Raw genomic sequence first — 72,089 nt, 5'->3', positions numbered from 1 at the left:
ATTGCTGTGTATCCTTATCCTTCTCAGTGAAATGTCTGTTCATACCTTCTGTCCATTTTCTAACTGGATTGTTTCTTGTAGGATATCTTATTTTTTATTTTTAAACTTTAAGTTCTTAATCCTTCTGGATTTTTTGTTAATTTGGTAGAAGATAGGTGTTTGATTTTATTTTCTAATGGATATAAAGTCACTTGTGCTAGAATCATTGGTTAAACAAACCATCCTTTTCCCACTAAATAGAAATACTACCCTTGTCATACATTAGAGTCTAGTATATACTGGTGTATATTTTTAATTTTTTTATTCTGCTCCAATGATCTATTTGTCTATTCCTAGGTCAGTATCATTTTGATTTTATTACATTGGCTTTATTTTTTCCAATACCTTTTTTTTTTTAAAGCTGTGGTATAATTTACATATGATAAAATTCACAGATCTTAAGTGATGACATGTTGAGTTCTGACAAATATATTCACTGGTATAATCACCACATTAATCTAAGAATAAAACATTTCTATCTCACCAGAAAATTCCCTCATGTCCCCACTTCCCAGAGGCACTTCCTATTTCTTCTATACACATATATTTGTTTTCTTTGTTCTAGAATTTCAAATAGATGGAATCAACATTCTTTGTATCTGGCTTCTTTTACCCAACATAATGTTTTTCAGATTCATCCATATTGTTTTATTCCTTTTAATTTTTTATTCCATTCTGTAGTATACAATATTCCACAATTTGTTTATCCATTCTCCTGCTGATGGACATTTGAATTGTTTTCACCTGCAAAACTTCATTAAACTTTTTTCTACAGGTCCTTTGGTTGACATGTATTTTAATTTTGTGGGGGAAATATATAAGAATGGAATTACTTCATCATAGAGTAGGCGTATGTTTGAACCTTATGAGAAACTGTTAAACTCCTTTCCAAAGTGTTTGTATCATTTTACACTCCCACTAACATTTTATGAGAATTTTGTCTACATTCTTATCCGCATTTGATATTGTCAATCTTTTAAATTTTACCCTTTCTGTTAAGTATGAAGTAGTGTTTCTTTATGGATTTTTTTCTGTAGATCTTATGTAACATCTTTCTTTGTTGCTTTGTGATTTTTTAAGTTGAGGTATAATTTATATCTCATTGTGGTTTAATTTTAATTTCCTCGATGACTAAAGAAATTTAACACCTTTTTAAACTTTTGGATAATTCGGTACATGTGTGTGGTGATGGGTTGTGATTAGTATTTGGGTGGTGAATATGATGTAATCTATGCAGAAATAGAAGTATAATGATGTACACCTGCAATTTTTACAATGTTATAAACCAATGTTACTGTAATAAACAAAAAATTAAAAAAAAATAAAAAATAAACTTTTGGTTGTATATATCTTCCTTTTTCTTCCCCCCAGCAACTTTATTGAGATAATAATGGTTTATAACATTGTGAACATTTGAGTGCACATTATTGTTTATCATTTTCTGGGTATACTTCATCATGGTCATCCCAAGTAGTCTAATTATTGTCCGTCACCGCACATATGTGTCCCTTTACCCCTTTCACCCCTCCGACCCCCTTCCCCTCTGGTAACCACTAATGTGTTCTCTTTATCCATGTATTTGTTATACTCCACATATGAGTGAAATCATGCAGTATTTGTCTTTCTCTGTCTGGCTTATTTCACTTAACATCATACTCTCCAGGTCCATCCATGTTGTTGCAAATGGGACTATTTTGTCTTTTGTTATGGCTGAGTAGTATTCCATTGTGTATATATATACCACATCTTCTTTATCCAATCATCAGTTGATGGGCACTTGGGTTGCTTCCACAACTTGGCTATTGTGAATAATGCTGCAATGAACATAGGGGTGCATATATCTCTTTGGATCATTGATTTCAAGTTCAGTGGGATAGTTGGATCATATGGTATTTTTTTTTTAATTTTTTGAGGAACTTCCTTACTGTTTTCCATAGTGGCTGCACCAGTTTGCATTCCCACCAGCAGTGTATGAGGGTTCCCTTTTCTCCACATCCTCTCTAACATTTGTTGCTTTTTATCTTGGTAATTATAGCCATTCTGACCAGTGTAAGGTGATATCTCATTGTTGTTTTGATTTACATTTCCCTGATAATTAGTGATGTTGAAGATTTTTTCATGTGCCTGTTGGCCATCTGTATATCTTCTTTGGAAAAATGTCTGTTCATATCCTGTGCCCATTTTTTAATTGTGTTTTTAGTTTTTTTTGTTGTTGTTGTTGAGTCAAATGAGTTCTTTATATATTTTGGAGATCAACTCCTTGTCAGATAGGTGATTTGCAAATATTTTCTCCCAGTTGGTGGGTTGGCTTTTCATTTTGTTCATAGTTTCCTTTGCTTTGCAGAAGATTTTTAGTCTGATGTTGTCCCATTTGTTAACTTTTTCTTTTGTTTCCCTTGCCCAGTCAAACATGTTATTTGAAAAGATGCTGCTAAGGTCAATGTCAGATAACGTACTGCCTATATTTTCTTCTAGGAGTTTTATAGTTTCAGGTCTTACATTCAAGTCTTTAATCCACGTTGAGTCAGTTTTTGTGTGTGGTGCAAGATAATGGTCTACTTTCATTCTTTTGTATGTGGCTGTCCAGTTTTCCAAACACCATTTATTGAAGAGACTTTCCTTTCTCCATTGTGTGTTCTTGACTCCTTTGTTAAAGATTAACTGTCCATACATGTGTGGTTTTATTTCTGGGCTTTCAATTCTGTTCCATTGATCTTTGTGTCTGTTTTTGTGCCAGTATCATGCTGTTTTGATTACTAAAGTTTTGTAGTATATTTTGAAGTCAGGGACTGTGATGCCTCCAGCTTTGTTCTTTTTTCTCAGGATTGCTTTGGCTATTCGAAGTCTTTTGTTGTTCCATATAAATTTTAGGATTCTTTGTTCAATTTCCATGAAGAATGTCATTGGAATTCTAATTGGGATTGCACTGCATCTGTAGATTGCTTTAGGTAGTATGGACATTTTAGCTATGTTGATTCTTCCAACCATATCTTCCTTTTTCAAGTGTCTGTTCAAGTCATTTGCTCACTATTTTTTCTATTGGGTTTTATTTTTATTGTTTATGTGAAGGGCTTTTTTTTTTAAAGACTTTATTTTTTTTAGAGCAGTTTTAAGTTCACAACAAAACTGAAAGTACAAAGATCTCCCATATAACCCCTGCACCCACACATGAATAAACCACCCTTTATTAACAACACTCACCCGAGTGGTATATTTGTTACTAAGGATGAACTTACATTGACACATCATTATCACCCAAAGTCCATAGTTTACCTAAGTGTTCACTCTTGATGTATACTCAATGGGATTGGACAAATGTGTAATGACATATATTCATCATTATAATATCATACAGAGTATTTTCAATGCCCTAAAAATCTTTGTGCTCAGCCTATTCATCCCCCCCCCACAGCAACCACTGATCTTTCTACTGTCTCCATAGTTTTGCCTTTTCCAGAATGTCACATAGTTGGAATCATACAGTCTGTAGCCTTTTCAGATTGACTCTTTCACTTAGTAATGTAGGGGAGGAAGACAATTCCTCTACCCTCTAGGTCCTTGTGGCTGGTTCTAAGAATTAAATTGACATGATACAGAATAACAGGAGAAAATCAAACAAAGTTTAATAACCTGTATACATGGGAGAAACCCAGGAAAACTCAGTAACTCGCAGAATGGCCAAAGCCACCACCTTAAATATCATCTTCAGCTAAAGACAAAGGAGGATGTTGGGGGTAGTGGTTTGGGATTTCAAGGAGGAGGAAGACAATTTACATGGATATGGAAATGCAAATGGACCAACTATAGACCATGTGACCTGGGAGACACATTTTATGTTACATTACAGTTATCTTATGGTATTAGCTCCTTCCTGGAACAGGCCTTTCTATTTTAAGTTCTTTTAGGCAGTTAGGGGGAAGGTCAAAGTTTCTTTCAGAGTCTTTTATTCTTAAAATTAATCAAGCCAAAAAGACATTTTGAAGTGGCCAATTCTGATCCCCCACAGTAATATGCATTTAAGGTTCTTCTGTGTCTTTTCATGACTTGATAGCTCATTTCTGTTTAGTGCTGAACTCATTGTCTGGATGTACCACAGTTATCCATTTGCCTTGGCTGCTTACAAAAATTTTGGCAATTATGAATAAAGCTTCTATAAATATTTGTGTGGAAGTTTTTGTGTGGACCTAAGTGTTCAACTCCTTTGGGTGACTACTGGATAGCATGGTAAGAGTATGTTTAACTTTATAAGATACCACTAAACTGCCTTTCAAAGTGGCTGTACTATTTTGCATTCTCACCAGCAATATATGAGAGTTCCTGTTTTTCCACATGCTCACCAGCATTTGGTGGTGTTGGTGTTCCAGATTTTGGCCATTCTAATAGGTGTATAGGAGTACCTCATTGTTCTTTTGATTTGCGTTTCCTTGATGACATATGATGAGGAATATCTTTTCATATGCTTATTTGCTGTCTGTATATCTTCTTTGGTGACGTGTCTGTTAAGGTCTTTGGCCCATTTTATTTGTAGGAGTTTTATAAAATATATTCTGAATATAAGTCTTTATCAGATATATGTATTATGAATATATTCTCCTGGTCTATGGATTACCTCCCCATTCCTTTAATGGTGTCTTTTGATTAGGAGAAATTTCAAATTTTGATAAAATACAATTTATTAAATTTATCTTTTATGGTTAGTACTTTTTGTGTACTCACTAAGAAATCTTTGCTTAGCCTAAGGTTGTGAAGATACGCTCATATGTTTTCTTTTAGAAGCTGTGTAGCTTTAGCTTTTGTGTTTAAATCTGTGAAAACTCAAATTAATTTTTGTGCATGGTATGAGGTAGAAGATGTGGTTCTTTTTATTCCATACAAATATCTGTTTATTTAAGCATATTTTATTAAAAATACTTTTCTTTTCCCATTAAATAAACTTTGTGCTTTCATTGGAAATCAATTGATTGTATAGGTATGTGTCTATTTCTGAACTCTGTTATATTTCTTTGATCTATTTATCTATCCTAATGCTAATACCACACTATATAAGCTTTATAGTAAGTCTTGTAATCAAATAGTGTAAGTTCTCCAACTTTCTTCTATTTTTTAAAAAATTGTCTTGGCTGTCTAGGTCCTTTCAACTTTTATGTAAATTTTAGAATCAGCTTGTCAATTTTTACCAAAACCAACAAAGACTGTTATGATCAAGATTGCATTAATTCGATAAATCACTTTGGAAGAAATTGACATCTTAACAAGATTCCGTTTTCTCATCAGTGATCATAATACTGCTCTCCATTTATTTAGATCTACTTTAATTTCTGTCAGCAATGATTTATAGTTTATAGTATAGATGTCTTCCATGTTTTTTGTTAAATTTATTTCTATGTATATTATGTTTTTGACTCTTACAAATGATGTTTTTAAATTTTGTTTTAATGTTTGTTGCAGGTATATAGAAATACAATTGATGTTTGTATATTGACGTTATATCCTATGGCTTGCTAAATTCACTTATTGATTGTGTTAATTTTTTTTGTAGAGTCCTTAAGATTTGCTATATATACAACCATGCACTCATGTCATCTGCAAATAAAAACAGCTTTAATTCTCATTTCATATTTTTACATATTTTTTTATTATTTCTTTCCTTAGAACACTAGCTAAGACCTCCAATTAAATGGTGAATTGAAGTGGCAAGAACAGACATTCTTATCTTAATCCCAATCTTAAGGGTAAAACATTTAATATCTTTTATTAATTATGATGTTAGCTGTAGGGTTTTTACCATTGCCTTGAAGAGACTGTTGGCGGATATATGGAGGTTGCAGACAATTCTGGTGAAGACTCAGAAGGAAGAGAGGACAGCAATAAAGAAAGCTTCTACCACTTTAGAGAATACATTTATTATCATAACACAATGTTACTAGAAATAACAATGTTAAAAATGCTTCTGGTGAGGTCTCATATGGAAATATAGAACATGTTATCAGACACTGGAGGAAGGGCAATCCTTGTTATAAAGTAGCAGAAAACTTAGCTGAAATGTGTTCTGTTGGGTGGAAGGTAGAACTTGTAAGCAATGAACTTAGATATTTAGCTGAGGAAACTTCAAAGCAAAGTGTGAAAGGTGCAGCCTGGTTTCTGCTTGCTGCTTATAGTAAAATGTGAGAGGAAAGAGATAAACTGAGGAATGAATTGTTAAGCAAAGAGGAATTAGCACTTGATAATTTGGAAATTTCTCAGCCTATCCAGATAGCATGCTCTCAGAACAAGGCCAAAGGTGTGGCTGGACAACCATTTGCTGAAGAGATTAGATGTGTGACTCTTGGATCCAATCAACCATCTTAGCAGAAACCAGGACTAAACATGTAGTTATCCAGGAAAGATCTGTGGAGGACCTTCTTCTCTACGACACAAACTACACAATTTATACCAGAAAACACTCTGCCAGCCTGGAAGGAAAAGGACAGAGATGGGATGAAATGAAGGAATAATGACTCCAAGGGCAGAGCCACAGACACAGAGGCCTGGGCCAATGGGACTTCCTCAGTTCCAGAAGGCAGGGCCACCACTCAGGGCCAAGCAGGTGGGGCCATCACCTAGGGACAAAAAGGTAGGACTGTCATCCAAAGCTGAGTGGCCAAGGCCATTCCAGTAGGTGGAGAGGGCAGAGCATGGAGCCACAGAGAATTATTCTAAGGCCTTGGAATCCAATGGAGCTTTCCCTGCTGAGTTTCAGACTTCCTTAAGACCCAGGACCCCTCTTGTCCTTTCAGTTTCTCCCTTATGGAATAGCAAGGTCTAGCCTATGTCTATCCCACCGTTGTCTTTTGGAAGCAGATAACTTGTTTTCTGGTTTCACAGGTTCACAGAAGGAGAGGAATTTTGCCCCAGGATGGACAATACCCCAACTCACATCCATACCTGATTTTGATGATTTTGGATTTCTGACCTCCAGAACTGTAGGAGAATAAATTTGTGTTGTTTTAACCCACTAAATTTGTGGCAAGTTGTTATAGCAGCAACAGGAAACTAATACAAAGATAAAGAGGTGGCAAATAGAAAGTAAAAAGAAGACAGAGGAAGAAATCAGGAAAAAAATAGACAAATTTTTTAAAAAGACTATGTATACAAGATAAGAGCTCCCCTTTATGATGTTCACCCAAGAGTAGAGAAAGAACATATGTCTAAATTTTTTAGCTTGGAAAAAGAGGGTTGAGAATATCTGCTTTGAATTCTAGTCAGTATAGCTTCCATAATAGGATACTTATAAAATAAAAAGAGAGAGGTAACATTAATGAAAAAAGTTGAAATTACCATTTCTGGGAGACTACATAATATATTCCTAAAAATTCCAATGAAATTAATTAAAAAATTATTATAATTAATGAGTGAACTTATTTCAGGAGCTCAATAAAAAATGTACAAAATCATTGCCTTTCTTGTATACCTGTCATAGCTAATGAAAGCTACAATTCATTTTTTTTGCTTATTTGAATTTTCAGAGTTTTATATAATTACTATTTATTACTTGAGTAATAAAAAGGAGCAGGTGATCATGAGAAAAATGAGAAAAATTCACTGGTTTTAAGGAATTTGATTATGTTGTAAATCATGTAGTTTTCTTCATGTTTCTTGTTCTTGGAGGTCATTGAACTTCTTGAATTTGTGGGTTTATAGTTTTCATCAAAATTGGACTTTTTTTTTTACATCTTCTAATTTTTTTTCTGTCCCCTTTTCTTTCTTTTCCTTTAGAGATCCAATTACATATATTATGTCACTTGACATTGTCCCACATCTTACTGATTCTCTCTTTATATATCTTTTTTAGTCTTTTTTCTCACTCATTTTTTTAAAATTATTTGATTGAGGTCATAATGGTTTATAACATTGTATAATTTCATGTGTACATTATTATATATCAGTTTCTGTATAGAGTACATCATGCTCATCACCAATAGTCTAGTTTTTATCCATCACTACATATATGTGCCCCTTTACCCTTTATTTCATTTTGGATAATTACTATTGCTGTATCTTCAAGTTTACCAATCTTTTCTCCTGCAAAGTTGAATGTGCTGTTAATCCTGTGCAGAGTACTTTCCATCTCAAATATCGCCATTTTTCTTTGAGGAAGATTAGCCCTGAGCTAACATCCGATGCTAATCCTCCTCTTTTTGCTGAGGAAGATTGGCCCTGGGCTAACATCCGTGCCCATCTTCCTCTACTTTATATGGGACCCCGCCAAAGCATGGCTTGACAAACAGTGCATCAGTGCGCACCTGGGATCCGAGCCTGTGAACCCTGGGCCACGGAAGCGAAGTGCGGGCACTTAACCACTACGCCACAGGGCTGACCCCCTCAAATATTGCCATTTTTAACTCTAACATTCCATTTGAGTCTTTTCTATTTCTTCCATGTCTCTACTTAATGTGCTAATCATCTTCTACCTCCTACAACGTATGGACTATAACTACAATAGCTTTAATGTCCTTGTCTACTTATTCGATCTTCTCTGTCATTTGTGGATATGTTTTAATTAGTTTATTTTTCTCCAATTTTTGGCTCATAATTCCAGGAATCTTTGCGTGCCTGATAATTTTTCATTGGTTGTTAGACACTGTTGGTGGTTGGATATTTTTGTGCTCCTAAAGCAATTTTGAGCTTTGTTCTAGGACTTATTTAAGTTACTTGGAAACTGTTTGATTATTTTGAGGCTTTGTTTTAAGTTCTGTTAGATGAGACTTGAGTAGCCTTTAGTATAGGTCTGATTTTTGTCTCACAATTCAGTCAATAGGTATGTGATTACTTTATCCAATGCCCTGTGAATTATGAGGTTTTCCTCTCTGGCTAGTGGGAACACAAACTATTCCTGACTCTGTGTGAGTTCTGGAGATTTTTCCTTCCGTTATTTTTGGGTTATTCTTTCCCCCAGCCTCTGGTATTTCCTTTACGCACATGCGTGGGTCAGCTCTCAGCTGAAGAGTCGAGGGGACCCTATGCAGATCTCTGGAAAACTCTTTTTGAACACGTTCTTCTTCAGTACTCTGTCTTGCAACCTCAACTCAGGGAGATCACCAGAATTTATCTGGGTGCCCCCCGCCCCCTGCATTGCTGCCAGGAAATTCTCTTTGAACAGCAGGCTGGGGCAGTCATAGGGCTCAACTCACTTGTTTACCCTCTCCCAGGGATCACTGTCCTGCACTGCCTGATGTCCTATGTTTGAAAACTGTTGTTTCATATTTTTTTTATTAAAAAATTGTTTCGGGCCCCAGTTATTCCATTTAGAATGCAAGTATAAATCTGAAATAGACATTCTTTAATATGCATCATAAGGGTATAATTACCAAAAGCTGTTTTAAACTGATGCAAGAATTCTTTGACAGATCAATGAATCTGTATATCTTTGACAGATAGTCATATAATGTATCATAAAGCATGAGCATATATGTATCATATGCTTCATAAAGCATATCATAAGCATGGCACCATAAATCAGAGGCCAAAAAGAGGAATTAATCAGTAAAATGAGCTGGAAAATTATTTAGCTATTTGGGAACAAAATCAATTTATGTCCTCAGTACACAAAATACTTGAAATAAATTTCAGTTGGAATAAAGAGTAACTAACTGTAAATCAAAAACAAGCAAATACAAAAAAAAATACATGAATATTTGTTTAATCCCTCCATGTACAGAGTTACTAAGTTTAAATTAAAAACTGTGTTAAGAAACACAGAATAATAGGCAAATCTGATTGATAGAAATAAAAAACTATATGCCAAGAATTATTAAATATAAATGAGAAAAGTTGAGAAAACTATTTTCAATAAACATTTATACACAGTGTTAATAATTTTTTGTAAATTAAAGAGGAGTGGAAATTAACATGAAAATGAATATGACCGCAAAATACAAACGAGTCCATGTTGTGAGTATATACTCCTCGAAATTGTAAATTTAATTACTAAGTATGCTTGTGATAAACTACTGAACATGGCAGTAATCAAATAACTGCAAACTAAAAGCAACAACGAAAATCTATTTTTACCTGTCAAATTAAAAAAGATTAAGAAAAGATAAAACCCAAAGTTGGCAAAGTAGGGGGAATGAAATGAGCGCTTGTTTATATTGCCAGTGGAAATAAAAATAAGAATTCTCTTTATGAAAGCAATTTGGCAGTATTTATCAGCAATCTTAAAAGTGCTCCTCTCTGGGCCAGCCCGGTGGCGTAGTGGTTAAGTTCATGCACTCCACTTTGGGCAGCCTGGGGTTTGCGGGTTTGGGTCCCAGGCACAGACCTACACACCACTCATCAGTAGCCATGCTGTGGAGGCCTCCCATATATAAAATAGAAGAAAATTGGCACAGATGTTAGCTCAGGGTCAATCTTCCTCACCAAAAAAAAAAAAAGGGCTCCTCTCTTCTGATTCTGTAGTTTCATTTCTGGGAACCAATTCTGAGCAATAATAATTCTAAATGTGAACATATATTTGTACATGAAAAGGTTCAAATTATAAGAAATTGGAAACAATCTAATATTGATTAAATAAATTCTATATGTAAATAACAAAATGATGGGCCATCATTAATAATGTTTACAAAGAATATCAAAATATAGATAAGTTTAAAAAACAGGAACAAAATCATGTATACAGTAAGTACTCAACCATGTTAAAATTTCATGGAACTAATGACTAGGATGATATTCACAAATACATCATTGATTATTATCACTGGAAATAGGAATATAGACTACTGTATTTTCTTCCTCATACTTCTCTGTATTTTCCAAATTTTCAACAATAAACATATATTATTTTTATAATCAACAAAAAGTTAACAATTTAAAAATGCCAATCAAAATAGATTTGAAACAGTATGGAGGTTCTTAAAAAATTAAAAATAGAACTACTATATGATCTAGCAATTCCACTTCTGAGTATTTTTCTGAAGAAAATGAAAACACTAAATCAAAAGATATGTGCACCCCCATATTTATTGCAGCATTATTTACAATAGCCAAGATATGAAAACAACCTGAGTGTCCATTGATGGATGAATGGATAAAGAAAATGGGGTATATTTATACAGGGGAATATTATTCATCCATTAAAAAGAAGGAACTCTTGCCATTTGCAACAACAAGGATAGACCTTGAGGGTATTATGCTAAGTGAAATGTCAGACAGAGAAAGGCGAACATCATATGATCTCACTTATATGTGGAATCTAAATTTTAAAAAAACCAACAAGCTCATAGATACAGAGAACAGATCAGTGGTTGCCAGAGGGGTGGGTGTGGGGGGATGAAATGGGTGAAGGTGGTCAAAAGGTGCAAACTTCCAGTTATAATATAAATAAGTCCTGGGGATGTAATGTACAGCATGGTGACTATAGTTAATAATACTGCAGTGCATATTTGAAAGTTGCTAAGAGAGGAAATCTTAAAAGTTCTCATCACAAGAAAAAGAAATTGTAACTATGTATGGTGATGGATGTTAAAAAAAAAAAGATAGACTTAAAATTTCTTATAAGGTCTATTTTAAAATAGATCTCATGCTTAGTGTCCCCTGGGTAGTTGTTTTACACATAAAGTATGATGATCTCCAAATGTCCTGGTCTAGGAGTCATCATTACTATTAGTGTTGTCAATGTTTTCATCATCTTCTGGAGCTGATGATAAAACCTCATCAGTGATAAAATGTTTGGGCTGTAATCTACCCCTAAGGAAGCAGAGTTCCCTCCTCATGGTCCTCATCATGTCCCCCTTCATTTCTATTCTTGTAGCTCATTACTAGTCTGCAAGATCCCTAAGGGTAAGGTCTTAGTCAGAATTGGTTCCGAAGTAATGCAGCATTAGAGATAGAAGAAATGCTATCAAGTACACCAGGATTTAAATTTGCTAGCTGTTTACATATGGAAAGGCTAATAAATTTTACTGAGGCTCAGGATTTTTACCTGAAAAATGGAGATAATAAAACCGAATTCCTAGAATTGCTAAGTGTTAGAAATACTAGATACAAAAAAATAACCGTGGGGCCAGCCTGGTGGCGTTGTGGTTGAGTGTGCACACTCCGCTGTGGAAGCCTGGGGTTCGCAGGTTCAGATCCCAGGAGTGCACTGATGCACCGCTTGTCAAGCCATGCTATGGTGGCAATCCATATAAAGCAGAGGAAGATGGACACAGATGTTAGCCCAGGGCCAATCTTCCTCAGCAAAAAGAGGAGGATTAGCATCAGATGTTAGCTCAGGGCTAATCTTCCTCAAGAAAAAAAAAATAATTGTGTAGTAGGTATTCAATAAATTGTAGCCAGTAGTAGTAGTAGTAATATTTCACGGAGTAAAGGCTAAATAGACATGGAAGGGACGCACACTGAAATTATGCAGTTACTCTTCAGAAAAATAGCAAACCAATCCTGAGATGCATTGTGCATATCATTATTTATACAATTGCTCCTCCAAAAATTAATATTTTTAACAAGATACTTAGGAGGCAGTCTTCACCTGAAGAATGCACTTTTTTAAATCACTTTATTGAGATGTGATTAAGATACAAAACTGTGTAGATATTTAAGTATACAATGCAGTGTTGTTACTCATAGGGTCTATGTCGTGCAATAGATCTACAGAACTTATTTATTTCATGTAATGGAAACTTTGTACCCTTTGACCAGCACCTCCCCATTTCCCCCTCTACCCAGCCCCTGACAACCACCATTCTATTCTCTGCTTCTACTTCTTTGACTATTTCAGATTTCACATATAAGTGAGATTATGTAGAATTTGTCTTTCTGTGTCCAGGTTATTTCACTTAGCAAGAAGGAACTCGTAAGAGCACAGTTTAATAGCATAACAAGTGAGCTATGGAGTGATTCGGTAGCAACAGGAATCATCCTGGAATAACCTCCAATCTTCCTTACTTTGCATATGGGTAAGACCATAAATATACTAATGGAATCATGAAATTTCATACGTAGACAAAAATCTTGAATATCTTCCTTTCCATCAACGCTTAATCAGCCACTTCATAGAGAGGGAAACCAAGACCCAAGGAGCTGAATGAATCTCCCCAAGGTACAGTGTCAGAGGCAGGACCAGAAGCCAGGTCAGGCCTCTTGGTCTCCAGTCTAACCTTCCCTGATGCTATTTTTCGTGATAAGGAAGTGGGAGAGAAAGAAGAGGAGAAGAAGATGGTGACAATGATGGTGGTGCTGCTGCTAAAGAAAAAATACTACATGTATAAAGTCTTCTCTTCACCTTGTTCTACAGAGGGACACTGATTTACAGTAGCGTGGTGTTATGGGCTGAGCTGTGTCCCCCACAAATTCATATGTTGAAGTCCTAACCTATAATATCTCAAAATGTAACACTATTTGGAGATAAGGTCTTTAAAGAGGTAATTAAATTAAGTGGGGTCATTAGGTTAGGTCTTAATCTAATATGACTGCTGTCCTTATAAGAAGAGAAGGTTAGGACTCAGACAACACAGAGGGATGACCACATGAGGACACAGCAAGACGGTGGCCATCTGCAAACCAAGGAGAGAGGCCTCAGGAGAAACCAACCCTGCCAACACCTTGATCTTGGACTTCCAGCCTCCAGAACTGTGAGACAATAAATTTCTGTTGCTTAAGCCACTGTGCCTGTGGTATTTTGTTACGGCAGCCCTAGCAAATTAATATACGTGGCATTTAGTTCCTTTTTATGAGAGCAATTAGCCAGTTATTTGCATGGATTCTTATTGATCAGGAGTAGTCCTGGCCTCTCGTGCCCTTCTCGTGGAGAAATTTTTTATGAGTGAAGGAATGCGAGAAAAGAAAGATGAATCAACAAAGGGATTAAACTCTAAAAATGTAGAATAGAATAGAGAAGGAAGTCATCTAAAAACTGACAAAGAACATAGCAGAAAATATCACCATCATGAGTGAATTTTTTCCTGGGTTTACAAAAAATTCCTTTTGTTCACAGAGATTTCAATGCTGGGCTAAATGGTTTTCCCTCCCTTTAAGCCTTTCTATCACCCCCATCTTCTTAATGATTGTATTTAATTACATAACTATACATTTTATGCTGATCTTGTAAGTGGAAGAACAGGGCTGTCATGGTGCAATGAATATGAAATTGCCAAAAATCCTCATCATACTTTTACATAATAAATCATATCAACTGAAATATAGCAAGATATTTCTTTTGATCTACAGTGACATGTCACATCTAGTACAAAGAAGCCTGTACATACAAACAGCTTTAACCTGCAAATAAGTGAGTGCCCGTTGTGAAAGCAGGCCAATATCAGACTATTTTATTAATATCAGAAATCAGTTCTATTTTACCCGTTAACCGGATGCCTGCTCACTTATTATTTACCTCAAAGAGAAGATTTATGCCTCTGGAACAAATCAGGGTATATTTGATTTTTAAGATGTTGGTGTACAGTTTAACTTATTTCTTGCTTTATTGTTTGCTCTCTTTCACAAAGACAATGATGCCCTGAGAAAGAAAGGACTAATAGTTGTGTATTCAGGTAGATACTTGTTTTAGCTTGAAAATATTTTACAAATAGAGTTATTTTTTTAATCTACCTGTCTACATGTCCAAGACTCTGTAAAAACATCTGTATCTATTGTTCCTTATTTATCAATATTTTTTCAAGAAACATCAGGGGCCTACAGAAGCAAAGTGCTTTTCTGGAGTGTTGTAGATGATTATTTATTTCTAAATTAGAATTCCTGCTTTGCCATCAAATAATTTCTTCATAACTTGGACACAATGCATATCTTGTGGTAACTCTCCAGGGACTGATTACATAAGCCCTGATGGAAAATTTATAATTATGAAGGGGTCTTTTTTTCTTTTCAAACAGAGAAAAGGCTTCTGGGATAAGTCTCTTAAGACTAAGCTGTCGTATTTCTGGCTTTTTCTTTGAGATCCTTTAGATTAAAATTGAGGCTGATTAAAATTGAGGCTGAAAAAGCCGGATGTGAAATATCATCTAGTGATTTCAAATACCCTGAGTCCATTAGAACAGAAAAACACTTGCTAATAATTTATCAGAAACCAAACAAGGTGGTAACAAGCATATGAAGAAAAGTAAATTTAATCTGCAGTTTAATTAAAGAGTAAAATGTTGGGATGATCATATGAATCATATATTTTTATGAGAAAAGTGTTCACAGAAATCTAAGGCATAATAATAGTATATGATAATAATAGCATAACATCTTTGCAATTTTAACTTTTGGAATTTTCATGAGCAAGTGAAGATATAGTTTGAGCGAGGTCAGGGTGCCAGGAAATTGTATGCATCAAACTTAGCTTTAATGACAATCCATAGGACGGCTTTATGTGACCTTTGGCTTTAGTTCCTTCACACAATGGAGGTAATCACAATTCGTTATTTTCTCACAAAAATCTTTTTTTTTTGCATATTCAAAATTTTTATTGATGGAGTACACAACCAAAAAATGTGAAGACCTAGGTAATAAGCTACCACTAACGGTTTTTTTTTTTAAGGGGTAAAAGTATCAGATCTATATTTTAGAGAGATAACATTGAGGTACATGTAGGTGATACTTTAAGAGAGAAAAGGAGAAATAATTTTTCCAGCTTTATTAAGATATTATTGACATATAACATATGTAAGTTTAAGGTGTACAACCTTAAAGGTGATCATTTAATACATATATATTGCAAAAAGATTACCACAATAGGCGTGGCTAACACCTCCATCCCCTCACATACCTCTCTCTGTTTTGTGGTGATAACATTTAAGATCTCCTCTCTTAACAGCTTTCAAGTATATAATACACTATTGTTAATTATAGTCTTCATGCTGTACGTTAGATCCCCAACTTACTCATCTTATAACTGAGAGTTTGTATCCTTTATACCACACAAATCTTGATAAATGTTGGTTTAAGAAATCAATCAACCAACCAAAAATATTTAGTTATTTTGGGCCTTCTAGGCACATGTGTTCCTCATAACTTTTTCAAAACAGACACAAAGAATAATTAAGAATAAGCAGTTTGCTTACAGACGGGATGGAGTGGTCTACTCTCCAAAAAGCATTCTATTTTGCAGAGTTTGTGGGCCTGGAATTGTGTGGTGGGGGAAGTAGAGTTCTAATTGCTAAAACAGAAATAATGCATCTGCTCTTGGGGAGTTAAAAAGAAAATCTTCCCTTTTCTTACCACACAGAGGGTGTTTTCTTGACAGACTAAAAACTCCACCAACAGCATTTATTTAATTTTGGGTTAAGTGCATTCTGATGGGAAAGTGAGACAGCTTAATGACAATATGTCAATATTCATAATTATCAAGAAAAGCAGAGCCTTACCAATTTTTACAAAAGTTTTGTCAAAATTTAATATTCGAGGGTCTTGATTTGCAAATTCTCTGTTATCTTTTATGGCTGTGCCATCCAGTTATTTAATCTGTCTACGATCGCTACCGGCATACAATGGAGATGGATTGATAGATGTTGATAGATTGATGGATGTGGAACAGTACATACAACTCTTGTGACAAATTGCTCTCTTTTCAGTTCATAAAAGTGTGCATGGATCTTATGAAAATCAATCAATTTCCTCTTTCAAAATATGGTCAAAGACTAAAGGCAAAATATCATGCTGGCTATCTTGCTACCTACATCTGACTTCTGAAGCTTTGTTCAGCCACATGTAGTTCTCAAACTTCTCTAAGAAAGCTTTATGTAACTGTACCAGTTAGCTTTTGCTACACAGCAAACTACTCCAAAATTAAGTTCCTTAAAACAACCATTGTTTAGCTGGTAATTCTATGGATTGGCAATTTGGGCTGGGACTGGCTAGGGAGATTCTTCTGCTGGTCTTGGCTGGGGTTCCTCATGTACCTAGGGCAAAGGTCAGCAAATTTTTTCTGTAAAGGGCCAGATAGTAAATATTTTAGGTTTTGTGGGCCATACAGTCTCTGGCACAACTACTGAAACCTGCCAATACAGCACTAACAAAGCCATAGATAGTAGTGAACGAATGAGTATGGCTGTTTTCCAATAAAACTTTATTTATAAAAACAGGCAGCTGGGGGCTGGCCCAGTGGCATAGTGGTTAAGTTCGTGTACTCTGCTTCAGGGGCCCTGGGGTTTGCAGGTTCAGATCCCGGGTGCGGACGTACACACCGCTCATCAAGCTATGCAGTGGGGGCATCCCACGTACAAAATAAAGGAAGGCTGGCACAGGTGTTAGCTCAGGGCTGATCTTCCTCAAGCAAAAAGAGGAAGATAGGCAACAGATGTTAGCTCAGAGCTAATCTTCCTCACCAAAAAAAAAAAAAAAACAGGCAGCTGTCCAGCAAACTGCAGTTGCCAACCCCTGGTCTAGTGTCAGATGCTTGTTGGCTGTGGGCTGCCTGGTCTAGAATTGTATCAGCTGAAATGATGAGCACTTTTCAAGCTTCTGGTTGCATCCTGTTTGCTAACTCCCCATTAGCCAAAGCAAATCAGAAGGCCAACCCAAATTTGAGAGGTGTAGAGATAGACTATACTTCTTGGTGAGAGGGGAAGAATTTGTGGCCATTGGTGATCCTTTAGCTCCCAGCCAACCATAATTCACTTATCTAAATGATCTTCAGTAATATATACTGAAGAGCCAAGACACAGCTAGAGTTCATAGCAGCCAGGCATAGTCAGGCTTCCTGCATTGATCCTGGGTGCCCCCTCTGCTGGCAGAGCGAGAATTAACAAAATCTCTTAGAATGGTTCTCCTTTCATGGATGAGGTCAGATGGTCCTGGTGAGATTGCCCCCCTGTATAGGGTGTATCTTACATGTAGTAAGTGACCAAGTAGGGTAACCCAAGAATGAAAAAGGACCCAATTCGTCCAAAGCATCAATCACTACCAATAGCCTCTCTTCCACCATTAGATCCATTTCTTTGGAGTTAACAATAGGGAGGCACTTGTGCCCAGGAGCACCCAATCAAAGTGCAGCCAAGCCAGCAGAAAGCCCAACTTATAGCTCAGATTTACTACCTGCCACCTTGCCAAGCATCTTATGACACTAAGGGGCACAATAAGGTCTGCTGGCTGCTCTCACACCTCTCGTGGTGCTTTCATGTGGTTCTATGATGGTCTCTTTGTGTCTGTTCTGTCTTCTTCTTGTCATTGAGAGTAGGAGCATGTCTTATCCACACAAGATCTGTTGTAAATTTGGGGTGCAAATGTGAATATGCTGGGGGGAGAGAAAGTGTAGGCACAGAGGGCACATTCTTAGGAAGGTAGATCCTGGAGAGGTGTTGCTCAGGCCTGTTAATGGCAGCATGAAAACATCTCAAATCAAATGCAGCCTGTTTCATGATTTGCCTGGAGGAAGGAGAATATCATTAACTGAGTTTCTGTCACGTTGTAGGCCCGCCTTTAAGAACTTGGCTTACATGCCCTCGTTTAGTCTTCCTAAAAACCCTTTGGCATGTGTATTATTATGCCCATTACAGATCAGAAAACTGAGACTCAGAGAAGTTCAGTAAATTGCTTAATGTCACTTAGCTAGTAAGTGACAGAATCAGGATTGAAACACAAAACATGCTGTGACAACTCCAACTGCTTCCTCCAAGACTGGAGAAGTAATGCAGGTGTTTCTTCCATCATATTGTCTCATCCTCAAAGCAAGCACCATTAACTTTCCAAATGTTTGACACCCAAGCTTTCTTTTGCACGTCGGTCTAATGAGTTTTCCAAATTATCCAGTAACTGTCAGAAACAAGAGCAGTTTGAGTTTGGATGGTGACAGATGACACACTCTCTACTCTGTGCTCAGAATCTTATCATCTCTTATTAGAATTAAGAGAGAGCCTAGGAAATCATCCTTCTTGCCTGGCCCTCACTTCAAGGCTGGAGAATTGACTCAACCTTTCTTAAATTGCTATTCTGCTCCTTTCTCAAGGCTTTCCAGCAGAGATTCCCTATTTTTTTTCACTGCAGGCCTCTTCCGGTGTTTTCTTCTCTTGAAAGAAAAGAATTTCTTTCTAATGAAGACCTAAAGTTCCTGAAGTTTTAACTTAAATCCATTACTGTGCTTCTGTATTCCAAGAAACTAAAGAAAAATGACCTTATTCATCATCCTCCATGAAAATCCTATTATATATTTGAAGACAATAATTGTGACTTTGGCTCTTCTTGACCTCCTCTACCTTCCTCAATTAGTTTTTGGCATTCTTTAGGAACAACGAGCTTGGTCATAATCACATATCTCTCCATCTTTAGACACTCCTTATTAGAAAGGACCAGACTGACAGTCATAATTCCACTTCTTAAGAGATGAGTCTTTGGACTTTATCATATGAAGCAATAAATAGACCAGGGGATTTGGAGTCAGATATTCTAAGTTTAAGCCTTTAGTCTACCAAGTATTAGCTTATTTACTTCTGAGCCTCAATTTTCCTTTCAATCTTCTACTTATTTGCTCTCTTTCTTTTGGGGGGAAGGATATGTTTTGAAATTTAGGAAGTTTTGTGTTTTTGTTGAAACCTAGTATATAGTTACTGTAATAGGCAGAATAATGGCTCCCCCAAAGGTGTCCATGTCCTCATTCCTAGAACCTGCGAATATGCTGTGTTACTGGCATAGGGGAATTAATGTTGCAGGTGGAATTAGAGTCACTATTAAACTGACTTTAAGATAAGGAGATCATTCTGGATTGTCTGGATGGGCCCAATGTAATCACGAGGGTTCTTAAAAGTGGAAGAGAGAGGCAGGAGAGTCAGAACAAGAGAAGGACATACGATCATGGAAGCAAGGTCAGAGTGATGCAATGTGAGAAGCACTAAACTCACATTTGCCAGCTTAGAAGATGGAGGAAGGAGGCCATAAGCCAAGGAATGTGGTGGTCTCCAGAAGCTGGAAAGGCAAGGAAATGCACTCTCTTCTAGCACCTCCAAAAGAAATGCAGCCCTACTAACACCTGGATTTTAAACTAGTGAGACCCATTTAGGGCCTCTGACCTCCAGAACAGTAGGATAATAAATTTATCTTGTTTAAGCTGCTAAGTTTGTGATAATTTCTTACAGCAGCAATAGGAAACTAATACAGTTACCTATATAGTAATGCCCTTATAAAAATCCTTAGTCCCTTCTTTGTTTATAATGTCTACAATGAGCAATATCGAATTTAGCTCATAAACAATTTCTCCCCCTCTTCTCACCCCCAGCATACAATTTTGAAGTAATATCCTTTTGATCCCAAATTATATATATATAAGACAGTCAGCAAATTTATCCTACTTTCTATGTACTCTCTCCTTTCTCATTCAATTTTTGAATACTACATTTACATTGTCAGAGATAACGATTACAAAGTACTTTCTCCCTTCTTACAACGATTTTAGTTTTAGATCATGTGTTGGTTTTCTGAAGCTTATTGTCTAGTAGATTTTTCAGAAAGGGCTCTTGGGAATAATACTCCCCGAATTCTTTTAGATTCACAATGGTTCGCCTATAGCCTCTGTATTTAAAGGTCAACCTAGCTGCCTATAAAGACCTTGGCTCACATTTTTTTTTCCCTTTAGGGTCATAAATATGCTAACTCCACTGTCTTTATGCGTAAATTGTCTAATGTCTATCTGATTTATCTCCCTTGTCAATGACATGGTCTTCTGGCCTGAATACCCAAAAGATGTTTTTCATTCACTTTAAAATCCAATAGTTTTATTAGACTATGTCTTGATGCTGGCTTAGTCCTAGATGACTTTTCAAGTTTTCTTCATTTTACTTCAGGAAGGTTTTCTTGAATTCCTTCCTGAGCTCTGCTGTCTCTCCTACTCTCCTCCTCTTCTATTTGGGCCTTCTCTTTCCTTCAAGTCTAGGGCAGCTGTTTCTCCTCAGTGTGGGCCTTATCTTAGAAGGGTGCTTCAGTTGGTTAGCTGTGAGAGTTCTTAGGGCCCACCCCACTCCAGGAAAGTCCTACCTTAACATGGTCTCTAGATTGGAACCTGGAAATACCCCTTCTAATTTTGGCCTTTCTCAGTCTGACTCCATGAGTTTTCCAAGCTAAGAGGGAATTCATTCTTTGGCGAAATCTATGGGCAATTTTTGGATTATCTGTTTCTTGGGGTCACAGAAAGTTCCCATTTCTTTCCTCCACTTCCTCCTGCATAATGGCTGATTCTATACCAGTCTTGTCACTGTTGATGTTTTATCCCAGATCTACTTAACTTTTGGAGTTTGTGGGGACATCTTGCTGCTTGGTTTGGTTGTAGATGTTTGTAATTTTACTATCTTAGTTGCTCTGCATTTTTTTCTGAGAAGATTCAAAAGCTATGCTGCTGCCAGCACCACTATCTTCCCAGAATTCCTTTCAGTAAAATGAGATTGATAAATAATGATAATAATAAAACCCACCTTCCTATGCCACAAGGTTATTATAGAAATCAAGTGAAAAAATGTCTGTGATAACATGCATAAACCACAGAACAATCTACACATGTTACTTTGTATTGCTCATGGGAGAAAGAGACTGCAGTCCTTTCATTGCTTAGACCACATTCAATGTGGCATCACATACTAGACATTAACAAGCTCACGTTCATAATCATTGATTGCTCAGTGTCACGGGGGGTAGAGTGCAATCAGACAATACACACTGAAATCAGAACTCCTGTATTTAGAGATGATTACTGTTATCCTATTAAACTACACACTGGAAACAGATGGCAAGTGCTTAACATCTTAGCATTCTAATTCTCAATGCAACATTCCAGAAGCAGAACCTGACAAAAAATTAAAAAGAAGAAAAAACACCTAAATGAAATAAATTCATTGAATAAAAGGAGTCCTTGGGAAAAAGGCAATTCATATTGCCATGATTGGATTTTCTCAGAAATGTTTCCAGACAAAAAACTACAACTGTAAACCCCTATAGTTACCGAGAGCAATTTACTTTAAAAATGATAAAAATAAGTCTTAACAGAAATGGTTGAAAGGAGAAAGGTAGAAGGGAATTAGATCAAGAAAAATATGGAAATACATTTTGAAGATACCAGAGGCATGATTTGGGTACTGGAAAGTAATCATGAAAGCACGCAAACATATCACAGAGCAACAGAGCTCCTGTCACGTTCCTGCCTCCTTGCAGTGATGACCCTGAAGGGCCAGAGGAGAGTTTTCTTGACTATGAAAACTAATGTAAGGCAACAAATGCTGTTTAAAAGGAAGTTGAAGGTGGTGGAGAGCAATAGGTGTGAGCCAGCTGGTCCTGGACAGGGCAGATCAGGCCACAGGAGCTCCCCACTAGGGACTCATCCTCCTTCCCCGCCCAGGAATCTGGCAAAAGCACAGTATGTAGATTTGTCTTGCTGGCTCCATTTCTACAGCCTTCAGTCACTGCAACCAACCTCCCCTGGCAATCTGGCCTCTCTCCTCTGCACTTGGATGGAACGCCTCTGGCCAAGGTCACCAAAGACTCCCCCCTAATGCCACCAAACCCCCCAATCCTCATACAATCCTTGGGTGGGGGATGCACTGCTGATTACCCCTTGGATCCTCTCCAACCTCCACTTTCTTGGATCCTTCTTTCCTGGACCTGCCTCAGTGTCTCTGGTGGAAAGTGCTCTGATGTCTCCATCAGTTCCCCCTTTTCTACCTGCCCCTTAAATGTGGGTGCTCCCAGGCTCCCCTTTTAAGTTTGTTCATTCTCATGGCTTCCGCTATCATTTCTGGCTGAAGACTCATATGCTTGTGTCTGTGTCTGGCCTCCATCTTGCCCAGCCCAGTACAGTGCTTCTAAAGGCCTAGCATCCAACCCCCTGCAGAATGTGCAGGGCAACTCACAAATGCTCACCCTAGCACTGCCTTCAACATCCAAATACCTCACTTCCTCTGCAAGTCGCATGTCCCTTCTCTTTCTGCTCCTCCTCCTATTATGCCCTCCTCTAACCCTTAGAGGATGGCAGATGTAGACAATGGAAGCACAGCCTTGATCTTCAGCTATGATCACATCACTCCATTAGTAAATGTGAAGCCTTTGCTCAGATATTCCCTTCTCTGCGAGGCCTACCCTGTCCACCCTATTTCAAACTTCTCTCATACCCCCTCCAGTGTTCTCAATCCCCATTACCCTGACCTACTTTTTCTTTTTTCCGTAATACTTACCACCTTCTGACATACTATCCCAGTAACTTATTATGTGCATTGTTTGTTGTCTGTCTCTCTGTTAGAATTAAGGCCCCCTCAAGGGCAGGAATTTTTTGTCTATTTTGTTCTCTGGTTTATCCCCAGCACTTAGAACAGTGCCAGGCACATAGTGGGCCCTCAATAATTAGTTATTGTGTGAATAAGTGAATAAAGCACTAACAGAAAAGCAATTGATGAAATATATGAGAATTAGAAAGAGAAAAGAGACAAAGGACATAATTGAGGCCAGAGTACAGGGTTCAAAATTCCATCCATATATAATGTAATAGGCCCTAATGTAGGGCACTGCCAGTGGTTATGCAAAAGGGAATTATAATAAGAGGGTCCAAAAAGGGCCCCAACCAATATAATAGATGAATGATTTCAGATCAGAAATACTGTCATATTACATTATTAGAACCTGAAATTTGTGTGATTGGCATACAATTAAGTTCCAGATGACAGGTGACATGGTAGACAAAAGCTTACCACAAAAAAATGTCCTTTCCAACAGTTGCCTGCTTCGTTTTGGGTGGGAATCTCAGGGTGTATTAATCGTGGTTTTTTTAATTTTTTATGTTTTATGATGCTTTGACATCTTGGGGCCTTGAGGCCTCAGATAGGGACTACCCCTCCTAAGGTAAGTTAATTCCTAGAAATAGCAAGCAATTTGCTGCCAACTAACCAATCCTGAGTCCATATCCACCATTCCCACCTCCTTTAATCAAGCTCCTGCAGTCCAGGACCTATCCCTCTGCCCTAAATCACTCCAAGGCCAGGTACCAGACAACAACAACTTACAACCCAGAGCCTGCCAAAATTATTCAAACTATTCAATCTTAAGCCTGCTCTATTAGCCTACCTTGCCTCACCCATTCCTTTCCACAAAATCCTCAATAAAGACTCTTGCCTACATTTTCCCCTCACTCCTGACTGATTCTGGTGCTTCCCCATGTGTCCCTGCATGGTGTGGAGTGGCTCCTGAGTCTAGGGATCTGTGAGTAAAAACTTCTTCCTTCATGACAGTCATTTCCATGTCTGCGTGTCTTACCATATCTGACTAAAACAAATCCCAGGTACATTTTAAAACACAGGACCTGTGAAACCTCCAGTCAGATTTTCACAACCCAGAATTTCTGACTGAGAAACCTCAGCTAAACTGAACTAGTACATGTCTTCCTCTTGCTTGACCAAGTAACACAAGAAAGGTATTAAAAACAAGAACACTTTGGAGGAGTGACGTCAACATCATGGTGGAATGAGCTTCCCCCATTGAACACTCCCCCTCCAAGACACAACAACAAAGACATTCATATTGCAACAGAAGCTATTCGCATTACACAGGGGACATCTGAGGCACCCAGGCAGCCGTACACCTGAGGACAGAGGTGCTAGAATCCCCAGAGGAAGTGGAAGGAGGTAAGAGGACCTCCTTTCCTTCCCCAAGGACTGCAACCCAGAGACCGAGACCACGTGGCTCTCAGAGGAGGGGGAGGGGCGGCTCACCATGTGAAAACCTGTGCTCTCCAAGACCCCTCACAGCCCGAGGGGATCCCTCTATGGAGAGAGAGGAACTGTTGCTAGGGTAGTTTCAACAAGCCAGCCCCTCAGGAGAGCAGAGAGCAACAGTGAGACCAGAAACCTCTGAGATGGGGGAGGCAAAAGTAAGCGCCCCTCCCCCACCCGGCCCGCCTGACTGGTGCTTCAGCACAGCAGCACTTCAGCTCAGCCCAGTCCCCAGAGGCCTGGGACCCCAGGCGCCTGGGACCCACCAGCAGGGGCAGTGTGACCATGCCCCACCCCTACAGGCAGCAGCCCCCAGGTGCCCAGGCCTGAGCAGCAGCGGGGTGAGCCTGTGCCCCGCACCAGAGGCAGCAGCAGCTCAGGCCCCACCATGCCACAGCCCCAGCTGCTCTGGCTGGACCAAGCCATGGCCCCAGCTTCCCCAGCTTCCCCGTGCCATGGCCCCAGCTCCTTCGGCTGGACCGCCCCTCCCCACTGGCTCCAGCGGCTTCAGCTTGGCCTGTGCTCAGGCTCCAGCTGACTTGGCACCAGCAACTTCAACCCAGCACACTCCAGTTCCAGCTTCTTTGGCCCAGAGGTGCTCCAGCTCTTCCTTCTTCGGCTCAGTGCACTCCAGTTTCAGCTTCTTTGGCCCAGCTGCACTCCAGCTCCTCCTTCTTCTGCTCAGCGCACTCCAGTTCCAGCTTCTTTGGCCCAGCGGTGCTCCAGCTCTTCCTTCTTTGGCCCAGCGCACTCCAGTTCCAGCTTCTTTGGCCCAGTGGCACTTCAGCTGCAGCTGCTTCAATCCACCCACACCCAAGCCAAAGCTGCTTCAGCCAAGCTGCGCTCCAGTCTCAACTGTTCCCACGCTCCAGTTCCAGCTATTCCCACACTTCCCCCTCAGCAGCCTCCACTCAGCCATGCCCCAGATCAGCCAGGGGCCAACAAGAGTGCCCATGGATTGAGGCAGGGACAGAATACACAGCCCTTGACCCCCGCCCAGCAGCAGCAAGAGGAAACTGCGACCGTATATTTTCACTATGAGGAAAAGTAAGCCAACACTGACAGGCACCATGCAAAAATATATTAAATCTCCAGACCAAACGGAAAATGACAAGCACCCAGAAGTGAACCCAGAAAGCACAGAAATGTATAACCTTAATGACAGAGAATTCAAAATAGCCATCATAAAAAAGCTTAATGAAATACAAGAAAACACAGACAGACAATTCAATGAAATCAGGAGTTTCTTCACAAAAGATATTGAAACTGTAAATAAAACCAATCAGAAATCTTAGAGATGAAAAACACAACAGAGGAGATAAAGACAAATCTGGAAGCCTTAAGCATCAGGGCTGACAATATGGAGGAAATAATTAGCAATATTGGGGACAGGAATGCAGAAATGCTCCAGATGGAGGAGGAAAGAGATCTAAGATTAAAAAGAAATAAAGAAACTCTCCAAGAAATATCCGACTCAATTAAGAAATCCAACATAAGGATTATAGGTATTCCAGAGGGAGAAGAGAGGGAAAAAGGAACAAGGAACTTGTTCAAAGAAATAATATCTGAGAACTTCCCAAACCTGGGGAAGGAGATGGAAATACCAGTGAATGAAATAAATAGATCTCCTAAATATATCAACACAAAAAGACCCTCTCCAAGGCATATAGTAGTAAAGTTGAAAAAAGTCAATGACAGAAAAAATATTATGGGCAGCTAGACAAAAAAAATAACATACAAAGGATTTCCTAGGCTCTCAGCCGATTTCTTGACAGAAACTTTACAGGCTAGGAGAGAGTGGAACGATACATTCAAAATTCTGAAGGACAAAAACTTTCAGCCAAGAATACTCTATCCAGCAAAAATATCTTTCAGATATGATGGAGAAATAATAACTATCCCAGATAAACAAAGCTAAGGGAGTTCATTGCCACAAGACCCCCACTACAAGAAGTGCTCAAGAAGGCCCTCACACCTGAGAAAAAAAGAGAAAGGGGATTCAAAGTTTTGAACAAGGAGGAAAATATGTCAACAAAACCAGAAAAGTTGCAGTCCTCTATCAAAATAGATTAGCAAACATTTAATTATAAAACCAAAGATGAGGGGAAGGTGAGCACCAAAAATAAATATAACCTCATCATGTTAAACATGAACTCACAGCACAAAAGGGAATAAGATGTGACAACAATAACTTAGAAGGGGAAGAGGAAGGGGATCGAATCGACTTAGTCTAAGGGAATAAGAGGCCATCAAAAAATGGACTATCACATCCATGAGATTTTTAATACAAGCCTCATGGTAAGCACTAACCAAATAATCAGAACAGAATCACACATGATAAAGAAAGAGAAAACTAAGAGAACCCCCGTACAGAACTACCAAACTAAATTGGTAGTCCAAAACACACTGGACGAGAAACAAAAGAAATGCAAAAGAACTGGAAAAAGAGCAACAACAACAACAAGCCCCCATATATCAATAATTACCCTAAATGTAAATGGATTGAACTCTCCAATCAAAAGACACAGAGTGGTGGGATGGATTAAAAAACAAGACCCAACAATATGCTGCCTCCAGGAAACACATCTCAGCTCTAAAGACAAACACAGGCTCAGAGTGAAAGGATGGAAGACAATACTCCAAACTAATGGCAAACAAAAGAAAGCAGGTATTGCCATACTTATATCAGACAAAGTTTACTTCAAGATAAAACAGGTAATAAGAGACAAAGAGGGGCAATATATAGTGATAAAAGGGAAACTCTACCAAGAAGACATATCACTTATAAATATACATGCACTCAACACAGGAGCACCAAGGTACATAAAGCAACTATTAACAAACCTAAAAGGAGATATTAACAACAACACAATAGTAGTAGGGGATCTTAACACCCCACTCTCATCAATGGAAAGACCATCCAGACAGAAAATAAATAAGGAAATAATGGACCTAAACAAAAAAACTGGATGAGATGGACTTAATAGGCATATACAGAGCACTTCATCCAAACACAGCAGATTACACATTCTTCTCAAGCGCGCACGGAACATTCTCAAGAATAGACCATATGTTGGGAAACAAGACATGCTTATATAAATTTAAGAAGATTGAAATCATAACAAGCATCTTTTCAGACCATAATGCCATGAAGTTAGAAATCAACTACAAGGAAAAAACCGGGAAAGTGACAAAGCTGTGGAGACTCAACAACATGCTACTAAACAACCAATGGATCACTGATGAAATTAAAGGAGAAATCAAATCACATCTGGAGACAAATGAAAATGAAAATACACTGTACCAACTCATATGGGGTGCAGCAAAAGCGGTCCTGGGAGGGAAACTCATAGCAATACAGGCCCACCTTAACAAACAAGAAGAAGCCAAAATAAGCAACCTCAAACAATGCCTAACATAATTAAAAGAAGAAGAAAAAACAAAGCCTAAAGTCAGCAGAAGGAGAGAAATAATAAAAATCAGAGCAGAAATAAATGAAATTGAAATCAAAAAAACAGTAGAAAGGATCAATGAAACAAAGAGCTGGTTCTTTGAGAAGATAAAAAAAAATTGACAAGCCCTTCTCCAGACTCACCAAGAAAAAAAGAGAAAAGCCTCAAATAAATAAAATTAGAAATGAAAAAGGAGAAATTACAACAGATACCACAGAAATACAAAAGATTATAGGAGAATACTATGAAAAACTATATGCCAACAAATTGGACAATCTAGAAGAAATGGATAAATTCCTAGACTCATACAACCTCCCAAACCTGAAACAAGAGGAAATAGAGAACCTGAATAGACCAATCACAAGTAAAGACATTGAAACAGTAATCAAAAACCTCCCAAAAATAAAAGTCCAGGACCGGATGGCTTCTCTGGAGAATTTTACCAAACGTTCAAAGAAGACTTGATAGCTATCCTTCTCAAACTATTGGAAAAAATAGAGGAAGATGGAACACTTCCCAACACATTCTATGAGGCCAACATCACCCTGATACCTAAGCCAGGCAAAGACAATACTAAGAAGGAAAAGTACAGACCAATACCCCTGACGAACATAGATGCAAAAATCCTCAACGAGATATTGGCAAACCGAATACAGCAATATATTAATAAGATATACACCATGATCAAGTGGGATTTATACCAGGGACACAGGGATGTTTCAACATCTGCAAATCAATCAATGTGATACACTACATCAACAAAACGAGGAATAAAAACCATATGATCATCTCAATAGATGCAGAGAAGGCTTTTGACAAGATCCAACATCCATTTATGATAAAAACTCTCAACAAAATGGGTATAGAAGGAAAGTACCTTAACATAATAAAGGCCACATATGACAAACCCACAGCCAACATCATACTCAACGGGTAAACACTGAAAGCCATCCCTCTGAAAACAGGAACAGGACAAGGGTGCCCACTCTTGCCACTCTTATTCAACACAGCACTGGAGGTTCTGGCCAGAGCAATTAGGCAAGAAAAAGGAGTAAAAGGAATCCAAATAGGCAACAAAGAAGTGAAACTCTCGCTGTTTGCAGATGACATGATCTTATATATAGAAAACCCTAAAGAATCCATTGGAAAACTATTAGAAATAATCAACAACTAAAGCCAAGTGGCGGGGTACAAAATCAACTTATAGAAATCAGTTGCATTTCTATATACCAACAACAAACTAACAGAAATAGAACTCAAGAAGACAATCCCATTTACAATTGCAACAAAAAGAATAAAATATCTAGGAGTAAATTTGACCAAAGAAGTGAAAGACCTATACAATGAAACCTATAAGACATTACTGAGTGAAATCAATGATGACATAAAGAAATGGAAAAGTATTCCATGCACTTGGATTGGAAGAATAAACATTGTTAAAATGTCCATACTACCTAAAGCAACCTACAGATTCAATGCAATCCTAATCAGAATCCCAAGGACATTCTTCACAGAAATAGAACAAAGAATACTAGCATTCATATGTGGCAACAAAAGACCCCATATAGCTAAAGCAATCCTGAAAAGGAAGAACAAGGCTGGAGGAATCACAATCCCTGACTTCAAAACATACCACAAAGCGATAGTAATGAAAACAGCATGATACTGGTAAAAAAAAAAAAAAACAGACACACAGATCAACGGAACAGAATTGAAAGTCCAGAAATGAAACCTCATATCTACAGGCAGCTAATCTTTGACAAACGAGCTAAGGACATACAGTGGAGAAAGGAAAGTCTCTTCAATAAATGGTGCTGGGAAAACTGGACAGCCACTTGCAAAAGAATGAAAGTAGACCATCTTCTTTCACCATACACAAAAATTAACTCAAAATGGATCAATGACCTGAAGGTAAGACCTGAAACTATAAAACTCCTGGATAAAAATATAGATAGTACACTACTCACCATCATCCATAAAGGGATCTTTTTGAATTCCGTGTCTACTCAGAAAAGGGAAACAAAAGAAAAAATAAACAAGTGGGACTTCATCAGATTAAAGAGCTTCTACAAGGCAAATGAAGTCAGGATCAAAATGAATAGGGAACCTGCCAGCTGGGAAAAAATATTTGCAAACCGTATATCTGACAAGGGATTAATCTCCATAATATATAAAGAACTCACACAACTGAATAACAAAAAAACAAACAACCCAATCAAAAAATGGGCAGAGGAAATGAACAGACACTTCTCCAAAGAAGATATACAGATGGCCAATAGGCACATGAAACGATGCTCAACATCACTAATCATCAGGGAAATGCAAATCAAAACAACACTAAGATATCATCTTATACCCGTTAGAATGGCTATAATCACCAAGACAAAAAGCAACAAATGCTGGAGAGGCTGCGGAGAAATGGGAACCCTAATCCACTGCTGGTGGGAATGCAAACTGGTGCAGCCTCTGTGTAAAACAGTATGGAGATTCCTCAAAACATTAAAAATAGAAATACCCTATAATCTAGCTATCCCACTACTGGGAATCTGTCCAACGAACCTGAAATCAACAATCCAAAAAGGCTTATGCACCCCTATGTTCATTGCAACATTATTCACTATAGCCAAGACATGGAAGCAACCCAAGTGTCCCTTGACTGATGAATGGATAAAGAAGATGTGGTATATATACACCATGGAATACTACTCAGCCATAAAAAGAGACAAAATCATCCCATTTGCAACAACATGGATGGACCTTGAGGGTATTATGTTAAGTGAAATAAGCCAGAAAGAGAAAGACAAACAGTGCATGATTTCACTGATGTGTGGAAGATAAACCAACACATGGATAGATAGAAGTGTTTGGTGGTTACCAGGGGCTAGGGGGGTGGTGGGTGGGCACAAGGGGTGGAGGGATGCACTTATATGGTGACTGATAAACAATAATGTACAACAAAAATTGCACAATAAAAAATAAATAAAATAAAAATAAAAACAAGAACACTTTGGTATGTTGTGTTTGGACAAGTATACTGACAAGTGTTGAAGGCTTGTGCTGCTCCAAGCAGGCTTCTCTTTTCTTCTGTTAAGATCTTTGAAATCCTTAAGAGAATTTGATCTACTAAATTTTAGGATGGTTTTTCATGTTAGATTTGTGAGTCTGCCTTTGTAAATGTGAGAGAATCAAATACATTAAATTTGTAAATGTAGTTTGAAATATCTAAGGTAATTTGATTAATTAAAGATGGAATTGGCATTAAATATTTAGGAGAATTTGATCTGTCAAGTTTATGAAATAAGTGCACATTAATCAAATAACCAATTAAAGTGATCATTCTTTTTCTTATACAAAAATCACTAAGGTTATAAATATAACTTATAAGTTGAGCCTAAAAGCTTTAAAAGTATAGGTTTTTGTATTTATTACTTTTATAAATGAAATAGAAGCTGTGAGAATATTTTTCTGTGCACAAACCTCCTTGGACAGAAAAGTCACTAACGCTTAAAAATTTTCAAAGACTTCACAGTGCCCCTAAAATCAAGTCTAAAATATCTAGCACAGGACAAAGTCCCTGGAGAGTCAAGTCACCCCTGATTGCCTTTCTATGTCATCTCCATGCTCCTCCACACTCTGCCTCACTTCCCACACCCAGTCTCTGTGGCTGCCAATGCTGGCTGCCGGCCCCCGACCCCCATATGTGCTGGTGCCATCTTAACCCTCCTCTCCACCTGGCTCACTCCTGCCCATCTCTCAGGTCTCAGCTTGAATGTCTCTTCCACCTAAGTTAGCACCCCTGAAATGAACTCATATGTATTCTGTTCCTGGCAAGTAAAATCCATGTTAGAATTCCCACCTATGTATTAATTGCTTTGAGGCACTGCTGGACTCTCAGGGGTTGCTTGTTGGGCTGGAACAACTTCCCTGGAGTGGCAACTGACCATTTGGCCAGCCCGCTGATAGATGTTTTCTGAAGCAATAAGCAAGTATCTTGTTGTCTTCTGAAATTCAGCATGAAGGCCACAAGTGACACCTCAGACCCCCAGGACTAATCCCCAACCACTGACATTCAAGGCAAAGGAATGCAATCCTTCTGCCCCTCATGTGATGGCACCCTCACAGTGCAATGCCTGTTGCCCAGCTCTACATCCAGTGCAACCTTTGGCCAAGTCTCTTCATCTGTGAAAGATACCCGATGATTAGCAGGGCCTGAATGTTCTAACAGGAACTACTGTATAGAAAAAGAAAAAAAGAACCTTGACCCCTACTTCACTCCATTTGGGATGTATTATAAACCTAAATGTAAAACCTAGAACTATAAAGCTTCCAGAAGAAGACATAGGAGGATATTTTCATGACTTTGAGACATGCAAATTTCATACACAGGACACTAAAAGCATGAACCATAAAGGTTTTTGGTTATTTAGGTTATTTATTTAAATAGGTCATTTATTCTGCCATGCACTCTGAGCTGGTAAGTTTCATACAATATACTTGCCAAGCCAATATTTGAAATTTCATATATGATACAGCCCCTTTTATTTCTGAGAATCCTAAATTTTAAAAAGTTCGTACTTGTTAACATCACCAGTAATGTATCCTAGTGGATCCTAGATCAGAGGAAAAAAATATTGTTATAAAGGACATTATTGGTACAATTGCTGAAATTTGAGCATAGAGATATAATTTTACTCTGGTTATGTAAGAGAGTGTCCTTATTCTTAGAAAATGTATGATAAAATATTTAGGAATGTAGGGATATTATAATGCCATTTACTCTTAAATGGTTCAGAAAAATATAAATACTTATATCAGAGAGTGAGAAATATAAAGCAAATGTGGCAAAATATTAACAATTGAGGAACCTAGATAAACAGTGCCTGGGTGTTCTTTGTACTTTTCTTGCAACTCTCCGGTAAGTTAGAATTTTTTTTAATTTTAAAAACTAAAAAAAAAGTTCTTGCTGAAATTGAATTGAAATCTATCTCCCAAAGATTTCCATCCTTTTGGATCTAATTCTGCTCCTTCCATGTTTTTTCTAGACGTATTGATTTTTTTCTACTTTAATAGAATTTCAGACATTAGAATGACGGTGTCACGACTCTCCCAAACTTTTTCTCAGCAGATGATCTGGATGGGAACTTCACCTCCCTCCTGACCTTCACCCCTCCCTGCTCCCCAGTCCTTCTTTCTCCTCTATTCAGGGCACATGCACACACACACACACATACTCACACACAAACACACATACTCACAAGCATCACGTATATATACTAAGTGTGACATCATACTTTGGGAATCTCTGTCAGCTCCCACATGTGCAGAGCCATCCATGTGAATGGACAAGGAGTTATTTTCTTCCCTGTGTAAAAAACCTCAACAATATCCAAGGCTTCTCCATGCAACTGTGACACAGCCTGTCACTCGCTGCATTGGCGAAGAAAAACCGGAAAGCAAAGTATTGTTTCTTTTGGCAGGACTATGAGACAATTGGAGCCTCAGGAACTCACAATGTGTGGAAAAGAGATGAAATGAGACATAAAAGCCTGCTATAGAAAGGTTGCTATGGTGTGATGTGTTTTTCCCCACCCCTCTTTTCAGAGCCACAAAAAATTGAATGATGCTAGGTTTCACCACTTCTTTCTTAAGTGAATGAATGAGGCTTTCCTGAAGAAAATTGTCTCACAAAATGAATGGCTCCATCACACAATCTGGCAACACAGTCGGACATTATGAACCAAGATCACCACAAGCTCTAGTCAACACACAAAGACGTAAGATGAATATGAATTCTGAGGATGTGTATTCACATTTAAAGTATTGACTGATGGCATGGAGTGCATGAGACCTGCCTAGAGTAGTCTGGTACATTTAGCATTACCAAAACCTTGCTGTGGCAATGAAAGCCCAGGAAATGTATTTTCATCCAAACATGTTTGTGAGTGTGCTCCCAGGGCCTGGCACAGGAGGTATGAAATATAGCTAGCTTCTTGAGGTCTCTTCCACTTCCTTGATTCTGAGCATAAAGAGTTCTTGGCAGACTCTGTGTTATAGTAGAACATTAGCTCCATCTAAAGGCTACATACCAAATGTCTTGCCAGTGTGAATGTTGCTCAAAATGCTGTTTGCTAGGATGATCTAATTCTTTAGGGGACTGATACGGTGAAAAATTTTGCCTACCTAGAAGGCAGCAGTAGGCCACTATGGCATGCTATGTGTCTGTGACCGTTACATTCCTGGAGAGGTGCATGTCATCTGTAGTGCTTGCCTGTTTGAAGGAGTAAGCCATGTGTTTCAGAAGCTGTGTTGGCTTGCTTTCTTGTGTAGGTACCCGTCATTCCTTAGCTCAGGAAATTCCCTCTGCCAGGCCTAGTCTCAACTTGCCATAAGTGCAGCGAGAAAGGAGGTTGGGAGGGAGGGGAAGGATGGGGCAGTCATCCAATAGCCATTAACCTTTGCGGGAGAGAGAGGGGCTCCAGCTTTGCTTTGCTGTTTGCTACGTTTGTGACCTTAACCCCTCTGAGCCTCTCCTGCATAAAACAAGACCATTCAACTAGATTATCTCTAAGGGGCTCTCCTGTTCTGCCATCAGTGTGGCCCTGGGTTCTGACAAGGCAATGTAGATGGCCTTGTCCCATATGTCTACTTCATATCATTGCAGGGAGCAAAATAAAATGACTCAGGCAGGTTTCTGTTAGGGAGTTCTTAAGCACAGCTGAGTTTCACCCAAATCCTTTGGATTCAAGGCCAAGGAAAGTCTGACTTAAAGTTTCCTTGGGAAGTTACAGGGCCCCAGTGGTTAGCTGGAGTCTCCAGGTTCCCTAGAACCTCCCAAAGACCTGTTAGAGACAGGGACTGGTCTTAAAAAGACTCGAGTGGTAGGAGGTTTTTAGAACAGATGACCTTTGGTTCTGACCATCTGATGCAGTCATCCAGTGGGAATGTGTCTTGTCTTGTCTGAGGGTCAGACCTAGGTGGGTGCGGGGACGGAGAGTTGATGGAGCAAAAAGAAAAAGAATCTTAAGCTTAGTAGACAGAGAGATCTGTGGTCAATTTGCCTCTGCCCCTTGCTGGTTGTGAGATTTGGGGCAAATCATTCAACCTCTCTAAGCTTTGGTTTCCCTGTCTGTAAAATACAGCCAACAACAAATTTCCTGAGAGGATTAAATTAGATATTGTACTCATCGTGTCTAGCACAATACTCGATGCAGAGTAAATATTCCATGAGTGGTGTCATTGGCTTCTTGTTTTGAAATCAGACTCTCCTGTTTGAGGCAACACAGTGCACAAAGAAAGACTTAAGGTTCTTGTGCATCAGCCCAGGCCCCAGCAATAGACTGTGAGTCTCAGACCTAACAAATGCTCGCCAGGTTCCTCTGACACACAGCCCAGGCTCTTGCTTTTGTCTTTCAAAATATTCTCTCTGCTCAGTGCTTCCTGAGTACCTGCCATTGGCCCTGCCTTTCCCCTGCATGATCCTGCTTCTGCTTTTAGCACAGGTGGCTTTGCTGTCAGGGTATTTGAAGTTTTCCTTTGATGGCCCTGCTACTAAGCAACTTAATTATGAATGAGCACTCTGCCTAAAAGCTTGTACCACTCTTTTTTCTTCAAATACCCCTGGCATATATCCAGGGCCTCAATGCACAAAAGCAAAGGGATGGCTGACCCACCCACCCACCACTGAACCACCCCCATCCCTTCCCATCCATCTGCTGCTTGATGCCTTTGTTAGAAGGGAAGAGAGGAAGAGTGAGTTTGGAGGAAAAGAAAAGGAAAGATTTAACATATTTTTCATAAAATATACCATATTTAAATTTTTTTTAATTCTCAAAATGAATGATAAATTATCAGCAATTCACTATGTTCTGAGACTGGTCAAAGCAATATTTTAATGAGCTTACTTCCATTTTTAATCAGTTATATAAAACATCACCCATGTACAACTCTTGAAAAGAAGCAAAGGAAAAACGGAGAAACTCAATAAGTAAAATTTTAGATTTCTTAGTGGTAAAAACACAACAGAAATAGATTTTTAAAAAGTTCCTTTACCTTGAGAATAGGTAAGTGTTAGAGCAGGAGTGTGTGTGCACGTGTGTATGTAGGAAGAATATTCATGATATGGGAAGAGATCTTCGTAATCTGGTTTAAAAGACTGAGTAGTAGAAAGCATGTGATTCGTGCTGGATCACACAGCCAGTTAGTGGTGGAGCCAGGAGTGCATTGGAGTTTCCTGACTCCTAGGGTATTGCTGGGCAAAGCCACGCTGACAATAGTCTCTGAGAAACCTAAGAAACTATTTCGTGCAGGTTCTAAGCAGGCTCATCCGTAATTTGCAGGCTCAACCTCTTTGCTCTTGTTCTTAGACTTGTCCACCATATATGCCCTTTTTTCTCAGAGATTTCAGTACATCCATGAAATCTCAAAAATAATAGATAGCTCAAATTGATATGCATCGTGAGTGTAAAATAAACACCAGATTTCTAAGACTTGGTATGACAAAAAGGATGTAAAATATCTCATTAATAACTTTTCTTATTGATTACATGTTGGAATGATAATATTCAGGATATATTGGATTAAGTAAAATATGTTGTTAAAATTAATTTTACCTGTGTCTTTTTATTTTTTTTTAATGTGACTGCTATGAAATTCAAAGTGATTTATGTGGCTCACGTTACAATTCTATTAGGCAGCACAGACTTAGGTAATATAGCATTGTAATTTTTCAATTTTAATTTGATATTCTAGCCTTTGTTCAAGCCCAAGACTTGCTACAAAGGTTTCTAACTCTGAGTAAATGACTACTGTTTTGGAAAAATAGGAAGTAACGTAAGAGATAAATGATTTAGACGTATTAAACTGTGCTAATCACTAATTGTGCTGCTTTGGAAAAATGTATAAATTGTGCTAATCAATAGTTGTACTATTCTGGAAAAGTAGAAATTAATGTAAGGAATAAATGATTTGGATATGTTAACTTGCACTATTTACAATAATCTTCCTTTCCTTGGAGTGGACCATATAGTCCCTGACTCTCTGATGTTCTTAAATTTAAATTTAACCAAAAGTGTGCCTTCATGAAGTTCTTTCAGCAGGCCACTACTCAGAACATACTTCAGAATAGGCTTGTTAATTCACACCTGTAAGAGGAATTGTTAAAGGGGCGGGAGGGGTGCACAGGCGGAGAGAAGACTGTTTCTGAGAATAATTGGATGATGGGAGGAAAAGAAGGCTGTACATTCATTTTACAGCAAATTAATTTTGCGGAAAAAGTATTGAGAAACTTGCACATTTCATTGCTTTAATTGTTTCCATCTAAGCTTGATTCAGGCATGTAGGAAGGCAAATAAAATGATCAATAGGTGTCTTCTGCCACTAGTATGAATGTAATTTTAAGCCAAAATACGCAAGCTAAAAGTTAAGCTGTAAATGAACAACAAGCTCTGATTTATTTCTACCAATTTAGTACTATCACCTTAAAAAATGAAAATGTTTTATTGTATAGTAATATAACAAGAAATCTTAAGAATGCATAATTTTTGCTTGGAAAAACTATGGATAAGAATAACATTCAGCTTAATCAAAGCTATATTTGAGAAGGTACGACTTATTCGAACTCTGAATGCATAACGCAAATGGAGCTAATACTCGTGAGTGCTACTCAGTGCCAGGCATGGTTTTAGATTTCTACACATTATCCATTAACTCATTTAATCCTCATCATAGTACCATGAGGTCTATACATAGACTCATCCTATGGTACAGATGTGGAATCCAAGGCACAGAAAGGCCAAATAACTTGCCTGAAAGTCACATGGCTAATAAACAGCAGAGCAGGGATGTGAACTCAGGTAGTCTCGCCCCAGAGTTCATGCTCTTAACATACAATGATACGTGTGCTGAGCACTCTGAATTAGTAGGTAAAGTGGGCAAATAGTCAAAGAAAGTCTTAGAATGTTGGTTTCAACAACAGTAGTGAAGAATCCTTTTGCATCGTTCATGGGAAACTGTCATGCAAGAAAAATCAAGAACATAGCATTGGCCAATGGCACGAGCACTGGTTGAAAAGTCAGGAGACACAGGATCAAAAACTTCTATAAAATGAGAGAGTTAGATGACATGCCTTCCATGATTCTTTTCAGACCAATGATTCTGTTAGTACTAGTTTCTCAAGGCTTCTCACAACAACTGCTACCTAAAAAATCATGAATCCAAAATGAAGCTGTGGAATCAAATAAAGGAAGGAGGACACTGTCCCAATGCGAAAGAGGAAATAATTGGGTGTTAGGATTATGGAAAAAAAAAACAATGCTGGTGTAGACCAAAATTTAAGAGAACACATTGTTAAGAGATTAGTTATTTAAAACCATAAGCAGGGTTTAGAATGTCAGCTCTTACAAGGAGACACCTTACCTCTTTAAATTTACAGCACATATGCAAGTACAGATGCTTTATATACATTTTGTGATGATGACGACAATATTAGTTTTGGTGATCATTTTGAAGATAATGAAGAAGAACTCTGGGATACCAGAAAAAGAGTCTGAAAGATTAGAAACCATAAGCACTTATTCAAACTATCTGTAAAGTGGGGCTAATATTAACCTCAAGGTCTGTTGAGAGGGTTAAGTGAGATAAAGCAGAGAAAATGCTAAGCACAATGTCTGCTTCATTGTATGCTATTAATCAAGTTACTAGTGATGATGATGATGATGATGATGACAATTGATGATGGCAGCAATGATGATGACAACGACACGCCACACAAATCAAACTGCTCCTAGGGAGTCATGTTCAACTCTCAACAATTTTAAAATAAAACATTCAAGTTAACATGTATGTATAACACTAGAACATTGAAACTATTCAAAACGTTACAGCCAAATGTGATGGGGTTTTAAATTCATAAGCACGGCTTTGGTTTCATATAAAATTTGGAATGTATTTATTTTCTCCAGAAGTTTATATTGGAATAGTATATTCTCTAAATTTCTATTGGGTCAAGATCCTCTATGCTTTGTGTCAACAAGCTCCTCACAATCTGAGATCCTAGTTTGCTAATGAGAACTGACAGATACCAACACAAAGTGGTTTGGTGGTCCTTTCCTTCTGTCCACATGCTTTAGAAAAAAGAAAAAGAAAGTGTTTGGCAATAGCAAAGAAAGCACAGACTTTGAGGTCAGAAGACAACCTCTGGTTTCTTATCCGTGAGATTTTTGTAATAATTAACTTATCTTGTAAGGATATTTTGAAAACCAAATGAGATACTATCTGTGCAAGTGCTTTACAAATGCTAATGTTATTATTAAAAGTCGTATCCCTTTACTTTAAAACGGCCGCTTTAAAACCAAGCACACAAGATCCTCTGCTTTATGGATTATCTCCATATGTCATCAGTGCACTTATTATAGTCATCTCTCATCCTCTCTAGCTTGTGCACATATTAAAAGCAAGGCTATGACTTTTTCACCTCAATCTCTCTAGCGTTTAGCATTCTAGCTGACACATAGTAGGTGCTGGTACATATGTTTAAATTATGCATTTAAAGGAAGCAGAAACATTGATATGAACCCTAACTATTACAGACCACATAATAAGACTGGATGACTTAGATGTACTTTTTTCTTTTTACAAGCCAATAAATTATGTAAAAGTCATTGTTGCAGGCTTGGTTCCCAAGAGTGAGATGCTGAGATGGAGCTTGTAGTGCAGAGTGTTTATTAGGGATCAGCACCTGTGGAAGGCAAGAGGGGAAGCAAGCTTGGGCAGAAAGAGAAGTAGAGCTGGCACGCCTCAGCCAACCCAGTGGACAGCTCTGGAGAAAGGATCGCCCACTAGGGCTGTCTTTCATCAGGCCAAGAAAGCCAGGCTGTTATTACCCCACTTCCATCAGCCACTGGATATGCTCAAGGGGAAGAGCATGCCCTTGAGCAAGGCGACTGCAGCTGAGGTGTTCCCTGAAAGGATTGACAGCTGAGGCAACAAATCCTCCCTTGGTGCAAGTCCATGTTCACCATAGTCACCGAATTTTAAATGTTCCATCTACCACATGAGAAGAGGGCATTAATATTTGAGGGCACAGAATGACTTTAATCAATGAGAAATTTGGAATTACATTCATAATCAAATTAAAGAAATAGCCTATACTCTCATAGATTTATGGTAGAATAGACCAAAACAGTTCACTAATGTAGTGAAGACTTAAAGGAAAACATTGATTTGTTGGCATGTGATGTTGTTTTCTCATGAAATATAGTCCTTCAGCAAGTAGTTGCAGAGTACCTGTTTGTGCATTGAAACAGGCATTAATAAGCAAAGCACTCCTCCTGGGGTGTAATGATACAGCTATGGGCAGAATCTCTCTTCCCAGATCCGAGCCTCTCCACTGTTTCAGCTCCTGAAGGGAATGGGTATGTCTGTCCACCACGATGTGGCTGCACCCTGGGCTCATGAGGAGAGCAGCATCAGTAGAATATAGCTTCCCTTTCTTTTTTTTTTTTTTTTTTTAAAGATTTTATTTATTTATTTATTTTTCCCCAAAGCCCCAGTAGATAGTTGTATGTCATAGCTGCACATCCTTCTAGTTGCTGTATGTGGGACGCGGCCTCAGCATGGCCGGAGAAGCGGTGCGTCGGTGCACGCCTGGGATCCGAACCCGGGCCGCCAGCAGCGGAGCGCGCGCACTTAACCGCTAAGCCACGGGGCCGGCCCTAGCTTCCCTTTCTGATCTAAGCTTTCCTAACACCCTGGCCCCCACGCATTTGATGTTTCATCTTGGACAGCTTTCTTGTTCAAGTGTGTATATTTCAATGGGGCCTGAAGCAGTGACCAAAAGCAAATCTGTACCTTAATTCCTCCAAGGTCAAAAGAAGAAATCAACTTAGTCAAACAGTTCCCCAGTCATAACGTGTATGCAGCCTGTTCTACCTAGTACAAAATAATATGTTGACTGGATTAGCAAAAACTTGAGTTTAGAAGAAAACCACCTGTTATTTCCTCAGGATCAAGAAGGGTTGATTTGTCCTTCATCCTAAGTTTCTGGGGAAAGTTCAGGAGGTTACATGGATAAGACTTATGAGATTGGTCTGGGAAACTGAGATCTCAAGAAAATCAATTCAGTCCGTAAACCTCTCTATCTTCCTCTGCAGTATTAACTCATTATTATTAAATCCTTATAAATAATGAGGGTAAGATCAGTTTAGAAGAGGTTTACCCTCTACCATTAAGGATTATCACATAAATTTTTAAGAAGTAAGCTACTAAAATGATAACATATTTTAATTTCACTTAATTCATGCATAGCAAATGGAGAAAATGGGTGAACATTCCTTAGGCATTCTAGGAGTTTTTCTAGAATTATATCAGTTTTTAACTGATCAATGTTTTCATTTGGTTCTCTCTCAATCCTTAAGGGTAAACATTAACATAAGGCTAAAAATGTTTAATTTTTAAAAGATATTATACAAATTCCATAGTAACTTAATATCCAATAATGTCTAAATTCTCTCAGTTCCCAGGGCTATTTTTAGGTCTTTAGGGAAAATATAACTCTTTTTCCTCTTTCTCAGCCTTGGTATGCCCCATTAAACTTTACTCTGTTTCGTCACACTCTTTTCCAGCCCATTCACCATATTCAGCATCCAAGAACCTGAAAAGAGTGAGGCTCCTTTCACAGGCAGGGGGAAGAGAAGCACCCACGGGTGGGGAGAACAGGAAGCTTGGATTCCAATTCCAAATGCAAGACTGTGTGTGTGACTTTGGGCAAGTTTCTGGGTTTCTGCAAGCCTCCATTTGCTCATCTATTTAGGAAGAGAGGAGGATCGATGCTTTTTAATGGCCCTCCCAATGCCACTGTGCTATGATTCTCTAATGTTCGAAGCATATTCTGCTCATTTCCATGGGGGAAGCTTTGACATTAGACCATGTAATGGGATTTGAACAGAATATTTTCTATGGCTTCCAGAGAATTTGGAAAATATGAGTCATATAACCGCCCCCTCAAGGCCCAAATTGGTAATAAGGAAATAAAGTCTGGAGTTTGGGGCATATGACTCTCAAAGCAAATTGAGTTTTCAAAGCCAGGAAGAGATATTTTAAGGCTAGAAGTATTATTTCCACTTTTGATTAGTGACATGAAAGAATAGCTATAAATGTGACCAGCAGTTAATACTTTTATTATCAGTTAAGAATTATAACCGTTTAACTTCAGGTATTAAATTTAATTTTTTAGTAACAAAATTTCTCTTCATCTAATGGTCCAAATTACCATTTCATATTTGCCTTCAGAATGAGGAGAACCTCAATTTAGTGGACTGGCTGGCTCTGCCACCATGAAGGTTAGGATCAAGGTTGAGGTTTAATAGCATTAGTTTCATTCTGTTCCAAAGCCACAAATACAAGCTTAACCCTGCTGGCTTTCTAAAAAATGTGTGAAAGCTATGCCAAAGACTGTACAAAATCATCATCTCTACAGGAAAAATAATTCACAGGTTGGCTGTACTAACAGCAGGATACACCATCATCTCTGGTGAACGAAGACAGCATGGTGTCAAGGTTGCCCTGGAAACTGGGCCAGTCTGGGTTAGTGTTGAGATGCCTAAAGTGGACACAGCACTCTGCTGGCACCATGAGTATCCTCATAATGGACCTGGAGCACCAGATGGTCAATGGCACAGAAACCATTGTATGTGAACTATTTGTCCTTCTTCTGGTTCTTCAGACTTCATTTATGGATACTCATTCGATTCTGAGAAAAATGGAGATTGAAAAGGAGGAGACTTCTCTATTTCATTCCATAGTGCCTAAGAAAGCCAGAATGCATCAGATTTTGTGCTCATTCAATAAGCTAAATTCTGAGACTAAAAGCCAAATTTTATAAGCCCCCACCACCCTAATACATTGATTTCAAAAATGTCCCCACCATGTGTTCTAGAACCTGATTTCCCTCTATTTCTGGAGCTCCCACACACACACACACTGTAGGGAACACATCATAGTAGGACATTGAGTAGGAAAAAACAATACTTACTCAAAATTTTGAAGATACTCTCTTTTTATTTCAAAACATGGGAATAACTCAAATTTTGAGCCTCAAGGACCAAAGTACATTTGAACCAAATGTTCAGAAGATGAGCCTAGCCACCATTTTGGCGGCAAGCTTCACATGGACAACTGGATGTTAGAGAATGATGCCCGCGACATGGCTAAAGCTATAGCACACCCACGAATAGAGTCAGACTTGGTTGTCTAATTTGCATGCATGAGTAGAGTGCATTCTCCATGCCACTAGTATGTATATGCCTTTTTCAAAGTCAGTGCAGGATCCGTATTTGTGCAGGTCTTTAAAAGTCTACTTCCTTACAAAATTTTACCATAATTTATCTGAGAGAGCCTTCAGGTGACAAATTCTTTATGCCACCTTTACTTCTCAAAAGACATTTCTGAATAGTAATTACAGCTATCAGGAGTTCCAGCATCACATAAGAGAATCCATTTGTTAGTTATTTTCATGTCAGTTAGCTGGCTGTGAGCGAACCTGGCTAAACATATCCACATGCTTGGTGCCTGGAATTTGAAATTGGTAGCCTTTAGCAGCAATGGCAACCTTAGACCAAATGACAAGATTAAAAAAAAAAAACCAGATGATGTCCCAGAAAGAGTTGGGCTTTCCTATTTTCCAAAGTGAATACTTCCCTAATCTGCACCAGTGACAGCCTAACCCACTCTTGCCTGGGGGCCCACTTTTCCCACTAATGCCGAATTGTTGGAAACTCAAACAGCATTCAGTGCCAAGGGGGAAAATGCCTGAATCTGAAAAGGAACCAAAAGAAATTGTACCAAGGAAAGGAGGAGACAGGAATGGAAAACAAGTTCCCAAAGTATTTCTCTCTGTCCACAAGCATGTAGAGTCTTTATTCCTAGAATATGCAGAATCCCATGGGAATTGCTGCATCTTTTTTTGCCTTAACTCTTTTCTTGTCAGTCCTTCCCTGGCTGGTTGAACTGCCTCGGTGAGGGGGGAGGTTGTCCCATCTAGAAGCCACTCAACAGCAGGCTTCAGGAGCTGCACTCCTCGCAGTGACAGGAGAGGATGTACCGGTAGGTGGCCGTGAGTCGCATGCCCCCTGAGCAGCGCAGCCGCAAGGCCTTCAGCTTGGAGGTCTGGGGCCGGCAGCAGTGACAGGAGGAGCGGAAGGGCTGCTTGAGGACAGTGCTGAAGGACACCAAGGGCTCGGAGCGCGACGCCTGGCTGCAGTGCCCCTCGCACCTGGCCAGGAGCACCATCTGGGGAGAGAAGAGAAGTGGTTACCCCGCAGGGAAGCCAAAACTTCAGCCAGACCCCACAGCATCCTTTAAAAGGCCCTAACGCTCCTTGCCAATTCCTGCTGGATTAGACCAGGGGCTCTCAACCCTGGCTACACGGTGGAATCACCTGGCAAACTTGTTTTTAAAATGTCAACACTCAGGCCCATCTCAGACCAATTGAATTAAAATCTTTTGGGGTAAAGCCCAGGCTTTTGTGGTTTTCAAAGCTCCTTAGGTGATTCCGAAGTGCACTGAGGGTTTAGAACCACTGGAAGAGGCCCACCACCACGATGTGCTAATGAAAACCAAAGAACAAAAGAAACTTCTCCTGACAGGTGGTGGTCTACCATTGGCCCGATGTCAATTCTACCCATCTCAAAATGGTCATTCAAAATTGAAATCAGGGACTAAATAATGACTACAGAAAAAAGGAATTTGTTATGTGCAGGGAGTTGCTAAAGAAAAGGAACATGTTTTCTGAAGAAGAAAAAGAGGGTAACCTGAGTGATACTTAGGAAGAAATATTCTGGGCACTACAACCTGAAACAAGAGAATGAATAGAAACCAGGTATGTTTTGGGCCCTGGAATCACATTTCTGGGCTTATACACTGAAGGAGCCTGAGATTTGCGCAATCGTATCTTCAGAGTCATTTAGGGCAAATATTAGGAAGTACTCATTCTGACCATCTCCACTTTCAAAGGTAGGTTAGGATGATGATAAAGCTTGGGCTAGGGGAACAGAGGCTGTGTGTTCTTTATAGTGGCTTTGAATGTGGCTTTTGTAAACAGACTCCTTTAAGAATCCAGTGCAAACTACCAAAGTTATCCCTAGAACAATGGACACGCACCCAATATTTTGCATACAGTTTAAGGGGATGGACCAAAGGCTCATTTACGTGTCCTATACATAAATCCTGGTATCCTGGGAGTGGCAGTCATGGATGGGGTAGGGTGGGGCAGCTTGATTCATTCAGCTATATAACCTTATATATTGGGGCACAGAGAGTGGGGGCAATCTGAGATTATTGGTCCAGGTTTATGTGGGAGGGTCCTGCTTGGTGAATTTCACATTAAGTGATAGAGTAAAAGTTGCCCTATAATTTCAGAACCAAAAACAAGAACATAAAAAGTGGAACTATTTAAATATAAAAGATTACAAGATATATATACATATATATGTATGAAACTATTTGACATTTACCTCATGATATTTTAGGAATTAGCAGTTATTATTAAAAACTTACCAGCTATTATCTCTGACATCATCCTATAGGACAGAATTAAGTACCCAAGGATTACAAGAAGGAAATGGCCTGCCCATCTTCCCAAAAGGAAGGGAAGATCACTTCTGGTAATTATAGATTATTAACATCATTATCTGAGAAGATGCTGGGATGAATCCAACAATCCCTTAGCAACCAACAAGAGAATATGAGATACTAGGAAACAGCCAACAGGGCTTGGTGAAGAATAAATTGGACTAGACCAACTAATTTATTTTCTCTGAAAGATCACAGAGGCAGAGAGAAAATGGCAGCTGTAGTCTGTTTTGATTTTATTAAAGCTTTGATTCTATCCTGCCTGCTCTTCACATCGATAGGCAAAACAAACAAGACCTGAAATAGATTTAGAAAGATTATGCCATAGGTCAGGAGTACATGAGCCAGTCCCTGGTGCCCACACCCATCTGTCTTGTGACAGAGAGTCCAAGGCCTTCCCCAGTCCCTTGTCCCACACCTGCCAGTACATGGGAAGAGCTCTGTGACACCTCACCTTGGAATAGTGTTAAATTTGCTCATCTCTAAATCTATTAGGCAGATTAAGCAGTTATTCAAAGAGTCCCCTCCCAAAACGGAGTCTTTAGAGATCGAGTTTCAGTCTGGGTGGATATAGCGAACCTGTGCCAACAGATAATTCAGAAAGACAGACAAGGTGGTGCATCATACTCAAATGTTTGGTACAGGCGAACCAAACGTAGACCTTGAATGACCAGGCAATTAGCACTATCTGTAAAATGATCAGTGAGCAATGTAGGGCCATTTGTGGAAGAACTAACCTGAGACTGATTTCACTGAAAGTTTTCAGGGTCTCAAGCTCCACCTTTAGCTCATTCTAAAGGACAAGGACTCCAGCACTGAAGAACCTGGGACCGCCTCCAATGGAAGAATGCACACACATGTATAATAAACACCTTCGGTGGCTGCTCCTAGCCTTCAGAATAAAATCCAAAATCCTGAACAGGAGTTAAGGCCCTCCATGACCTGAATTTTACATATCTTTCCAGACTTACAACTGTTCTCATTCTCATCACCCACTCCCTATTCCGATCAAACTTAATTACTTAGGAGTCAATGGAACTGCCCTGAATTTCCCTACCTCTTGCCTTTGCTCTCGTCTTTCCCCACTCAGGAATGCCCTTTCCTCCTACCTCTGCTTAATGAAATCCCGACTATTCTCCGTTGCCAAGTTCAAATGTCCTCTCCTCAAATTATTGGACCTTAGATGTTCTCAACACACACATGCAAATTCTCTCTCTGGGAGGTTCCCAGTATATAGATCCCACCTCAAAGCTGGAAACTATATCAAAATCTAGCTTTGTTTTGTGTATGGTATTGGAGGGGTAAAACAGGGGTTTGGAAGAAAAGATCCATAAATGAGTATCGTTAAGGAACAGAAGGGATAAACATCCGCTTTCTAGGTTCATTCTTGATTTTCCACATTTTAGTCTCTGTCATGCCTCGCCTGTGTTTCAGATTTAATGAACACTTCTGACCTCTTCCAGACCAGAGCTTCTCAAACTGTAATGTGTGTATGAAGTATCTGGGGATCTTGTTAAAATATAGATTCTGATTGAGTAATTCTGGGGTGAGGCCAGAGATTCTGCATTTCTCATAAGATTCTAGTTGACGTCAGCACAGTTGGGCTAACGTCCACACTTTGGGTTGCAAGGTCTGGACCCATTCAAGTTTGAGAGGCTCTGCTCTAGGTGGATCACTAGGTAGCGATCATTTAACTAATAATAATAATGGCAGCTAACATTTATTGAGTGCTTACAACATTTAATCCTCATAACAATCCTATGCGAAAGGTACTATTATTATCTGTACTATTATTACAGACGAGGAGACTGAGGATTTACAGTATTTAAGTAACTTGCCCAAACTCACATATCTGGTAAAAGGCAGAGCTGGAATCAAACTCAAGTCTGTCTAAAACCAAATCCCTGGTCTAAACCACCGTAATATCCTGCCTCTTGATATTAAGATGGTTTTCTGAGGCATGAGCCAATTCACACCCTTCTCAAATTTACTTTGACCTGCCTTTGGGAGCCCTAACCGTATCATAACCAGAGACATACAAGTCTGACCTGTTTCTTGTGGTCTTCTTAGGCACATCTACCTCCAAGCTTATGCAGAGCTGAATCTTCTAAGAGCCATGGTAGTCCTGAATAATAACTCCTCCTCTGTCAAGACCCTCACCCTGCTTTATCCCCCAGTGATTTGGGGACTCCCAAGGACTCCCAGCAATTTATTGGATGGAACCACACAGTCTCTAACTCCTTAACCAATTCATCCTTCAGGTCAATAAACCTTTAACACCTTCAAACACCAGTTCACCTGCCAAAACATGTTGGCCCCCAGTTTGTGGTTGGCAAAGATTCCTCACGCCTGGGTGACGTGGCTGTGTTTTACTGACGTGGGAGGACTCCTCTGCATTTTGCACTGCATTTAACTGCTCTTGATAGAGAGCATCCACCCCGCTCCATTATCAAATCAGGACATGAACTTCTTTCGACAAAGAACTCACATGGGGCTTCACCGTTAGAAGAGTGGGTTCAACAGTTGGTTATTGCTCATATGACCTTCTATTGACTTTCCCTAGCTCAGATGGGTGACAGATACATGTTATCTGCTTTGGGTCCAGTTTAATTTTTGCTATCTTATGTTCCCCAATCAAGTGGCCTGATGCTAGGAAGCTAGGCAACTTCTCCAGCAGCCCCTTATAACCCCCCAACCTTGGGTCACTTAGCTCCAGCTGGATGTGAAAGCCAGTTCCTTCTAATACAAACAGAGCTGCCAGGTTCAGAGTGTTTGCTCAAGGACGGGCTTCTTCGTGTTCTAATCTGACTCCCATGTGCTGAGGCTAAGAGTAATGAAATGTCCTTGGGTAATAATAAAAGAATAGTAATGATGATGATATATAGCTTGTATTGAACATTTACTAGGCTCCAGGCACTGTGCCAAGCCCTTCATGTGAAACTTAATTCTTAACCATTTCAAAAGGTAAACTCTCCCCATTTTACAAATTAAGAAATTAAAAGGCAGAGGATAAGTTACCAGCCTGAAGTCACATAGCTGTACAATGGAGGGCCAGGATTCTGAACCAAGACAGTCGGATTCCTGAGCACTCTCTCCTAACCACTGTGCTGTACTGTTAGGCCATGACAGGCAGCCTGTCAAGCCCTCGGGTTTCATAAGATGCTCAAGTTGGTCACGGCTGAGGTCAGGCTACATTGTGAGGGCTGTAGCCAGCTGTGATTCCTGGGTCCAGACCAAGGATTGCACCCGGAGACCTCAGGTCCCTGCTCTCTCTGGTGACCTACCATAGTTCTTAGACAGTTACATCTTTTGCTGCTATACACAACTATCTTCTGAGTGAGAAAAAGCCCAAACACAGATGGTTTTCATCACTGCTTGTTGAAAGCCTCTCACCATCGCCAAAGCCACTTTCCTCTCCCGTCACGAAGAGCCCCCATGAATCCTGGCTCAGGCCATGACTGACTAGATGTCTCTATCAGTATCAGAATGAAGACCCACTTGTCCCATCCCAACAGGGTTTTGGCTATTTTACTCCAATTGAGTAAGAGACAGATTTTGCCTTTTTCTCAGCAGTAAACACTGTGCACTACTTCTTCCACGGCACCCCTTGAAGCACCCCCTTTCTCCTCAAGAACAAGGTTCATCCATGCTGCTCCCATTCCTGCCCTCAGCAACACCCTCAATAAATGACTGTTCAGCTCATCTCCAGGGACTCAGGTCAACCTCCAAAGGGTCTGTGCCGGGCTGAGGACATCAACAAAATTGCAACCAGGGGAATGAAGCAGTGTGGGGGTGGGGAGCTTTGACAGGGTGGATGGGAACTCAGCAAACTTCAACTGGCCTCTGGTCCCTTTACTCAAACTGAGACGAAGAGGCCTTTGCACACAGAACACTTCCCTTCCCTCTCTCCCCCGTTTACTGCTAAGCATTATGAGGGCCAAAACTTTGTCTTTTTTTTTCTACTTTTGTGCCTCCAGTACCCACCTCAGTGCCTTCACATAGCAAGCATTAAGTATAAACGTATTCCTTTTTTAAAAATCAAGTCATATCTCTCCGGTAGTTAATTGTGTTATGAACTTGATATTCCTGACACCCCTCATTTCTCCTACCACACTATGAGCTTCCTGGGCAGCACTAGGAGATGGCTTGGGGATCCTAACTGCTCCCCCTCAACCCCGAGGCTCAGCCCTCGGCGTGCCCGGTCCCCTCTCCTCTGGGAATTTTCCCAGGCTTTGTCCCCCGAACCCTCCTCCTCCTTCTTTGTTGCCACTCCTGTGGCCCTTCAGAGTTCAGACAACCATATGCCCTGGTTCCATGCCCCTGGCCTGGAGCCACCACCTCCCACTCCTCACCCAACACAGACTTCAGAGGCCTGCCCCACTGGCTCGCTTTCCCAACCTCAGTTCCTGAAAACCCCTCCCTGGCCTGAATCCAGAACTTGTCCCCCTCCAGTCCCTCCTCCCTCCGCTCACCTGGGAAGAAAGGTCACACAGCAGGATCTGTTTCCCTTTGACTTTTATCCCCCCCTTAGCACCCAGCACAGTGGCTTACATTTACTTGGCTCTTCTGCATGCTCCCCCCACCCCTGCCACGTTTCTGTGTTTAACAAGAACTGCAGTGAGGTTTATTTTCCTAATCCTTTAAGGCTATAGGAGATCCCAAGAGTTACTGAGGTCTCAGTAGTGACTAAAATAGAAAAATGAGTCTAAACACCTGTCCAGTTCATAACTTCATCATCAAGATCATAATATCATTTATTAATGTCTATTATATGCCAGACACTGTGCTGAATGCTTTACAAATATTATCACCAGTACCCGAACCCACACCTTTAGGTAGACAGTATTAGCTCCATTTTACATGGGAAGAAATTGAGGCGCTAAAGAATTCATTTCTCCCAAAGTCACCCATTTGGCAAACTGTGGAGCTGGAATTTGAAACCAGGCCTCTCACTTCAAAGTCTGTGATGCCTCAGTTCTCTTAAAGATTCCCCCCGGCAGCCTCGTTTCCGCTAACCACTGACCCTTTGCCTGTTTGCTCTACAGCCTTTACTGACTCAAAATTTCAGGGAAGATTGTCAATGAGTCTGCCACTCCCAGGATCGTTCATATCCTAGGAGGTGTCACCACTGAAAGCTACCAGGCGCATCCTAAACTGTGGCCACACTGACCTCCTTGGTGGATCACTGTGGCCAGTCTTTTCTTCCTCACTCCATCTCAGCTCTTTCCTGAATTGCTAGGAGATGGACAACAGGCCCCTGGGGCTGACCAGCTGCAAGTTCAGGGCTAAGGGGAACAGACAGTCTCACGGAAGGCTCCCAGAAAAGCTTTCACTACTATTTCTATTTTCTAGAAAGATTGCTGAGTATAAATCATTATTTCCAGCAGATCAAAAGTTGAGCCTGGACTTCTAAATAGTGGCTCCTACATTCTGCTTGCATTCTTCCAATATGAAGACCCAAGTAGTTGAAAGATGAATGCTCCGAGGCAGACATTGGCACTCCCGGGCTAAGTGACACCAAGCAAGCTACTTAATACTTCTTTTAGGTTTCAGTTCTCTTCAGCAGTAAAATGGGAATGATAATGCCTTCCATCACAGGTTTGTCGGCAATGATTAGACCATATATTATGAGGTGCATGACACATATTAGATGTTCAAGCAGATGCCCTCCCTTCTCTGAGCCTGGGTTACACCCTCTCCTTCATCTGTCTTCCCAAGGGCAGATACTGGATAAATGTAAGTCAGAAAGCATTAACAATTGACAGGCAAACAGTGGGCATGTGTCTAGTAAATAATGGCCTTGGAACATCATGTTGAGGGAAAATTTTTGCAAAGAGGAAAAATCTACCCTAGACTCCTCTTTGTAAAAACCCCTGTCAGCTGTCTTCTAGACGCAGGCTAAATGTTTTATCCCAAGTCTGTCAAGACGAACAATTCTGTTAAATGAGACCCATTACCGAGAAGACCAGCCTGAGTCTGTGAGAGTTAAGAATTATAGAATATTTCAAAATGAAAAACAGTTTTTGTTCCTGGATACATAGAGAAAATCTAATCCAGAAAAGGTCTGGGTAGTTGAGATTCTGCCAGGCATATTTTATGGCCAAGGAAGAAAGGTTTATAATTACAAGCACCATTTACATTATTGCTATATTTGGGATAGTTTGGGATGTTTGGAAACAGATCGTTCCCATGAAATTACAAACATTTCTCCTATTATCATGATTTTGAGCTATTTACTATGGCATTCTGGAAGAAACAGAGGTGAACAGACATAGACTAAAGTCTATTTCCAGGACTCACGCGCAAGCACTGTGAGTTTGTTAGGTTCGAGGTAACGACATCTGTTCTTTGACATTCCCTTAACTAATGTGATAATTGCTAAGGTGCGTCTCCATCATTTCGCCAAATCTTTCCAGATTATTTTTCAGTTGTTAGAGATCTCCTACTTCTCTCTTCCTTCCTATCATCACCTTGACACTTTCTTTGAAATAATTTTAATTCCCCCTTCCCCCCCCCCCCGCAAAGAATCATGATTATGGAGGAAAACTCAACAGAGAGAGAAATTATCCATAGAATGAGAAACACTAAATACTAGTGTTATCTGTAGTGGGAGGGAAGGAGAAACTAATAATGGCTCCAGTTAACCTCACTCAGACCTGCAATTTCTGAACAATCACAGTTGTAAAAACACATCCCACCTTTTTTCTCCATTTGTTTTAGTTTTTTTCCTAAGAAGGGATTGCAGTCTTGCAAAATTTAAGCTTATCTATTTACTCCTTTTTTAATTCTACAAGTACAAATAAGAGCCAGAAAGTTTTTAAATGGAAAGTCTATAGTTTTTCCCACAGTCACAGATCTTATTAATAAAATGGTTAAAGTGATTTACTTCAAATTCTGATCCCCCTCGAACTAAAACAAGCCATCATAATTGAGCTATAATCAGAGAAGTTACGGAAATTTTAAAGGCAGACAGAAGTCATAATGCTTTTAAAAGGAGGGTGGAGAGATTAACTTATATGGTCTTAATTCTAGTGGTTAATATTACAAAAACTTCTTAATTATACTAGAAATTTAAAAAATACTTGCCACATGAGAATGTTTAAGTGGTTTTAGTTTCAGGACTAAAAGTGAAAATCTCTGAGGTTGGGCTAAACAAATTCTTATTTACCAAATGTGGGCAAATTTCATTCGTGTGACTGTTTGGGAGCAGTGACAGTTGTGAGAACTCTCATTCTGAGTCCATTCTTCCCTACTGTGTGCCTCACTTCTGGGTGGTCCATGTGGCTGGCCACTCTTGGGGGCCTTTTAAGCATAATATTTCTTGATACACCTTGTCTTGCCTCAACACTAAAGCATCACTTGCATAGGTTGCCTGGGCACAAAACATACAATCGACTCCAAATAAGAATGATGTGGATAATCAATGTAAAAATAATAAATTATCACATTGCCGTTTATCTTTTGAAACCATTTTAACATAAACGTGGCAGGTGGAGAAAGGCTTGGATCACAAGGCCAGTGACCAACTATTTCACCAGGAAACTTTTCAAAGAGCCACCCAAGAAGTATGTTTCATCACTCAATCATATTTCTTGCATTCCCTTCCTCTTTATTGCTGGTAGAGGCAGAAGGAGTTACAATAACTTGTAGACTCCATTTCTCTTTCTTGAAAAAGGACTCTACTGCTCATAAATGTCACAGCCAGGGACAAAACACACCTGCCTTGTGTTTAGCAACAATTTTATTGTGAGAACATTCCTGCCTTTCCTATTGATTTTGAGCAGCCTGAAAACTGAGAAGCTGCTGGGTGTGCACATGGTCAATTAGGCAGCTTTGCTGACAAAAGTGCAAAGCATGATGGGAAACTCTAAAAGCATGATTCTCCCACAAGCCCTGTGGGTCAGCCATATAGCTCGGGTTTGGGCTATGATCATAGTTTTCCATTGCTTGACAAAGGCATACAGCCTCTCTCCTGTTTCTGGAAGTAATGCTACCCTCACAGAGATCTTGGTCTTACCTTTGAGCTACACTTGTACAATGGGTGACTGATAGAATCGACGTAATGGTGCCTCATGCAGCGTCGAGGATCCGAGTCCATCATGAATGAGCTGTCCGTTTTGCTGTCTGTATCTCCCATTAGCGCCAGCAGGGAGAGCATAGAAAAAGATGCAGCTAGTACATGATTTCTCATTGTTGTAAGGAAAAACTTCTCAAGAGGAACAGCAGAGGGAGGCAGAGGACTAAAAATTGGAAATGCCTTCACCTCCTAGGATCCAGTTCCTTTCAAGGAAAGGGCAGGATCTGGCTGAAGCTTTCTGGTTGTCATTGTCCTTTGTATACCGGAGTTTCGTCTTACTCTTTGCACTTGCAATCCATCATCACAGTATCTGCTGCACAGCTGGAATGAAAACAGAAATTATTTTCCCCAGAAACATTTACCCAGAAGAACTAATGGAACCCAGGAGGTATTGAGTAGAATTTTTCCACGTCATTTTGAATGGAGAATATTGGTTTCTAGAGTGTCATTAACATAAGCTGTCATCCATTCCATACACCCCCCCCACCCATAGCTTATGCTACATATTTATAACCATTTGGAATTGAACACAATGGTTTAAGGGAAGCACATGTTGACTTTAATTGCTGGAGTCCCTGTTTCTAGGAGCAAGAATGGTTTGAACCCATGGTAAAGATTAAACATGTGGTTCCAGCCACAGCATAACTGAATTGGGTGGTCTCATCCTTATCCTTAGCTGGGGGGGCAGGTGGGAGGGTCTCTTCAGTTTCTCAGTAAGCTTTGGTGTCAACATCAGCTTACAGGGCTAGAGAGGAGGCAGGTCAGCACTAATGAACACAGGTCAAGCCCCACAGGAAGTACATTTTCCATTTCCAAGTCCATACCCACCCACCCACCTAGTTTTCCACTTCTGCTTTCTGGGCTCATCCTGTTTTTGTTTTAAGCCCTGTGCCACCCAGCATTAATGACAAACTGCATCTGAAATACACATTATGCTAACTGGCCTCCAGCATGGTTAAGGCAACACATGTGTATTTGCCAACAGAGTCACACATTTCTGCAGAGCCTTTGTAGCCTGAACACATGGTATAATTTGAAAAAATAAGTGGTTCTTGGAGCAGAGACTTACCATTAAAATGGGATCATGCTATACCGATTCTCCTGAAATTTGCTTTGTTCTTTTAATCATACACCTCCTGGACAAAGGACTGGGGTCCAGAGGTCTCTCCAAATCACCTCACTAACCCCCCCACCAGGCATGGCCAACACTGATGCTTTTTATCACACAAGACAGAGAGTATCAAAAATATTTTCAAATATTTAGGAAAATTGGAGGGACCTGTCATTACATCCAAAACAAAGAGAACATGATAATTAAAGCTGCAGAAAAACTTTCAAAGGTATTTCAGATAAAAGTTTGATTATTTTGTTCATAGTACATTTTTTTTAACTTCTTACTCATGGACAGTCTGAATAAACAGGGCAAAGTGTTAATAAGATCAAGATGAGAAGTTCAATTCCATATGAGTCAATTAGTTTTGTGGTAAGAGTGGCCTCAGACCCACTTAGCCTCAATCAGCTGTCTTGTGAGTGTGGGGCTGGGGATTCCAAGCAGAAAAGAGTGTGTGACATAGGGCTGTTTCAGAGCAGAGCATCCCTTGCAATGGCAAAGCCTCAGCACGTGTGTTTCAGTGAAGTCCTATAAATTGCAGGAAGGGCAGTGACTAGTAAAGAGGGGACCCACCTGGACTCTAGCACTGTAACTGATTAGCTGAAGGACCTTGCACAGGTCATTTAAACAGTTCCAGCCCCAGTTTCCTCATCCATAGAGCAGGGGAATTGGAAGAGACAGCATCTGCATGACCCTCTTGCTCTAAAATGCCACCACCTAATACAAATGGATTCAGTTACCACCATCTCCATATCCAGAAGATAATTCTAAAGTTGAGGAGACCATATTTTCATACAACTTTACACCACTTTCCTTTATGTACATGCTAATGGCAACATCTCATTAAAATTGATCAAACCTGAGCCTTAAGCTCCAAATGGGCAAAGAATACAGAAGAGCATTTTTTATTTTCTTTTCAGCTGCATGTTCTAGGATTTCCTATGTGCATTTCACTAAAACTCACCAAGACTTCAGCTCAAAGAGCCAGAACGTTCTTGGGTTCCATGTTCAGAGGCTGCAATATTACTGACCATTTCTTGAGTTTCAATATGACTAAATTATCCCAAGTGGTTATCTGTCTCTTTGAAGCTTAATTAGTCTCAGAAAGAGAATTTATTAGATTTCTCCTTTCACCACTCCAGTCTACAGATATTTCCCCCAGGAGTCAGGGGCAAAGGGATGAAGGGAAAAACAGACATTCCAGTCCTGGACCTCCCTCCCCTCTGCCAACAACTTCTCTTCAGAGCCATGGCCAGGAGATATGGTTAAATGAGCAAAGCAAATGAAAGAAAAACATGTATAGCATGATGGTAAAAAAACAAGCAACAACATCCATAACCAAACCCTGTATATGCGTATGTGTGGTTGTATTTGTTGGCATTTGCATTTTCTCCATAGAAAAGGAAATATAAAGGACGCTTAAACACAGAAGATGGGCACCTTCACTCATTTAAGAGAAATGAAAATTGAGTACTTTGAGATACTTTGTTCCACCAATCAGATTTACAAATATTCGGAAATCTGATCATGCACCCTGTTGGCAAGGCTGTGGGAAGACAGGCCCATTTTGGAGACAGTATAGTATAAACAGGTACAAATCCTATAGAGATCAATTTGGCAATAGCTATTAAAATTGCAAATGTATAGAGGATGTGGAGAGAAGGGAACTCTCATACACTGCTGGTGGGAGTGCAAACTGGTGCAGCCACTATGGAAAACAGTATGGAGATTCCTCAAAAAATCAAGGATAGAACCACCATATGATCCAGCTATTCCACTGCTGGGTATTTATCCAAAGAATATGAAAACACCAATGTGTAAAGATACATGCACCCTTGTGTTCATTGCAGCGTTATTCACATTAGCCAAGACTTGGAAGCAACCTAAGTGCCCACCAAGGGACAAATGGATAAAGAAGATGTGGTATATATACACAATGGAATACTACTCAGCCATAAGAAACGATGAAATCCAGCCATTTGTGACAACACGGATGGACATTGAGGGTATTATGCAAAGTGAAATAAGTCAGAGGGAGAAGGTCAAATACCGTATGATTTCCTTCATTAAGTAGTAGATAATAACAACAACAAACAAACACATAGAAACAGAGATTGGATTGGTGGTTACCAGAGGGGAAGGGGGGAGGGAGGAGGGCGAAAGGGATAATTCGGCACATGTGTGTGGTGATGGGTTGTAATTAGTATTTGGGTGGTGAACATGATGTAATCTATGCAGAAATATGAAGTATAATGATGTACACTTGAAATTTATACAATGTTATAAACCAATGTTACTGCAATAAACAAGCATATGGTTATTCACTACAGCATTGGTTGTCATAGCATAAAAGGAAACAGCACAGAATGTCCATCAGTAGGGGACTGGTTAAATATATTATACAATATTTACACAATGGAATACTATGCAACTATATAAAGAAGGGTGCAGAAACTCTATGTACTGATTTGAGTTAAAATGGGGAGGGATAAGGATATATATTTGTATTTACATACAGAAGCTGTAGAAAGGTACCCAAGAAACTAATATAATTAGTTACCTGTAGGAGTTGGAGGATGGGCATGGGAGAAAGACTTTTCACTGTGTACCTTTTTTTATTTGTAGATTTTTTACTTTGTGAATGTATTACCCATTCAAAATTTCTTTTAAAAAAATACTTTCTCTTTTAAAAGCTTGGCTTAAAAACAATAATTAAGTTAATGGATGTTTAATGCTTGTGCCAGTTTGAGTATTTTAATAGTATTATATTTTTATTTCTTATAAATATGGGAAGACATGCTTGTCTCCTTTCTTAAATATTCCTCCAGGTGGACCATTTAGTTCTTGTGCACTACTGCCACCTAGTAGCAACATCTTGAATTGCAAGCACAGTTAAACGTTCTTTTCCTGAAAGGTGAATACAACACTTTTGCAAGCAAATATTATGAAGTTTATACTGATAAAGAGATACTTAATGTCACACAAAATGTAACTTTATTATCTGATTTTCTCTTTAAAGATTATAAGCTGAACCCAGAAGCAGGATTAAAGATAAAGTATAAAAAAATGACAGAGGAAATGTTGCTTCACTACTAATAAGAAACAGGTTCATTTCAACGCACTCACAAAGCATGATACTTTTTGTTCACTTTTTATATTAAACTCTGAAATAAGAATGCAAGCAACAATGTAAATATGCTACAGAACTCACAGAACCGTCAAAACAGAAAGGTAAGATTTTTGCAACATAACATTGAGATTTTTACCTTGTGTTCAAATAGAATGAACCAACACTGTTGTGCTGAAGAAGAAATAAACATAATGCTCAAGAAAAGAGTGATGTTAAGTCGAGTCCTCTTAACATTATATTGGTCGGGGTGTACATAGGTGAGAATGAGCAGAGCGCTGAGGGAAGAGCTCACAAAGAGGAAAATCAGGAAGAAAAGAAATTGACATCACTTGAGATCTCCACTTTATGGCAGCCTAAAGCTATCTATGTCTATATTGTAGGAGCTTCTGTCATTTTTCTCAAAATTAAATTAATTCCAATTTGCTTTAATTTTTTTAAAGCCACGTAGCATAAAATCAAATGCTGCCTATCAAGACTTAGAACCTCGGCCCAGCCAATGATGGATTGAACGAGAGAGTGACTCTGCTGCTGAACTCAGTAGCCCCGTGGCTGCTCCATGCTCTGGGTACAGTCTCTGAGACATGGACTTGGCTGATGTACAGAGCCCACGTTCTAATAGCTCCAATGTGGAGCCTCTGCCGGCAGGAGAGGCACGTAGGCCAGCGTGCCCGACTTTGGAGCTACCCTCCAAACGATACCAGTGGAAAAGAACAACTGGGGCCCAGATTTCCCCACCTGTCATCCTCAGCGAAATAATATAGCAGAGCTTACAGTGGGCCCAGCCTCCTGGGTGAGAGATGGTGTTGTGTCCACAGATCAGCTCACTCTTGGGCTGACCTTCTGCCTGGCAGAGGGTAAAGTGCTGGTTTCACACAAGTTATTCCAGCAACAGGCTAAGACAAGTGGCATGTGCCAAGAATGGCCTTATTCTTGGCCTGCTTGCCAGGGAAGGGAGAGCGTTGCTTCAGTATCTGGATATCCCCCCTGGGCTGTTTTCAGCACTCATATATGCAGGTATTGCCTCTCGGCCTTCTTTCCACAAATATTTATTTAACACATAGTCATTGAACGCCTACTATGTGTCTCGTTTTGCTCTAGCAGATAAGAGTTAAGGATCAGGGGGAAAAAATAAGTCTTATTCTAGTTCCCTCTTTCAGTTCATTGCATCCAGAAGCAAAGAGTCTTGGCCTGCTGTTTTCCTGGGAAATTTTTTGGACACATTAATACACTCCCTTAACGTCTAATTCATATCCAACATGCATTTCATCATTTCTAGGAAGATCAAATTAAGCAGATAAAATATAATGGCTTTGGAATGGCATCATTGTAACAGATAGAATTATTTGATATTTACTATAATTTAAAACAATCATATCAGGCATGATTAAGGTAAAGATGGCAGAACATAGAGCCTCTCTCAAAGGAACTGCCAAAAAAAAAATCAAAGACTTAAATATAGAAGAAAGCTTGCCACTAGATAACACTTCGTACTAGGATTAGAAAACCAGGAAATTCTAGGTCTAATCAGATAGTGTGAAGTGCTAAGTAGCCGATTCCCAGGAACTCAAAGAATTCCAATTGGATCTAGTCAACTAGATGCCTTGGAGAATAAGTCAGATGCCTCTTCCCAAGACACTTAATTTATAAACTGTAAACAGCATGTTGGATTTTATAAAGCATCCCGTGCGCTCAATGAATGGTTTTTGATATTATTCCTATCTGGCAGCACCTCAATAGCAGCCAAGAAGCCAAGAATGGGCTGACCCAGAGGCAGTGGTTCTGACTGCGAACGCTGCCAGGCCTCCAGCCTGCCAGCCCCAGGTATCTCCAAAGATGGGCAGCCACAAGGTCAGTGGGAAGGGAGTGGCTCCTGCCCCTGTCACCTCATGGTGTTTGTTCTACAGTCAGAGTTGGAGGAGCGTGTGAGGCAATGCCTGCCCCCATAGTGCCACCTCAGGAGAGAGAAGACAACATCCTTGCGAGCAAACAACAGCCTCCAAACTGGGATAGGACCCTGTGTTCTCCCAACCTGCATTACTAGCCAAGCATGGCCAAACTCAGCAGCGGCGGTGATGGAGGAAGAAAAGAGATGAGAGAAGCAAAAGGGAAGAAGAAATATAGCCCAGGAAAGAAGCAGTAAATCATAATCTTGGGATAAATAGGGGCGCAAAAAGAAGGACCGAGAATAGAAGTAATTTCTGCAGATGAGCCAACTGTCAAGCAGCCCCACCTGTGTGCGTGTCCTTGGGTTGAATAGTTTTAGTTTTACTGTCTGGGGAGGGACTGGTGTGGGAGGACTGGACTTTGAGACTGGCTGAAACTTTAAATCCTGATTTTCAGGAAATCCAGAAGAACCTCTCATTGTTATCCAAACTCTCACTTACATACGGCTTTCATCTCTTCTTCCCAAACCCACTTCTAGCCTATGTTGTTAGTGTCCCATGTCCCAATGTTTTGCACTCATTTGTCAGAAATACTGGATAACTATTCCACTACATTCTGAAACCTAAAGAGCATTCTACTGTTGCCTGCTCCGGTGGAAAGAAGGCTGAACTGAGGCGCCTCAAGCTCTGAGCCCTACCTTCCCATCTTGGCTGTGCAATCTTGAGCAAGTCACTTGCCTTCTCTGGGAATCAGTTTTCTCATCTACAAAATAAACTGATTGGTCTAGATGTTTCTATGGTTCTATCCATTTCTAACATTCTCTAACTCTACCTAAGCTTCTCAGAGTCCAGCACCTGCTTTGGGGCTACATATTCCCCCACGCAATACTACAGAAAAAGTTCTGTCCTTACTCAAGAAGTTAATGATTGCAAAAAATGTCTAAACAAGTTCTAATGTGGTGTCTGAACCAAAACTGAAGGCCGAGCTATAAGAATTTTCCCCTTGATGAGGCCATATTGGTGGCCTGAAATAAAAATACTCCTTAATAAACAATTGACTCAGTGCTTACAATGTACTAAATATGGTTTATAAATTAATAATATGCTGTTAATAATAGGAAGCAGTTAGCGAGGATATTTAACCAGTTCCTGTTTCTCTTAAAGCTGTCTTAAAATTTGTAGTGTTTCTTTCCAGTCTCCGCCAAATGGGGAGAGGAGAAAGGCTAATAGTAGTCAATCATACTAGAATTGGACTTATTTCATTTGATGATGATGCTATAGGCTATCAGTTCTCCTGTACCTTTCCTATGAATGACCTTACTCCTAAAGTGAGCTTGAGCCACAGATCCTCACGCCCTGGTGGGGCCATTTGTGATGCTCTGGTTCAGCACAGAAGAGGAAGATCGGTTAGAAGAGTTGTCTTCTCTGCGGATGTAGAATGAATAAGGTCCTGGTGATCAAGAGCAAGGCACACTGCTTGGCAAAGAATCTGGAATCTCTGTGCTAGGGGAGGTACATTCCTGAAGCCCTGGGCTGGGACTTGGGTCTAAAAGAGTTGCCCATTGGGTATGGCTCTTGGATCCTGTCCTGGGTTTCTATGGGTTTCTATAGTCTCTATGGAAGGACTCATCCTGAGTTCTTAACAGTTGACACAACTAACTGATTTTTAGAATACAAATCTTGCATAAATTGGAAACGACCAGGTCTGATTACCCATGTGTCAAGAAGCACGATCCAGTTCAAGCCTTTTCCTCCGGGAGTTTGGATTATTTCTGTAAATCTAGCCAGCCCACTAAAAGCTGTGACTGATATGGTGATGAGCTGTCAGAAAATGCTTAGGGGTGGCCTTTCTGTGGTGCCACAAATCAATAATAGCCCTAAACATGAAGTCCCCTTCCATCATTTTTCATCAACAGGGAATAAAAACAGGGAGAGATGACACCACAGAAAAAGTAACAGAAAAGAAGGAGGAAAGACTTTTTTTGATGTTCAAAATCTGCCACTGCCCTTTCAATGATTTCAAATGGCACAATTTCAGAAAGGGAAGATTCCCTTCATTTCACCCACTCCCTTCCATGAAGGGGATTTCATGTGAAGAATGAGACACACTCTACCACTCACCTTGTGTAAGACCCTTTGGTAAGAAAGCAGGAAAGTTCTGAGATACCCAACCCAGGGGACTCATTCCTTCCAAAACACATAAATGTCTGCTCTCCCTATGGAAAAGAAAAGGTGGCCAGGTGTTCTGGGGACCCTGGTGCTGATGTAATTTGACACTGGTCCTGCCACTGGACTGCTGGCTGTGGTATGGCCTTAGGAGAAGAGAGGTGACCAATGTTAGCTCAGGGTACAGGCTCCCTTTTACCCTGGAGCCAAATGAGTATGTTGGCTTTTCTTCAAAGTGTCCAGCAGTGTTTCCAAAGCTGCATTTGAATCTCTTCACCCACAACAGCGTTTTGGAATGGTGGGTAGTGATCTCACCTAACAGCTGTAGAGCCCTTAGTTAGAAATGGGGCATAAACAATAGGAGCAACTCAGTCTTTCCATTCCCCATTCAATTTGCCTTTTCTGCCCAATGGTGGGATTTGAATACTGAATTCAAGCCGGTTGCAATCCAGAACACTTGTGGATGCAGACCTATGTCAAAGGGGCAACATTAAAATAAAATCACATAAAAATGTTTCCCTATATTACTAATAACTCTGAACTTATTAAACTGTTGGTTTCCTGTTAGTATCTTGCTTGGCTTAAACCACACACACTACCTCTTTTGATTGCCAGTCCTCCTGTAACAATTCCATTCTGCTGCCTTTGGATTTCAGACTTCAAAAGAAAAATTCTGAAAAGAAGTAATTTCTCATAATTTGGGGGAAAATCACAGAAATGTATCAAGTCCTAAAATACCACCTTGTGTTTTAAAGAAAAATTGAACTTTGATTAAGGATTGGATTTCTTTGATTCTTCACGTCCATTTTAGGCATGTGTGTGCCTACATTTGACTTAGAGTTGAGACTGAGGGATATTTTTTCACTTAAAAAGTTGACCTCCTTTTCTACCATCAAGTAAGGAAGGCAACTTCAGGGTTCAAACCCCTCTTCCTGGGAGGGAGTAGGTGAAATTAGGGGAAGCTGTCCTTTCTGAAATTGTGCTGTTTGAAAATTTGTAGTGGCAGGGTTTGAACATCAAAAATAATCCTTCCTCTTTTTCTTTTGTTACTTCTCCCATGACCTGCTCTCTTCCTATTTTTGTTCCCTATTGATAGAGGATGGAAGGGGACTCCATGTTTAGGGCAATTGTTGGTTTGTGGCACTGCAGAAAAGACAGCCCTGAGCATTTTCTGACAGCTCATCAACTTCTTGAATGTGTTAACCTGTTGCCCTTTCATTTTTGAAGGATATTACAATTGGTTGGATCACAGCTTAAAAGAAAAAGTTGGGATTGAGCCAGGCCTTAGAAGAGAGAAAATTGTCTGAAAAATTTTTAGCTTTTGTAGAAAAACAAAAAGAAAAATATATCTCCTGCAAATCTTAGAGAATCAAGTTTAAAGCTACTAGTCAATGTTCATGTGCAGATTTTGACATGAGGGTGAAGTGGACCCCAATTGGATGAATTCCTGATTATAAGCACTGGGGATATATTGCCAACTGAAGTTACCCATTCTTTGAATTTTCTGAGTCAGCGCTCTTTCTAACAAGAAAGGAGTTGTTCCAGACTGTAAACCCCATCCACGGTGTTACATTCTGACTATTGAAAATGGGTCTAGTGGGTGTGACTCTTAGCAATATATGCTCACCCATTAGACTCTGAGACCCTCTGATGAAGAGGACGGTAAACATGAATGGCACCAAGCAAACTATTGCCAGACACACAAGAAAAAGCTTTGCAGATGTGAGGGCAGCTGGCATCAGAAATAATGCCATCGGCACAATCTTCCTCAAAAACTCAAATGTGTGGGTGTGTGAATTTGCAGCATGCAACCTCCACAGCCAAGCTAGCCCTCATTTCAGTACCAGCATCTCCCACCCGGCTGCACACACATGGGGGGTCTCAGAAGGATTCCCTGCCCTTTGTTTTCTCCTAGGATCAAACGCAGAAGTTCATGGTTGCTGATCTGATGGGTGAGGAGTGGGCACCACCAGCTGGAATGTTGCCACTGGCAAGGGCAAAGAGAAAAATAGGAATGCTCTTAATGTCCTCCCAAAGAAAACCTTTGATGGACAAAAGAGTGGTTGTATTTTTACCCTCTCCCTTCATGCTGCCAGGCGTCTTTAAATAGATCCTCTAGCCTAGGGACTTGTATGGAATAATTCATATTAAAACCCAAGAAGTGGTAGAGGAGGGGAGTTGGTTCTTTCTTCTCTTTCTTTTCTTCCTTTTTTTTCCTTCTTGTCAAGCTAACAGGAAAAGACTCATTTTAATTCAGCTGTGTTAAATTTTTTCCTTTTGGGTCTTTTAATGAACTTTAGCTAATTCAGAAAAGACTACCAAAGCCCGCAGGAAAAGAAAAGGAATAGGAAGCCGCATTGTAAATTGCTCTTTAATACCTTTTAGTCCCAAGGACATTAGCAGCATCTTTTAAGGATGCTGCACAGAGGGGGTTACATGAGGCTCTTAAATGGGAACATCTAATTGAGAAGTCCAGTTCCTTCCATTTGCAACTCATAAACCAATCTGTTGTTCCGATGTTAAGAGAAAGAAAGAAAAAGCCCTCCCCATCTCTCCAGCCCCATGCATTTTTAGTTCGGCTCAACCCAGGATCCAATTTCTCCCTTCTCCCTTTCACCAAACCGGTTTCATAAAGACATTCAAACCCATGCTAGCCAAATTAAAAGTCCTGTCTCTCCTTCTTTCTCCTTGGGAAGGGAAGGATGTGGGAAGGAGGGAGAAAGGGGGCAGGGCACGGCCCAAGGATCCAGGGAGCTTTGTTTCAAGTCACTTGTCTCTCCCCCTGAAACAGAGAATAACCACATTTCTCTTAATGTAGGCCGAAGTGCATCCAGGCGTTCCCATAGCGCTCCCACCCCCAGCCCTTTGCCGGAGATGTGCGGGTCACTGTGATGGTATGCTTGTCCCTGCCAACCCGGGTCACTCCAGCACTACTCTCGGCAGCCTAAAGGGCAGCCGAGCCATGTGGCTGCTTCCCTCTGTGAGTGGGTTCAGGCTCAGGGCTCCAAAAAGCCCCCCAATCCTATCAGCCCGACAGAGCTGCTGCCAAGAATGACATCCTGGGAATACTATGGAGATGGGGAGACCTCATGGGCTGTTGTCCCCGGATGGAACAGAACCCAGGCTGTCTGGAAAACAGGCGGAGCAAAGAGCAAGCTCACAATGGAAGGAGCTCAGGCGAAGGGAAAAGGGGGCGGGGTGGGAGTGGTGGAGAGCAAAAGAAAAGAAAAGCCACATGCCACCCAGGAAGATTCCAGGGAGGGCGGGAGGAGGTGGTGGAGGAAGGACTTGCAGGAAACAAGTACCCAGACATGGCACTGCCAGTCTAGCTGGATTCTTTTCTGAATTAGATTATGCGAAAGAAAGAGGGGAAATATATAGCCTGCCAGCTGTTCAAAGGCTTACAACCTTGCTTTTATTGTCCGGGTAAGTTGGTGAGGTGGGGCATCAGAGGAATTCCAAACATACCATCCCAGAGAAATTTTAATATGTTCCACAGTGTCATACACGAAGAGGAAATGACAGCTGATCACAGCCAGGGCAGGCCACAGCAATCTGGGCCCTGGAGCTCACCCACCCTCAGATGGCCCAGCTTCCCTCTCTGCTTTAGCACTTCTCAGTCCTTCCACCTGCCTCCCCATCCCTTCTGCTCTCACTGGCCCAGCCAGGGGGCCTGGACAAAGTAGCAGTAACTCACTGTCATGGGAAGAGGTGAGGATGGACTTGAAGGCCGCTGGCCAAGAATCTGAGGGCTGGCTCGGGTGAGTCAGGCACCCCAGGGAGTCAAAGGCATTTTAATCCAACCATGGGGGATTATCTGCTGATAAGGACCAAATCAAGGACCCTGATGATGCTATCTTCAGGGGTTTTTCCCAGTAACCTACCCACATCAGAAAACAGAAGCCTGGATTATTTGAAAGCAACGTTGTGTGTGACTCTGACGGAGACCTGAGTTTGGGGAACAACTTCCAGCAACTTCTTCCCAGGGGCTCCTTGAGTTTAGGCCAGGCCCAGAGGTCATTGGTTTTGATCCTGGGGGTGGGACAAGTAAGTGGTGGGAGACAGTGACTGCATCTTCCTTTGTGCATGTTCCTAATTCAATGATTCATCAAGTGTCCCTGATGTCAGCTGCTGAGGAGGTGACTCACTGCTATCCCTGATAAAGACAGCACGTGGTCCTTTCCACAGGGTGCTCAAGGGAGCAGAGAAAGGATAAACTGTCCTTTTTCCCGGCTTCTTCTACCCAGGCGGGAAAGATCCCGGTTTTGTTAGCTGTGCAAGTGATATGTACCCAGGATCCAGTGATAAAGGCCTAAGGGGAACCCCTTAATCATAAGTGGAGAGAAAACCCATTGATAAGTGATGATCATTTCAAGTAAATCTGGGTACCAGCAGATATTTTAAATGATTCCTTACAACACAGAAGTCATTGCCCAGCTTCCCCGTTGGCAAAGTCCATTTCAATTCCCAAATATAACTGGAGATAGTATACAGACGAGAATTACGGTGTGGGACAGTGTTTCATTCACCTTTACACCCATCAGGACTAGTGTAATTTATTTAAAAAATGAGGAAATGAATAATTAACTAATAAGAATAATAGTACTTGAATTGGGAGTTCTTAAAATACAGTAAAAATTGCCGGCCACCATTGGTAGCTATAATTCCAAGAAACTCACCACGTTTTTCAAGGGCCCAGGAAAATGAATGAGTTGGAAATTGTTAAATGTATTGAAAAATGATTTATTTTCCCCTTGACAGTGTCACTGGAACTGGAATTAAGATTGAAAACTCCACAGGCGTGTTTCCCTCTGTGGGTGTCAGCTGCCGGGTACACAGGCGTCAGGAGGGCCTCGGCCAGTTCTCCCTTCACCTGAACCAAATGTATTTTAAAGCAAATGATGCAAAACACTGCATTTTGATTTAGCTAAATGGCTTGTTAACAGCAGTAGTTTTAAACAAAAATCACTGTAAAATTGTATAGCAATAGAATCCATAGTACTATTACAGGCTTTCTCGAACAGTGAATATCCCAACGTTGTAAATTAACTCATTCAAAAGCCAGATTTTCATTTAACAATGCTTATTAGGCTAGTTATTAGAGAAAATCAGAAAAGTTCCCCATAAACCCTGTCCCCATTCGACAATGAAAATTGGTCAATAGGACTCTAAAGTTTACTTTCAGAACCCAGACTAGTAAGAAGAAAGTGGGCGGATATTTGCATTTGGTCTAAAGGCACAATTGAGAAGCATTCTGCAGTCCCCACTGTATTTGGTTGACACCCTCAGCCAGCACTGCATTTTAGGCATCTCTATGTTTTCAAATGCATCTGGTATTTAATGTTATGTATTGGATCAATTTGCCAATGCCAGTTCCTTGTAATTAAAATACACTAATATTGAAAATGAAAAGAGACATGTTTCGCAGCATCCGTATCTGTTACTAATGACAGTTACAAAGAATAGAACGTGGGACTCCCTTCTTGCCAAATAGCTTCCTTTCGCACACCTGAATCTCAGCAAAGAAGGGAGGCTACCTCTTTCATGCAGGTTTATCTGGGCTCCTCGATTACAATGAGCCTCAGTCACAGTGCGTTCTGAGTCATTAACATTCTGTACACAGTCAAACTTCCCGTCCCCCAAGAAGGAGTTATGCCCAGGCCTCCTACAGCCTAATTGTTCATTTAAAGAGAGAACTTGTATTCAGGAGCTTGAAAGAACCCTCCGAATATTCCTCAGGTGTTTGTAGGAGTCGTTCCTACAGGTCCTGGTCCCTGGGCTGGTGGGAGCATCCTTTCCCGGTCACTGCTTGGACAGTGTAGCATCGGTGGTGCTGCAGGGACAAGCTGACTACTAAAAATAACCCTTTGCAATAAGGCCAAGGCAAACAGCATGCATTTCCTCGGACTTTTTGCCCAATCAAAATCATATAGTAAACCCATCCTCCTCTCTCTCCCCACTGCTCCTGACTGCATCTATGGAAGCGAAGTCCTTGCACGTTGGGAGAAGAGTGCAAAGGAACAGGATTCCTGCAAAGCGTGACACAGAAATCTAGAAATAAATGTTGCCTATTGTTTGAAGTCATTCTAAGCACTCCGGCAGAGTCCTGGCAGGAGATCAGCAGCATACATAAGTAGTAATAAAAGTAAACAGTGCGCTTTTAAACTCGCAGGCTCTGCCGCGTTAATAGTGCCCCCATTGTAAGAGGGATGAGGGCGGTGGGGAAGATACTGGGGCTCCAGGAATCCATGTCGGCAAGTTGCTGCTTCTCAGTCTCCTTTCCCAGGATCAAATATAAGAACGATTACAAAGTTACATCTAACTACGCAGAGAGTTTGAAAATAAAATCTCTTTAAGTCAAACCAAAAGAGATTTTCCAGCCTCTCTGTGAGGCTCCCCTGCTCTGACACAGATTTTAAAGACCCGTTCATTTAAAAAACACAATGCTAGCATGCTACAGATTAATGCAAATTAAATTAATGCAAATTTAAGTGGTATTTAAAGGTAGTCTCTTTGTCTGAGAGGAGGATGAAATGCTCGGTTTGGAAAGAAGTAATTTCCTAGGCAAGCCGTCAGCGCTGGTTTTCCTGCTTACCTTGGGGGAAACGCAGGGCTCCTTTCTTCTCAGACTTTTCTGAGAGCTAGAAAGAGGTCCTGTTACTTCCAAATGCTTTTGTTCTTCTGTCCCTCTGTCACATGGCTTGCCTTTTATATTTGCAACACACAAAAGTTAGGACTGTTGTTTAAGCGACACAGGGAGAGAGAGAGAGGGAGAGAGAGAGGGAGAGAGAGAGAGAGAGAATGTCAAATGGAAAAGTGCCATTGCAGTCATATATCAATCAGGCGTGCGGCCGCAGCAGCGCACTAGCAAATGGGAATGCCACGGAAATGTGAGGCGCTCGTTAGTTATCGGGGACTCACAGCCACTGCCCTCCGCTGGGCTCCCTTCCACGGAGCATCTTACGATGGGAACAACGTACAAGAACAAGGGCAAGGAAATCCGCCCCCCCGCCACTGTTTTTGTATTATGGAAATAACAAGGGGCTAAATGAATATTCTGGATTTAATTCTTTGACAAGCATGTGGCTGCCATAAAGATGTGCAGTCTGCAATAAAGACACATAGTTTCAGAAATACAAAGACTGTGACATTCTGTTTAAGGATTCAGCAGCTGACTGGGATGAAGTTGAAATTCTAAGTAAGAGAGGAGAAAGATGGGAATCAGAGCTACTTGTCAGGCGAGGCTGTTGAAGCAAGTGCAAAACCCTGCCCTATTTTATCACGATGTGTATGGGTGGTGAGAGGTCTTCTTTTCTGAGTTGTTCATCCATTAAATGATTTTTAGCAGCATATCCATGATTAAATCTACAACGGCACTTTAATAAGCACCTTCGCCCACATCATTTAGAATAAAACTTTAGATTTGATTTAGAAACACCGAGACAGTAGTCCTTGCCTCCTGGAGACATGTGAGTGTGAGAGTAACAGGTAAGGCCAACCCACTGCACCACAACTAGTAGAAAAATGGCAAAGGTAACTATGTGTGTGGTCTAAATGCTTGCTAGCTGGATAATACTGTTAGGAGCTGTGGGAATACAAAGGGAAATATTTCATAATCCTTGCCCTTAAAAGCTTAAAATTAAGACAGAAAACCATCAGCAACTTGGGGGGAAAACACAAAGAACCATTGAAACATTTATAAATTTTTTTATGTCAGCCCCAGCTCCAGCATAAGTTTTTTAATTAACACTGATAAAGAATTAAACTGAGAAAATGAAAAAATGATGTTTCACGGAAGAGTTACTATATCATAAAACTTAAGAAGAAATTTCTCTCGGGAGCCCAATATAATTGTTGATGCTGAAACTATGTTCAGCTGTATCACATCATTTATTATTTATTAATAAATTGATAATCACATTATTACTTTTCCACAGAATCTTTAGTCCAAACAGTCATTGATGTTTACAGGAGGTGTCTTAAAATGTTTAGTTTTACCTCCACCCTTTAATAAGAAGCCTCTTTTCTTTTGCTCTACAGGGAAAATCCTGTCTACCTGGGACCAGCCAGTCACAAACAGAATCCACTTACGAGGATAAAGGATAAGTGACAAGTTCAAAGCCTTGAAAGAAAACCTGGCACTTGGCCGATGATGTTGGCTAAATGTCTTAAAAGCAGAAGATCAAAAAGCAAATGGAAATTGGGCCTGAAAAATGGAAATAATCTGAAAGGGGAAATGACTTGTAGCTGAGTAAGAGCCATGGAAATAGTCATGAACACATTTTCTGGCTCAATTTTGTGGATCAGATTGGGAAGGAGAATAAACTCTTTGGCCACCAACGTTTTCACGTATCAGAGCTTGACGTCCATCCACCTTTTCATTTCTCCCGATAAATAATTTGTGGCTCTCTCAACATATGTTCACCACTCCACCCTGCTATCTTTTGCCTTTGGGTTCTCGGAGTCACTCTATCTGCTCCAAAGAAACATGAAAAGGTGTGGTTCTTCCTGGTTGGAATTTTCCAGCCTTCTACAATCTCCCCTTCTGCAAGAGCACCACAGAAAGTGTAAAGATTGCAAATACATTCACTGCTTGGCCACAGAAGACAGGATCTCTCCCAGATGGAGCCCCACTGCTTCCTCCTGCCGTTATTCTGTCAGGGGTGGCGAAGAATACCATCTGCTGCCCCTTTCAAGAGGGAGGCTTTGCCTCCGCCCGTTGGGCTCCAGAGGACTTGTTTCTGAGCCTCCCAATAGGTATCTGGCAACAGTAACTCTTTTCATCACATCACCATGCTTTTTAGAAAGGTTACTGTGCCACACGTGGTTACTGGCCATCATTAACATTGCTGAGAAAGAAGGGCTCCCTTTAAATTTCTATCTATGCAAAAAGGGATGAAAATACTCCTGCTGTTATCTCACATGCACTCAGGGTGGAAAAAGTTTGGAGAAGGAGATGTCTGTCAGCTGGATGGGAAATCCTTCAAGGGACCACTCCTGAACCTTTTATTTCTGGTACTGTTTTCAGATTGCCTCTCTCTTGGTAGCTCTAGTGGATATTTACAGGACTCGCCCGGCATCTAAACACCCCTGGAGGGATGGGTAATTCCAAGGCAGGTTCTGCCTCCTCCCTGCGGAACCTGAAAGGAGCAGCTGTTTCCTCTCCCCTCCTCAGGGCTGCTGGAGACCCAGGTGTGATCAAGCCAGGTTCACCAGATATGCCATCCAGGAGGAGTGGCCAAGGCATGCGGAAAGTCAGAGATTATTCCCTCTGGGCGCATTGGCATCGAGAGCCTGGAGGTTACAGTGGCCAATGTCGGGGGTAACAGAGCCCAGCCATGTGACAGTGGGTGTCCTGGGGGCACAGGATCCAAGAAGGCATCCTTAGCAGTCTGATCTTTTTGGCTACATCCATGTTCACCATCATTTAATAAGCCTGGCTCTCCCGTTTTCCTGGTGATTCTGTGAACTGCCCCCCATCACCACACCCACTAAGATCTCTCCAATAAATTCCTTTCTGCTTTAATTACCTAGAGACAGTTTTTGAGGTTGGCAACCAGGAGTCCTGACCTGAACACTACATTTTCCAAATTTAGGCAAACTAACAACATTAACATACGAATGTAAATGTAACCTCTACTTCCTCCTAGCTACCTTCCAAAACAAACAGATGTTTTTAGATTCAATGTCAGTCTGCTATAGTCTCTGCTATAACATTTCAAAAGTAGAAAATTCCTATGTGGGTATATAAAAAGATCCATAGTTCTTATATATAAGTACTTATCAAGATGCCCACTGAAAACAGTACTATTTGACATCATATGTACATGGATACAAACATCGTGTGTGTGTGTAGGTGTGTGTGTGTGTGTGTGTGTGTGTGTGTAAAATCCCAACATACCAGCATAGTCTGCTAGGCATGTTTTATAATTATCTATGAGAATACTAACCTTTATCAT

General features: G+C 40.2%; 1 protein-coding gene across 1 annotated transcript; it reads right to left on the bottom strand.

The window, feature by feature from the left end:
• Positions 1 to 43,189: 43,189 nt before the first annotated feature.
• On the bottom strand, positions 43,190 to 68,904 carry NDP (norrin cystine knot growth factor NDP). The gene is made up of 3 exons (XM_004435013.3): positions 68,726 to 68,904; positions 53,781 to 54,161; positions 43,190 to 44,422 (listed from the first exon to the last, which is right to left on the bottom strand). Exons 2-3 carry the CDS (start codon positions 53,952 to 53,954, stop codon positions 44,195 to 44,197), a joined length of 402 nt encoding a protein of 133 aa, XP_004435070.1. The 5' UTR covers positions 53,955 to 54,161; positions 68,726 to 68,904; the 3' UTR covers positions 43,190 to 44,194.
• Positions 68,905 to 72,089: the final 3,185 nt, after the last annotated feature.

This window comes from Ceratotherium simum, chromosome X (assembly GCF_057802395.1).
Source record: "Ceratotherium simum simum isolate JZ-2026a chromosome X, ASM5780239v1, whole genome shotgun sequence".
Lineage (NCBI taxonomy): Eukaryota > Metazoa > Chordata > Mammalia > Perissodactyla > Rhinocerotidae > Ceratotherium > Ceratotherium simum.
This window is presented reverse-complemented; position numbering and strand designations above follow the sequence as displayed.

Coding starts and splice junctions, on each gene's coding strand:
- NDP (XM_004435013.3), bottom strand. CDS start 53,954: ATGAGAAATCATGTACTAGCTGCATCTTTTTCTATGCTCTCCCTGCTG. Junction 44,423..53,780: donor TGTACAAGTGTAGCTCAAAG/GTAAGACCAAGA, acceptor TTCTCTCCCCAG/ATGGTGCTCCTGGCCAGGTG.